This window comes from Aedes aegypti, unplaced genomic scaffold (genome assembly GCF_002204515.2).
Source record: "Aedes aegypti strain LVP_AGWG unplaced genomic scaffold, AaegL5.0 Primary Assembly AGWG_AaegL5_hic_scaff_1089_PBJ_arrow, whole genome shotgun sequence".
Lineage (NCBI taxonomy): Eukaryota > Metazoa > Arthropoda > Insecta > Diptera > Culicidae > Aedes > Aedes aegypti.
Window position 1 is genome coordinate 62,357 of NW_018734504.1, and position 60,948 is coordinate 123,304.

The 60,948-nt window shown below is 40.8% G+C and overlaps 2 protein-coding genes across 3 annotated transcripts; one reads left to right on the forward strand and one right to left on the reverse strand.

Moving 5' to 3' along the window:
• Positions 1 to 8,290: 8,290 nt before the first annotated feature.
• On the reverse strand, positions 8,291 to 31,996 carry LOC110680234. The gene is made up of 3 exons (XM_021856049.1): positions 30,547 to 31,996; positions 8,725 to 10,486; positions 8,291 to 8,666 (listed from the first exon to the last, which is right to left on the reverse strand). Exons 1-3 carry the CDS (start codon positions 31,334 to 31,336, stop codon positions 8,327 to 8,329), a joined length of 2,892 nt encoding a protein of 963 aa, XP_021711741.1. The 5' UTR covers positions 31,337 to 31,996; the 3' UTR covers positions 8,291 to 8,326.
• A 13,973-nt stretch (positions 31,997 to 45,969) lies between these two features.
• LOC110680232 lies at positions 45,970 to 60,666 on the forward strand. Of its 2 annotated transcripts, none has more exons than XM_021856047.1 (3): positions 45,970 to 46,383; positions 46,456 to 46,697; positions 59,825 to 60,666. In XM_021856047.1, the coding sequence occupies exons 2-3, from the start codon at positions 46,501 to 46,503 to the stop codon at positions 60,441 to 60,443; spliced, it is 816 nt and encodes a 271-aa protein (XP_021711739.1). In that variant the 5' UTR covers positions 45,970 to 46,383; positions 46,456 to 46,500; the 3' UTR covers positions 60,444 to 60,666. The 2 variants fall into 2 exon arrangements, with proteins under 2 accessions (XP_021711739.1, XP_021711738.1); XM_021856046.1 differs by having other exon boundaries at positions 46,473 to 46,697.
• Positions 60,667 to 60,948: the final 282 nt, after the last annotated feature.

Here is a 60,948-nt window from a genome sequence, read left to right on the forward strand (position 1 = left end):
GAAATCGCAGTTTTCGCATCGGGGTCGTGCAACAGGTCGTAAAGCTCTCGAAGATAGTTGCTGGCACCCTTGAAGTTCAGACCGTTGTCCGAGTGGATTTCAGATGGCAGGCCCCGACGGGCCACGAATCGGCGCAGTGCAGCAAGGAAAGCGGCAGTGGTGAGGTCCCCTACCAGCTCAAGATGGACCGCCTTCGTAGCGAAGCACACGAAAACGGCTATGTAAGCCTTTTGCGCTGCTGCTCTTCGGTGGACTGGTTTGAGGTAGACAGGGCCACAGTAGTCTACGCCCGTGACGGTGAATGCTCGGGCAGGGGTTGTACGAGGTTTTGGGAGTTGACCAGGGGGTTGAGTTATAGGGACAGGGTTGCTTCGAAAGCATCGGATGCAGTTCCGAAAAGTAAAGGTTGCCAGTGCCTTACCACGAAGGGGCCAGAATTCTTGACGGATTTGGGCCAGCGTCATACGGGGGCCAGAATGGAGTGACATATTGTGGTAGGCGATTGCCATTTGCCGTGTGAAAGAATGGTTGCTTGGAAGGATCATGGGGTGCCGAACAGTGTATGATTCACCGGCCAGGCGTAGCCGGCCACCAACGCGAAGTATGCCGTGATGATCGAGAAAGGGATGAAGCAGCTTTAGCGATGAGTGGGCAGGTACGAGTCGATGGCTGGCGAGCGCTTTTATTTCTGCGGCGAAGGGTTCCCGTTGAACACATCGTATTAGTGCGTATTTGGCTTCTTGTAAATCTGCGGCAGTCAGATTCGGGGATGCTGGGGGCAATCCGCGATGCTGACAATTCCGGATGAACTTGAGGCAATACGCTGTAATCCGCAGGAGTTTCCAGTAGCAAGAGTAACGGTCTAGAAGTGGATGGAGTTGAATTGATTCTGTTGCTACTAGAACGCCTTTCTTCTTCTCCAAGAGTTCCGCCGCTGGTGCCTCGTACGCTAAGTGATGCTCATTGTTCCAGTGTTGGTCAAGCAGTGATAACCAGTGTGGACCGTGAAACCAACTCTGCATATCGACGAGGTCCTTCGGCATTACTCCTCTTGACGGAAGATCGGCGGGATTTTCGGTCCCCTTCACATGATTCCATCGATGTCCCTTTGTGAGCTCCTGAATGTGCGCAACTCGATTAGCGACAAATGTAGGCCAGACATATGGAGGCAGCTTCAACCAGGACAGCACAACCGTTGAATCTGACCAAAACCAGGTCTCGGTATCCTCCATTTTTAAGGCTTTGACAGTTGCACGGTAGAGTTTTGCAGCAATGTGGGCACCGCATAGTTCCAACTTCGCAAGAGTCGTCTTCTTCAATGCGGCAGGTCGAGATTTGGCTGCCAAGAGTTCGACTTTGATTTGCCCAGATTGATCGATAGATCTGGCGTAGATACACGCCCCGTAAGCAGCCTCGGAAGCATCTGAAAAGACGTGGAACTGGACCAACATGGGATGGTTGGTGAAAGCACGTCGTTCCACCTTGATGTTTACAAGAGCTGGTAGTTGTTCGTAGAACTTTGTCCACTGATCTGATAGTTCCTTGGACAATGGATCATCCCAGCCTTGTACAGCTATCCATAACACCTGCATGCGTATTTTGGCCCAAGAGATTACTGGAGCCGTAATGCCGCTGGGATCCCATAGTTGAGCGATGACAGAGTACACCTTTCGCCTAGTCCACTGCCCGTTTACAGTGAGATTCGAAACGTCGATGCCCAACAAATCCGGCCCTGGTTGCCAATGAATCCCAAGCGTCTTTACCTGTTCTTGGTCGAAGTTCAGCGTTGACTGCGTTCCCAAATCTTCCACAGCCAGTCCTTCCAACACACGTTTTGCATTGGAAACCCATTTGCGCAGTCGGAAACCTCCTTTAGGCATCAACTGCTCCAATTCCTGCCGTAATGCAAGAGCTTCTTCCTCGGAATTTGCGCCACCGATGTAATCGTCGACGTAGAAGTCGTTTGTGAGCGCCGCTTTCGCTCGTGGATGCTGATCACCTTCGTCTTCCGCTAATTGATGCAAACACCGAGTTGCCAGAAACGAGGATGGAGCCAAGCCGAACGTGACCCGGTTCATCTCGTATGTTGTAATCGGCTCTGACGGCGAGAATCTCCATAGAATCCGCTGTAGAGGAGTGTCATCAGGGTGCACCTTCACCTGCAGGTACATTTTTTCGATGTCACCAACAAGGGCGACGGAATGTTTCCGAAAACGCAGAACCAGATCGAAAAGTGGATCTTGAAGGACTGGTCCTACCATCAGCGCCTCGTTCAAGGAATGGTTAGATGTCGTCTTGGCCGATCCATCGAATACCGGCCGAACTTTCGTCGTCGAACTCGCCTCTTTTATGACCGGATGGTGAGGCAAATAGCAAACGAGCCGCTTATCGTCCTTCAAGGCATCTTCTGGAACAATCTCCATGTGATTTTGGTCCAAATACGCCCTCATCGCTTCATTGTAGCCCTTCCGTAACTTTTCGTCCTTGTCCAGCCGCCGTTCCAACTGTACAAGTCTCCGCACTGCCATATCCTTCGATTCGCCGATCATCCGCTCGAAACCCATTCGCTTCGGCAGGCGCACTACGTATCTCCCCGTTGAGTCACGGGAAAATGTATTTCGAAAATATTGCTCGCAGTCCTGCTCTTCCTGGGTTTGACGGGGTACATCTTGCAATTCCTCGATCTTCCAAAAACGCTCGATTTTCTCATCCAGCGAGGTGTCAACCGTCACGTGGCAGCAAGGAACTGGATTGAGTTTGCCCAGATCTGCTTTACCGGCAGCGATCCATCCGAAAACGGTATTGACGAAGAGTGGAAGTCCATCACCCACGCGTTGTATTTGAACTCGACCGTCATTCAACAACAGGAACTCGTAAAAATACTCCAACCCCAGCAGAAGGTCGATAGGAGCACGCTCGTTGAAGCCTGGATCCGCCAGAACCATATCCGAGGGTAGGTTCCATGCATCGATAGGAATTGTCGTTGCCGGTTGATCTTCTGTCACCTTCTTGAGGACCAAGAACTCCATTGGAACAGAATAATCCGTGATACGCGAAACTATAGTTGCAGACACAGAACTGCTTGTTTGAATCTGCGCGCTGCCGATTCCGGAAATAGGTACGCTAGCTCCTTTCCGCGGCAGTCTTAAAATCTGACACAACCTTTCCGAGATGATATTCGCCTGTGACCCGCTGTCCAGAAGCGCCCTCGCCGTATGTAATCGCCCATTGCGATCCTTCACCGATACGAGAACCGTTGATAGGAAAATATGCACCTCTCGAGACCCAACAGCTACGTTCGCTGCGTAGATGGTGGCGACAGAGCTCTGTACTGCCTGCCGAGGAACTTCCGTTGCCGATGAAACACCAGAACCGCCTGCTTGCGATTGTGCTGAGTCCTGAGCGCCTGCCGATGAACCAGAGCCCATTGCTGACACGCCAGGATGGAGTAGACTGTGGTGCTTCTTGTTGCACGTACGGCAACGGTACGATGACTTGCAATCCCGACTGTAGTGATCACGACGGAGACAGTTACTGCACAGCTTCTTAGAATTGACGATCTGGAACCGCTTATCCAGAGCCAGCTTTGCAAAAGCCGGACAGTTGGTGATATAGTGTGGCCCGTTGCAGGATACGCACTTCATCGACGAATTATCCGACGCTGTATTCACCGTTAGCTTTGGGTTGAACTTCTTGAAGGACGTACCAGGAGCTGTAGGTTGAAAACGTTGAATATCAGGACGTTGATCGACCGCCACAGCATCCAGAATCCGGGTTTGACCTTCCAGGAACTCCATTACGTGCCGGAAAGTAGGATCCAGTTTCTTCAGCGCGTATTCTTCCCAATCCTTCTGAGTAGAGTCATCGAGTTTCGACACCAACAGCTGCGTCAGCATCGCCCCCCAGCCCGCAGATACTTCCCCCAATTGATCCAAAATCTTTGTATGCCGGTCGAAACAGTCGATGACGTCATGAATCCCACTTGCTGACATCTTCTTTAATTTTGGATATTGCAGAAGTGCATTTACGTGGCGTTTCTTCTGCAGATACACGTTCGAATAACGTTTGGTTAAAGCAGCCCAGGCAGGCCCGTAGCTAGCCTCGCACATGGGAAAAGCATCGACAACCTTGAGCGCGTCTCCCTTTAATGACGCTCGCAAGTAGTGAAAACGTTGTATCGCACTGAGATCAGCATTGCTGTGGATCAGCGATTTGAAGGTGTCGTAAAACGGCAACCATTCGTCAAAATCCCCTTTAAATTCTGGCAAATTTATCTTTGGCAATTGTACGCTTGCACCTGCCCCCACAGGTGGAGTAGCGGAGGTGGAGGAGAAGGATGGGGTGGTAGGTGGCAACTTCGATTTCAACCCTGCCCTTACCTGGAAGTACAACTCCTCGAAGTCGGCCCTGATTTTCTTGTGATCGTCCGCTTTCTCCTCGTGTTCCTCCATCTCCTCTATCTGCGTCTGGATATCCTCGAATTCGTCCCATTTCTCGTCCAGCTTTTCAATGCGCGCTTGTACTTGGAGATCGTGGGTGGCTGGGTCGTAGTTCTTCAGAAACCGGGCTGTCCGTTGAAGAAAGTCTATGATATTCTCCCGAACGTGTAGTTTCGGCTTCAGTTTCTTCACCATGGTATAGCAGTCGACGTTGGCAATCAACTGTGAAGAATTACGAAGCACAGCACCACAAAGAAAGCAATAAATGGATTGGAATGAGGCTCACCTGAGAGCCTATTAAAATAGGCCTTGTATTTATTTATCAGCCAACTGGAAACTAACAGCAATCGTCCGAAATGTGCCTCTCAACCTGTCACCAATGCGACGCGCAGCGATGACGTCACCAGCGAGCTATCCAACGATTCTCCAAAGCCGTAGGATTCCTGAGAGCCTAATGAATTAGGCCTTGTATTTATCTTTCTGCCAACAGGAACCAATAGGAACCTTCTAAAGGTTCGTAGAATGTCAGCCAAGTCTACTATCCACAGCGAACAGGTCACCAGTATGCAGCAATTAATCGTCAAAACTCGTACATCGGTAGCAGCGCAGGACCGAGAATCAAAAAATTGGTTGCAATTTGATCCGTTGAAAAAGCGCTTCAGCCAAGTACTCACCGTGTGAGCCTGGCAGTACAGGCCTTGTATTGCAACCGTATATAGAATACGCGCCCCCGGTTACCAGCATCCGCTTATACTGATCCACCAGAACCACCGCTTTGGTTCTGTCCGGTCGTCGTATCTTCAATTGGTTTGAAATATCAAGGCGTACAGATTTAGGCACGACCAATCCGCACCCTCATCAACCGCAGGCAACAACGAAACGAAAAAAAACACACCGCGTGAGTCTATTCCCACATGAAACGTATAGCACAGACTTCGCTCACTCTACGGCAATATCGCACTCCGATGGTTTTCTAATTATCACAGCGCTTACGTAATAACACAGCCGAAGCGAATATCGTTAAGGTTCCTGACCTCTTCGTAGAGTCGATGACCGTAGATAGAAGCCGTCCAACAAAGCGAGGTCACTCACGGAACTACAATAGTCCAACGCTACCGAGACTTGGCGCACAAACGATGGCGGCAAGATGGTGTCCAAAATCACTTCCCGCGGCACAAATCCTGGTCACGGCACCATTGTTCGGACCCTTAACTGCTTTTGGACACTTAGCTCACTTTATGCGCCAAATGAATTCCTTTCTTTTCTATTCCGTTTAATTTCTTGACGCTATACACTTGACGGTTGGTTTTCAAAGAGTTATGCACTAATTTCTTCGTACGTTTGTAGCATTCTGGTAAGTATTTTCTTCTCTTCTAGGTTCACCAAGGATCAGGTAAGTTCACGAGGTATCTATCTTCTTTTCAGGTCACACAGAACACAATCGATGTAAAGGGAAAACAGGTAAATATTTATTCAACAGTTACTACTGTGCACTTTATTCTTCTAGGACCGGCGTATAGAAATACGTAATTAATTCGGCGAGCTAGAGAAAAACCGGCGACCGTTCGTGATCGATCTTTATTGCGTACTGATCATATGGCGAACAGAGCGATAGCAACAAAACCAAAAAATTTATTATTACCTAGGCGTATATACGCACCACAACTGATAGCGTTAAGCTTTTCGAGAGAGTGAATTTGGTTGGGAGAAATTATGCTACCGTCTAGGGATGCTCAGAAGGAGCCAAATATTAAACTAATAATGTTTGTACTTAACACCCCCATTTCAAAGAGATCTCTGCCGTTACAAATCAGAAAACTGAGACCCTAGTTTTTCTCACGAAAGAGATGATGGTGATATCAAGTAGCTTATGGAATGATAAGCAAGAACCAAAACAACAGAGGTCAGTCGATTGCCTAGAAGGTAGGATTCTTAGCCCTTTCTTTCCCACAGCTTTGTTCGACAATTTAACTATCAAAATGGCGTTTCTAAAAAAAGTACTTGAACAAAAGTTGTTACAAATAAGCTACATTATTCAAAACCACAATCAAAAAATTTGAATGTTTTTCAATAGTTAGTTGATTGTTTTTCAATAGTTTGACCCTTAGGTCTCTTATTACGATGTTTGATAAGACAAATGAGCGTATAAATTTAGTCCAATTAGAATTGAGCTACTCGTACCAATGTTTACTGATGTTTACATATGTCTAGTTCCATGAGACGAAAATAGTATATAGGTAGAGGTGATTTTAATAAGTGAGCACTTTGATGTCATTCATCGATGAAAAAAGTTGAAAATCTAAAATCTTTAAAGAATCACAACTTGAATAACGTTGGATTATTGGCAAAAAAAAACTTTACTGCAGTAGAAATTTATTGAGTACTTTTCCGTGACATTCGATACAAAAAAAAATCAATATTGAGTCCAATAAGCTATGTCAGCATTTAAATGAAAATTTAGAAATGTCAACGCTGAGGCATCATAAACTGTTATAAATTAATGATGTAGCCCATATTTGAATTACATATTAGATTAGAATAATATAGTTCAGTTACATTAGTTACATTACATTAGAATAACATAGTTCAGTGTTGCAAAAGATAAAATAAAGCTACTACTATAGGAAGAAAATAGAAAAATGAGAAACTCGGAGTTATCGAAAAGACAGGATATGTTGTTAAATGCCAACCAAACGAGCAGCTTGCAATGGAAAAATAAAGGAGGAATCAATAGTGGGATCATGTAAAAATAAGTAACATATGCTGTAAATTGTATTCCTATTTGTTACCGTTACTGATAGTTTGAAGTAGTTTGAAATCAGGGCAACATTAACTCGTGAAAGGAAGCGTTGATGTTTAACCAATTTGTTTCACAATAACTCAGAAGAAATTCTAGTGAACTATATTCTTTTTTTAGAGAAAAAAGGATGTGGTAGCGCCTCCATTAACACTCGTTTCTCGCGTACTTTATGGTGGCCCGACCGACATCCTTCCGAATGCCTAGTGATGCATTCGATCAGTCGATCTAACACGTTGAACGAAGATAGTTCGTTTAGCATCGCAGCGCGCGTGTCATTTCGATTCAGAGTCCCAAGGTCGTTACCACAAATCTTCATTAATTTTTGAAGTATTCGTCAAGGATTTCTCTATACATTCATTTATTTTTTTCCGCAATATTTCATCTAAGTAATCCCTATTCAAACTCAGAACAATATGATACAGTGTACCTAACAAACAAAATGAGTTTGCGTGTCTCAAGAACCATATTATGTGGCTCTAGTAAATGGTGAGCTAAAAACTGATTAACATTAATGTTTACATGAAATTTAAATTGTCATACAACACAATATTAGTGATCTAATCCACCAATCATGCAAAGTAAGACGCATGAAGTTTGAATTATTTGGTAAATTTAGCAAATAAATAGCATAGGAGTTGGCTGAAATCGACAATATCTGCATTTTCAACAGCCAATATCTCAAAAACTTTACGTGCTATGATATTTATGAAAACGCCAATGGATTCAGCAACCCTGAATTTGAAGAAATTGCGGTATTTTGGTGAATATTATTGAGCGGCCAGACTACATTGGGTTGGTTATTTAATGCGGATGCCGGAAGAAACAATCGCGAAACAAAATTATCAGCTGAGAACTGAGTAGAGGTCACTTCGCGGAAGGCCACGAATACGTTGGTTGAATGCAGTGGAAGAGGACAAACGCATTTGAATTATGAAAATGGTCCAAAAGAGCTTGCTAGAACCAGTCATTATTCTTTCTGACAAATTCTACAAACCAACCATGAGCGACCGAAGTAATATAGTAAAAAATAAAAATTTATTACAACCTACAACAAAGATCTTGCCACTTACTTGCACTAATCCGCCGATCACCTCGGGCCACCCGTGTCGGAAATGAGCTTCCCGTCTTTGTCCTTCAGCCGGACGCGTCCATTCGAATAACGGCTCTCCTGGCTCCCGTCCGGATACAGATACTTGACCGTCCCGTCCGGATAGATCCGCCGTTTGTGCGCTTTCGTGTGGATCTCCACCTGCCCGTTGGGCAGGTTGATCACCTTGTCGTCGTTCATCTTGATGATCACCGTGGACCCGTCCGGGTACTTCCACTCCTCGGCAATGTCCACGCTGTTCGGGTTCGTCGTGCGGATCGACCCGTTCGGGAAGTGCACCTCGGTCGAGCCGTCCTTGAAGCGGTGCTCTGTCTGGCCGCTGAAAAGATTGGGTTGTTAGAATGATCCAATCGAATCCATGAGAATTAAGGTCTTACTCAGGAAACTCCAGAATCTCCAAACCGTCCAGGTAGGTCGTGTGCCAGGTGTTTGTTTCGAAGTAGTAGTACTTGGTCGTTCCCTCGCTCATATTGGTCTCCTTGATGTCCTTGTTGAAGTACAGCATCCGTATCACCAATCCGTCCGGTGAAATTTTCTTCAGGTTCCCGTTCGGATACCAAATATCTCGGCTTCCATCCTCGTTGACTACTTCACGCTTTAGGCTGTTGATCAATTCAGCCGTTTTTGGGCTTCTATCCGCTGATGCCTCCGATTGACTCTGATCCATTTGGGGTTCTGTTTGAAACAGTTCCTTCTTCGCCTTGCCACGAAAATAGGATGACCTTGTTCGGTCCCCTTTGTCACCACTGGAGTCTCCTTCACTCACACTTGAAGAATCATCCGACTCGGAGTCATCGTCACTACTCGAGACTTTCGATTTCCTACTATCTGTGCTCCGCCTTGGATGGCTTATCACCTTCGCTTTCGCCACCTTACCAACGACATTCTTTTCCACCACCTCGATGGGTTTCATCTTGACAATGCCGGTGTATTTTCGCGGCTTTTCCGGCGATGAGTTGCGTCGTGGTTCTCCCGAAGGTTCCGCCGGAGGACCTGCCAGCTTCGCCAGATTCTTGTTGATTTCCAGCAGCATGCGATTGTTGTTCTGTCGCTTGAGACGAGCATTCTCCGTTTCCAGTTTCTTGTTGTCTTTCTTGATTACCTCCAGTTCCAGCTGGGTTTCTTTTAGATCCTTCTCCAGGTTTTTTATTTGCGAACGAAAACGTGACAAGGAGGACGCATGCTTCGCCTCCTTAGCTTTCGATTCCTTCTGCATTTCGGCTATCTGTTCCTTCAGTCTCAGGATCTCCTCTTTCTCTTTCTTCGTCGGCTTCATGGCTTCCTTCAACGCCTTCTGCCTTTCTTCGTCAATCTTGATGCGTTCGTCATGGAAGTAAACCTCCATCTTGATGCGCTCGTCATTCAGCTTCTCCATCATTTCTTCCCGATCTTGTTCAAGCTTGATTTTCTCCAGCTCATGTTCCTGTTTCATACGCATCAGCTCGGCATTCTCCTTGCGGAAACTCTCGATTTCTGTCTCCAGCTCAGCCAGTCGTTGCTTGAGCAGTTCGCTCTTCTCCAGAATGTCCTCTCTGATTCGTTTCTGTTCCTCGTCCACCTTTTCCGTCTGTTCTAGTCGTCGATCTTCCGCTTCCACCGAAGCACGGTTCGATTTATCCTTCGGAGTGGACATTCGACTGTAATTCACGGTTTCTAGGTGAGACTCGACATCGGTTTCAATTTCCTCTGTTTCCTGCACTTCTTGCTCGTCTGCAAAGTGCACGTGCACAGTCTCCTCATCCTCAGAATCGCTATCAGTAGAGCTTGAACTACTCGACAGATCGCTGTCCTTGAGGAAGTGTCTCTTGGGATCCGGAATGGGATGGATTGTCAGACACGCAGTCACTTCTTCCGGTTGCACCAAGGGTTCTGCCGGTGGATTGGAAGCGACCGGAGGAGCTATAGTAGAATCCGAAAGGCCCAACAGTCCAGACAGGTCCATGGTATTATCAGCCAGCAACTTCAACAGGGTACTGGCGTCGGAATTGATACTCGAATTGCCGGAAGCCAGTCGCTGCTCGAGCAATTCGAAGAGATTGAGGTCCTTTAGTTCTTTCAACTGCCGCAGGAGCATTGGGTCGTTCTGTAGCTGCTGCTTCCACGGAACGTTCGGTCGGACTAACGGCTGAGCGTGTGGTGCTGGATAATAAACGTAGGATATGAATTGAAACGGACTATTTGGTAGAAAGGACGTTTGGAATAATAACATAATATCGAACAATGTGAAAAGTAAGGGTCATTTAGCATAATGCATGGCTGGGACCGACTGAGTGTATTAAAAATAGGAACTTTAGGGTCCTCAGGACTGAAAAAGAGACCAACATGATACAAAAGGAGACCAAGAAGGTATCAAACAGGCCTACCACGAAAACGAAATAAAAACTTATTTAAACCAAACGATAAAAGGTTGGTTTTTCATCAAATATGACCATATATTTCTTCGTCTTTCTTTTTGAGATCATATCTGTCTGTTTTTGGGACGTTATTATGACAAGTAAAGTTAGAAGCAAAATGGTGTAAGTGATAAAAACCTACTTTTGAGAAAATAGACTTTGCAGTTCTTTCAGCATTTTTCCATTAATTTGTATGAAAATGGGAGTCAGAAAAACAGACCATTTTTCTACGAGTAATGTTTTTTTTTCTGTTTGACGGAAAAATACCGTTGAAAAGCTTGGAAACAGTAGATTTCTTCCTTATAATCAACTCAAAATTTACCAAAATGTCACTTATACCCCTTTACATTTGGGTCCCTCAAGTATTACTACTCATAATACTAAATGTGTTTTTCAATGATTTTTTTTTTCCGAATTTCGTTTTAAATACATTCAAGAATTCACCCTGTTCTTCGGTTCAGAAAGGGGTATGGGCGCGTTCTGCCAACTCCGTCGAGGCAGAATTCTTGTGTGAACAAGTTACAGCATGGACGTTCTAAAGTGCCAGAATGAAGGCGTCGTGCTTGTGGCAGGGAATGTCTGAAAACTCTGGGCTGTGCCAAAAACATGCGTGCCACTCAGAAATTAATAGTGCGTCTTTCATTCTTTGCGAGTAAACTCAAAGCAAGGTGCAGGAGACAATTTGTTTTTGTGCGAGACAAAGCAAAGCGCAATCTCTACTAGAGTGGTTCAAAAAATCGATTTTCTCCACACCGCTCATCCGATTCTAGATCAAATTCTGATTGTCCTCCCAAAATTTGAGCTCATATGACTTGAGAGTAAATGGAAACGCGTGTGTACTGGTTGTGCTCAGAAGAACTAATGAAAATTTATTAACAGTTTATACACACTAAACAACTAGGGGTCGCTACTAAGCAAGTGGGTTGCTATGCATAGCGACAGCTTTCGTAGGTTACTTCGTTTCACCATACCGCAACACTCCTCCTTAACCTACGATACCGAGCAGTTTCTTGAATGCCTCATGATTCTGCCTGGTTAGTGGCTTGGTAAATCCGTCCGCTGGCTGCTGCTTTGTAGAAACATAGTCCAAAGTAATGTCGCCACGATCCAGAGCTTCACGAACGAAATGATACCGAATTGAGATGTGTTTTGTACGGGGATTATAACCTTGATTTCTTGCAACGCATATGGCCGATTGATTGTCGCATAGAATTGGTACTTGCAGATCTCCATTAATTTGCTGCAACATCTGCTGCCACCAGAGAGCTTCTTGTGTAGTCCTTGATAAAGCAATATATTCGGCTTCACAAGTTGAGAATGCCACTACATCTTGTCGTTTGCAGTTCCACGAGATCGCTCCTCCCATCTTGCTAAAAACATAACCAGTGGTAGACTTTCGATCTTCATCTCCTCCCCAATCCGCATCCGTATAGCCAGTAAAATGTGGATTGCCAGTCACCGAGTATTCCAAACGATTATCATGATTCGTTTTACTGCCTCCCAATGCCTACGACCAGGGTTACTGCTAAACTTACTCACCATGTTAACAGCGAAAGAAATATCTGGTCGTGTTGCTTGAGCGATGAACATCAATGACCCGACTGCCTCTTTGTATGGGATGGCCTGCATGCTCTGCACTTCTTTTGGTTCGGACGGACACATCGATTTGTTGAGTTTCGCGCCGGGATCAACTGGAGTAGAAACGGGGCTACAGTTCGCCATGTTGAACCGTTCGAGAACATCCTTAACGTACTGCTGTTGGTCCAACCAAATCTTGCCATTCACTCTATCACGTGTGATTTTCAGCCCTATGCAAAACTTTGCTTCTCCAAGATCTTTCATTTTGAAGCGGCTGTGGAGAAAAATCTTCAGCTTCTTCTTCATTTCCGAGTCGTTGGTGAACAAAAGGAAATCGTCCACATAAATTGTTACAAATGTCATCGATTCGGCATACCTTCTTTGGATTTTGAACAAAACCTTCAGGCTGTTCCATGAAAATGACTTCATCGGCCAATTTTCCTTGCAGAAAAGCGGTTACTGCATCCATTTGTTCTATATCTAGGTTGTGTTGAGCCGCCAAAGACATCAGATAACGAATTGTCAAGTAACGTACGACAGGGGAGTAAACCTCATCGAAATCGACTCCGTAACGCTGGGAACACCCTTTCACGACGAGCCTGGCCTTAAACCGCTCCACTGTTCCATCTGATCCACGTTTCGTTTTGTATATCCATTTGTTCTTAATTGCCTTTCGTCCATTCGGTAAATCAGTCAACTCCCAGGTTTCGTTTTCAGTCAACGCTTGAATCTCCTCTCGCATGGCAGTTATACACCTTTCTCGATCGGATCGCTCAATTGCTTCGGTGTAGTTGCTTGGATCATCTGCCATCTCGGAAGCCATCGGGGTTGGGTCTGTAAAATCATCTGGGCCAGTGATTGTACTAAAACACATGAAATCGGAATACTTGCCTGGGAGCTGGCGCTCCCGACCGCTGCGCCTAAATCCTTGCTGCTCATCAGCGGATCTACCAGATTGCGGTGGGAGCGCAGTGCTGGCCTCGGCAATTTCCACGGAAGAAGACATTTCTTGATTACGTGCAGGTTGTTGAACATTTAAGCCTTCATTTTCTGGATGAGCATTTGTTTCTGACCAGTCAAACAATTCGATGAACTCCACCGGTTGATCTTGATACTGTTCTCCTACATCCTTCGGCTGAAACTTCTGCTCCTCATTAATGAACACGACATCTCGACTTATTATCACCTCGTCCCTCTCTTGATCGTATACCCGGAAGCCTTTGGAATTCTCAGCGTATCCAACGAATACGCCCTTGACCGATTTTGAATCGAACTTCTGCCGTTTTTGCTTCGGACAATGAACCATTACTTGAGATCCAAATATTCGTAAGTGCTTCAGGTCGGGTTTCTTCTGACACCACGCCTCTTCTGGCGTTGTTTCTAGTGATCGAGTTGGAGATCTGTTCACCAAATATGCTGCCGTGGATACGGCCTCCGCCCAAAATTTCTTGGGGAGTCCGACATCATTCAACATTGACCTCGCCTTCTCTACAAGTGTTCTATTCATCCTCTCCGCAGTCCCGTTTTGTTCAGGTGTGTAAGGACACGTGGTTTGGTGAATCACCCCATCGCGTTCGAAGCTTTTCTTCATCGTGGAGTTGATATACTCTGTACCGTTATCCGTCCGTAGTATCTTCAATTTTCGTCCCGTTTGTCGTTCAACTAGTGCCTTGAATTTCTCGTACACTTCTTTTACTTGACTCTTGGACTCGATGAAATACACGAAAACCTTGCGACTGGCATCGTCCACAAAGGACACGAAGTAACGGCTTCCACCAATCAACGAAACTTCTACCGGTCCGCAGACATCAGAGTGAACCAGATCCAACGGGTTTTGAGCACGCGAGGAACTACAATGAAAAGAACTTCGAGTGTGCTTACCCTGAACGCATGCCACACAATCCGCTGTGACGCCAAATTGTTGCGGCATCCCGTCGACCATCGTTGTAAGTTTGCTCATGTATTGCTGATTCAGATGTCCTAGTCTGTGGTGCCACAAGCTTGAATTGTGCATCAGAAACGCTTTTTCCGATTTCTTCGTATTCAGCTTGTACATCCCATTCTCTTGAGTACCGGTAACAACGATATCGCCAACTTCGTCTCGAACTTCACATCCGTCAAACTTGAACAGGACTGTCATGTTTTTAGCACATATTTTACTAATAGACAACAGGTTTGTCGTCAGATCTGGAACCATCCAAACGTCCTTCACCTGTATTGGTCCTTCTTCTAACTCCAGATTCACTGTACCTCTTGCAACGGATTTGATGCTTTGACTACTGGCAGTGTCGATCGAATGTACCCAGTCAGTATGCTTGATAAAACCTTCTACCGTCCGCGTCATGTGTGATGTTGCGCCGGAATCGAAAAACCATTCTTCTTCTCTTCCTTTTCCTGTAGCTAACATAGCACACAATGCCTTACCTTTCGGTTTTGAAAAACTTGAGCTTTGCTTCTGGGGACAGTTTGCTGCGTAATGCCCAGGTTTCTTACAAGTAAAACAGGTACCATTTTTCTTTTCTGCACCACCCTTCGTTCGCTTTAACTTCTGTTTTGAATAGAGTGCACCTTCACTGCTGGAACTCTTCAAATGCCATTTAACATCTTGGATTATCTTCGTCTTTACTACATCCGCAGTCAATTGAATTCCTGAAGCTTGAAGACCCATTATCATCGGATTGTAATATTCAGGTAAACCTTTCAGCAGTAATGAAGCCAGCCATTGATCATTGACTTCAAAACCGATCTCGCTCAAATCATTTGCTGTAGTCACCAACTGGTCCACGTAGTCTTCAACAGATTCGCAATCTTCCAACTTGATAGTCGTCAATTTGTCCAGAAGACCGAACCGCCGGATTAGTCCATCGTCCTGGAATGCCTGTTGCAGTTTGTCCCATGCCTGTTTAGCGGTATCAGCGTTCTTGACCAAACTAAAGTTGTGTTTCTCCAAGCTCAAACAAATGGCCGCAAGTGCTCGATCGCTCATATCCGGATCCACTGCTACATTCTCCAACGGTTTGACTGCACGCCACGTACCTTCGCGTATAAGTGCCATTTTCATTGAAAAAGCCCACGATGCATAATTCTGCCTTCCCTTCAATTTCTCCATTACCGGTAGGGATACTGCGCTTCCGAAAGTCCGAACAGTTGCTGTTGACCGCACACCGCTTCCACTTGCAGTTGAACCATCACCTCCAGCTATCTGTTTCGAGTTTCCGCCAGTCATTCCTCCGCTTTGAGAAGTTGAATTTGAATTATCCCTCGGAATCATCTCAGGAACTAGCACGAATTGCGGTCGTCGAATTTGTTCAAATTCTAGCCTGTACTGGGCCCATAACCACTTGAGAGTAAATGGAAACGCGTGTGTACTGGTTGTGCTCAGAAGAACTAATGAAAATTTATTAACAGTTTATACACACTAAACAACTAGGGGTCACTACTAAGCAAGTGGGTTGCTATGCATAGCGACAGCTTTCGTAGGTTACTTCGTTTCACCATACCGCAACAATATGGATGAAAACTGAGACTGCACAAGCCCTTTAAAGTTTATATGGGAAATACTATGGGAAAAGCAAGCAATTCATTCAATCGGTTATATAGTGTTTGCCCATGTGCTCTTGGGGATTAGAGCTACGTTGATACTGTGAGATACAATAATCAGCTACTACTTTGCCGAAGACCGTTTCTAAATCGGTCGCCCCAGTAATTAGTTATTGATTTTTGAATGAGTTGTAAAACTTTGGCTATGATTATTGGGCTGTTGTGCAGGCATCACTGAATGTATGCAGTGAAACATAGTAGCCATGATTTGTGCCTGCTATCTTTCACGCCAGGTGCAGCAATGTTGCCTGTTCAGAAGTTAAATGAGCACTGCTGAAGAATTTGTGACTGGATATAAATCAATAACTAATTACTGAGGCGTCCGATTTGAAAACGGTCCTCGGCAAAGTTGTAGCTGATGAATGTATCTCACAGTATCAACGTAGCTCTAATCACCAAGAACACATGGAAAAATACTATAACTATGACCGATTGAATGAATTGATTGCTTTTCTCATAGTAATTCCCATATAAACTTTGAAGGGCTTGTGCAGTCTCAGTTTTTATCCAAATGAGCTCATATTTTGATAAAGTCAGAAACATAAGGTGGTGATGAATTATGTTCATCGTGTTTAAGAGTTTTAACAGTCACATATTAATGAAATGAATTCAAGTGAATTTGTTTACGCGTGTATGAAACGCAAATAGTGAAAATGAGACAACTCGATACCACACAGCCCAAAGCACATTACGAATCAGCACTGGCAGGGTGCACAATGGTCCGAGGGCGGCCAAAACCTCAAAAATCAAAGGTATTTTATCCGAACAGTAATATTTTTCCTGACTTCCTCAACACTTCTGTTGTTCAAATCCAAAGTTTGAAGCAGATTCATTGGAGTTTGAATTTTTTACAGCTCCTTGAGTGGACCGTGGACATGATTTTTCAAGAAAATTAATATTTACGATCCACTTTTCACAAGCTATTCATGAAATTAAAGACAGCTCAAGCCGCAATGGTGTCTTCAGAGAAGTTGTTTGTATATACATATAGCATACCTAAGTTGAATAAAAAATTTCATTATATTCATACAAAGTGAATTAAAGTTAAAAATGTTCAAAAAACATATTATTTTTTATAAAAGTACCCTGAGACATTAGTAGCCCGCGAATGCCCGCGATGAGAATATGTTCATTCGAAAGCTAAAAACAAGAGCTTTCAAGTAGGGTACAAATTATTTTGCGAAAACTTGCGATACACCACTTTCAACGCATTCGAAGGAGTACGGAGTGCAATTCTAATTAAATAATAATAATCTTGTAATACGTTAGTATGTGCATTGCAATCGCAGTAGCCATGAATTGCATCCCGTCCCGAGAAGAAACGAAAAACTCGCTCCAATCTTCTTCTTCTTCTTTTTATCTCTGGCGTTACGTCCCAACTGGGACAAAGCCTGCTTTTAAGCAGGCAGGTGTTATTATGACCACTTCCGCAGTTATTAACTAAGGACTTTCTTTGCCGATTGACCATTTTTGCATGTGTATATTGTCTGGCAGGTACGATGATACTTTCGTGCTTATTCTGCGCAGCGTGTGAGTCGAGACGAGTCGCTCTCACCGCGAGTGACGTGAGACGACTAATGTTAATCAAATGGGAGCGAGTCGATAATTGTCACCTCATTCGACTCGTGTCACCTGACACGCCGCACAGAATAGGCACGTTTATGCTCTGCCAAGTCGAGAAAATTTACTTTACCAAAAGACCCTCTACTGGTGGGATTCGAACCCACGATTCTCAGGTTTGTCTAGCTGAATAGCTGCACGTTTACCGCTAGGACTCTCTGGGCCCCTATGTATGCAATATATTGGTGTTATACCTTAATTAAATATTGTCTATACCTTTATTTGATATTATTAGGAAATTGAACTACCTTCAATTTAAATTTAAGCTGTCACTAAATAAAATAACACAAATTATCTCGGCTTATTAAGATGGTTGAACGAAACTATTTCCTTCGACATGCAGCCTCAAGATAAAATGAAACAAATTGGAATAATCATTCCCTACGTGGACTTGCTTTAGCTGTTAAAACAGTTATGATAACAGACTGAAGCATGACAGACTGAAGACATGGCAATCATGCTGAAACTGATTAAATGGATGATACTTGCATAAAGGCAGAATTAGATCTGAGATATTTATGGAAATGTTGTGCATGAAATTTTCACATTTTTTTTTCAGACGTCACATGAATTTCAACATATATTTTTGAGTGGTTTTTCCAATCACGAGTTCATCGTAGTTTTTTTTTTACAAATTTGAAAAATTGGCGCATTTAATAAATAAGGTGGTTGTTAAGACGAGATGAACATATTTACTTATGATGGTTTTTGTGTAGAGCTTTGGATGAATAAATATTTTTGTCAAAATTTGCGCTTTAGTCTAGTTGTTTTTACTATTGGAGTTGTGCATGGAAAAATTACTCAAAAATATATGTTGAAATTCAAGTAAAGCCTGGCATGCTGTGAAAATTTCATTTCAATCCGTCAATAAATAACTGCGAACCAGCCTGCCTAAGTTGACCATTTTGTATGGAAGATTGGAAAAGTTGAAAATGTATCGTCCAAACCTGAATATTCTAATTATCAGTCCAAAACAAGAAAAAATCGAAAAAAAGTCCATATTGAACTATTATGGTATAAAATATGTCAAATATATGATTTCAGCTATTTTAAAGAGAGTTTGAGGTTTTGTTCGACATTTGTTCTAGATCGAACCACTGTGGGGTGGAGTCCAGAAAAAATAACTCGTGCACGTCTCCTTCGAACTTAGAGTGCTATCTCGCAGCAGCGCGTGTAGCACCGAAAGAGAATTGAGTCGCACCCAATCCCTGGCTTGTGGTGAGCACTTGAAGATGAGATGGAAGGTCATTACTTCACGTGCACGCTTTACTTATACTTCTCTAAAAAGTTCTATACAATAATCGACCCTGAGCTTAATTATCTAAATTAACAGTTGCAAATACAATAGTCGTTTTGAGCTATTTTAGTCACGTCGGTGAACAAGCACTGTGAAGTGTTCCAGATCGAAAAGCTATCCATCGACCAATTCAAGACGCTCATGTTTGTATGTATTGGGATCGAAGTAATCCATATTTAGGAAGACTAATTGTAGTATGCCATGAGAATTAGAAGTAAAATAAAATATTCATTCCACTATCGTTACTCAACCTAACAAGATGTGTTTCAATTCCGATAGTATGCAATCTTCAGGCACCGCCCGATTCAAACATCCGGAGCAGGCTCATCGGGAAGTTGTAAGCTGAAGAAAACGCGTCGCCCGCCGACGGTGCCTCCTTGAAGCTTGAAAACCTGGTTGAGGAGTGCAACAGCATCATCAAACTCAAGCAAGACACGCAGATGGTCGAGAAAGGTTGTGGGGACAAGTCTAATGTCAACACCATCGGCATCGTAGGTAAGTTCGCCGAAGTCACCATCCAAGAAGTGACAAAAGCAGGCCGGTCGACACGAGCAATCCGGATCTCAACGTTCTCGGAATCGAAGCAATCGATCAATTCGATCTCTGGTCGGTTCCATTCAGCTCGCTAGTCAACTCCGTCCAGCAAAACTCGAACGAGTTGCGTTGCATAGTTATGCAGAAGCTTCAAGCCAAGTTTCCGGAAGTGTTTCAGTCCACGCGACTACAGCGACGTTGGAGATTCTGCAAGAAACATTCGCAAAGTATGGCAACCCGCACTCTAGTGTCAGAGAATGGAACTCAGTTCGTTAGCGACCGCTTCCAACAATTCTGCGAAGAAGATGGTATCCAGCATCTGACGACAGCACCGTACCACCCACAGTCGAACGGACAAGTTGAACGTTTCGTCGACACACTTAAAAGAGGGTTGAAGAAACTCGTACTTCTGATGGTAAGACACATTCACATCTATTTCTAGGCCGATCGATGCGAACAACATTGGGCCTGTAGAAGCCATGCTCTCCGAGTCCAACCCGGATCAACGAGAAGCAGAATGATAAATTCAACAGACGATACCAGGGCTGGTAGCAGTCAGACAGCAAAATAATAGTGACTTTAGTGACCAAAATGATGAAAAAAGTGACCAAATAGTGACCAAAAAGTGACTTGAAAACAACAAGTATTAGTCATAAAAATGGCTAGAAATGAAAATACGTTCTGCGTGTATATTTACCCCTTTACTAGCACCATCAATTTCATACAACAAAAAAGTATTCATATTGCGATATTTTTTTTTTTGTGAGCACCATTTTTTTACAAGTTTTTTACACTTCTATTTTTGAAATAAGTGTCGATTTTATTCATTGGGCGTCTGGATCCAGTGATATTCCCAAATTTCTTGGGGGACCGAAGCGTAGCCATAGCCCACAGTAATATTTTAGGCTACAGATTTTTTTCTCGTGTTCGGTTGTTCATTTTTTGAAACAATTTAATACGAGTCTGTAGATGATGTCTGAAGAAATTAAACAATTTGGTGCAACCGATTTTGAGATACGAGCATTTTTGTTTGTGATACCACTCTGGCCGAAGGAGGATCTTGAAAACTTCAAAACACACCATATTCTAATTTTAGGATTTTTTAAGACGACTGAACCGATTTGTATGATTTTTTTTTTGCGGAGAAACTCCTCATTATCTAACATTGTACAGCTAATATTTTATTTTTTTGATAAATTGACCAAAACAAAATGATGGCCAAAAAAATGTTATAAGCGGAATGTCGGTCCCCCAAGGAACATCGATATATCTTCAAATCCATACAAATCTGAAAATAGGAGAGTTTTTTGAGAACTTTTTAAAAAATGGCACAAAAAAATTGAGAAACAAAAAAGTTATAGCGATTTGAATGTTTTTATGGTAAAAAATGTGGCTGCTTGTAGAGGAGTTAATAAATCTACATACTAAGCGAATTTAGAATGTAGAGGACTGCACTAATCTCAAATCTTTCTCAAGAGTTATCTGTCCGAGATAAGACTTGATTGTCATGCTTAAATGATCAAAAAGATTGTACATTTTAGTTTTCATGTATCCTTTTTTTTACGAGACGAACATTAGCTAAATATAGGTTACTATGTTTTATTTCTGATTTCAGTCGAAAAAATAACAAAATAAAACAAATACATGAACTCTGATAAAAAAAACTCGTGATAGAATTTTTAGCAAAATTCCTGTTAATGAGGGTCATTCTGGTGAAAATTTATTGAAGATTTTGAAGTAGAGATGCAAAACGATAATAAATCGAGGGAAAATGTTTGGTTGCAGACAAAATTGTGGCGAAAATCGTAAAACATTCTGAAAAAATCCTGACAGAATTCAAGGTTCAGAACCAAACGTAAAATGAAACCATTTCTCCCAAATAAACAATTAGATGAATGTTCCACATAAAGAATTAGAATATGATTACATGCCTTCTTCAAATATCTACATTTCAATTGAACGTTTCAATAAATGAATTACTGAAAATAATCATCACTCACTGGCGACTTGTAACCTCACGTTTTATCTAATCTACGACTTTGAAAATTACTATTTTTTCATGCTTAGATTACAAAGCAAACAGTAACCGATGGAAATCGCATACTTGTGGCTGAATTTATGAAAAGGTGGATTTGACGATAGGTAATCGCTACTGATCTCACTATTGAATAATTATTATCTTCCAACAATGTTCAAGAATTAATTATAGAAACGTGTTTTTGTATAGAAATAGTTTAACAAAGCTGTGTAAAAAATCAGTGTCAAGAGTAAATCAATGGAAAATGTATTGTTTCTTGGGATTTCGAATGTAATTTCTGAAATGACTTCAAGCGAAATAAGTACTAGCTATTGAAGTCCTGGACAAGTTTCTGACAAAGTCAGATTTTTTTAATTAATAATTCCTAGCCGTCTCTGGCTTATCTTCCGGAGCAGTTTTGATGATGTTCAAATAGAAAGCTGGTCTACACTCAGGCAAATGAACTATCGATAAACATAGGAACCCCTTATGAAGATTCGCCACAAGAAATCGGATTGAAATTCATAAATTTGCCTTATGAAACCAGAATTTGAAAACAAAAAACGTTTTCGCGGCAACCTGGAATCGAACCAAGAACCTTGTGATCGATAAGCCCGAGCGTACACCACAAAGACAAATTAAAGACCTCCATGTCTCCTGCAGTTGCCCAAAATTTTATGGCTCACAGGGTAATCTAGAATGCCGTGAAAAGTGTACTGCGATCTGTCAAAGTTGGGTACCTTTTGCACTACCGAGGGACCAAATGCAGTACTAGAAGTGGTACCAAATCTGAGTCCGAGTGGGACGGACCTGGTACACCACGCACCTATCGACGACTTGATGTGAGTTGATGCTAAAACGATACATAAAGCGTTCGTACTGCAATAACCGTTCCACCTTTCATAAGGCAAAATGTATGAAATTCGATAGTCCAATTCGCTGCGTGTAGGAGTTCTTCTAAAGCCGGGGATTACTCAGATGAGATATTGGTCCTGGTTTTTGCCAAAATTTTGTAAAATATTTCGGACAAAAAATTCATCCCAGAGTTGCTTTCTAATTTTTGCCAGAATCTTCTCCAAAACTTTTCCCAGGAAATTTTCACATTTTCCGTTGGAAATGTCTACGAAATATTGACTTGAATACTTCCAGAAAGTTAGCCGGGAGTTCATACTTTTCTTGAGACAAGAACCTTGACGCTTTGATTCCAAAAACACACTATAATTGTCTTTATGCTAACAAATATATATTTCTATCTGTTTGTGTTTGAAAAGCTAACCCAGCCCAGAATATTAAATTTCATTATCATCAGATCACGAAAAAAGTGACTTTAGTGACCATTTTCCTGAAAAAAAAGTGACTTTAGTTACTTTTTGTTGGAAATAGTGACTTTTAAGTGACCAGGTCAAAAAAGTGACCAAGTCACTAAAAAGTGACTTGCTACCAGCCCTACGATACGGTGTAGTGAAGAGGTACTTCAATCCCGAAGACCTTGATCGACGAATTCCAGCTTCAAGTTCCGAACCAAGTGGTCCCGGAGAAACAACCAGAAGAATCACATGAGCCGTTTCCTTATCCCTCGGTGATTTCAGACACCGAGCCGAGCCCTGGTATTCCATGTGGCGGATACGAAGATGAAATGATGGACGACGACTCGGATGTATACCCACCCATTGCTGAAATTCTTCAGAACCAGCTGAATGAGAGGTTAGGAATCGACGGCTTCCAGCTTGGCTTGCGCCGTGCGATCAGGTCCGTCCCAATCGGGTTCAGATTGGGTACCACTTCTAGTACTGCATTTGGTAAATTGGTACCGTAATCTGGCGTAACATTGATCATTTTTTTAGTTTTTCTTAAATTTTTCATTTCACAATACAAATGTTACAAGTTTCATATTTTTAAAACAAGTACTGGCACCCACTGCTCCTAATTATGTACTTCATTTTGTTTTTCGAAAGATTTAAACATGTTTAAATAAATGTTTTAAGTGATTTTTTGATTCAGCTGATATGGGGTAACATTGATCACCAAGTAAACAACGTTCGCTAATATTCGAAATGTCGTTACTTACTAAAATCAGGGCCCCTGAAGCCGAATATGAAGACCAAACTCTTACAAGTCATTTACTTTTTGAGTTATTTCAAAATTAAAAACACCATGAACCGCGAAATACGCCTAAAAGTAGACAATTTCCTCAGGAAATTCTACATTCGTAATAGTAATTAGTTAATGTTGCCTAATTGAATAAACTTATGAAAGATTTGACAACGGAATCGTTTTCGGTGATGCCATTTTTAGTAACACCCGCATTTTCCTTGATCACATCGTCTGCAGAACTCATGTGAGACATGAATTTTCGGTAGTGTCAGTGAAAATAATAGAAATCATTGTTTCAAAAAGTTGACAAATTTGCGCATGAAAAAACGCAATTTTGGCAAAAACCTTAATTATCATTATCTTATGAATATATGAAATATATGAATATGTTTCATCAATAAATCTTTATTTGAACGTTTAACAAGATGAGTCATCCCGATCAATGTTACCCCGCTGATCAATGTTACCCCGGATTACGGTACTGCAAAAGGTACCCAAGTTTGGCAGATCACAGTACACTTTTCACGGCATTCTAGATTTGGCTCTATTACCTTGTCAGCCACAAAATTTTGGGCAATTGCAAGGGACATGTAGATCTTTATTTCGTCTTTGGTGCGATCTAAGACAAGACGTGTCAGGTCAAAGTACAAAAACGAAACCAATTGCCTGTCAAAAAAGACCACTTTGCATTGGTCGTTTTGGCAAAGGCCTACTTTCACTTCGTTGAGCTGGGTTGCAACAGGGCACTTTGTTGCTAGCACGGCCGTGTTGCTAGTTCAAAAATTTAATTTTTTATGAAAAGTTTGAAAATTTTTCATATTTTTTTTTGTTTTAAATCTAGGGTGATGTGCTAGTATCCATCGTATTAAGTGTTGATCAGTGAGAACTGCAATTTTCCCAGTATTGCAGTGAATGATGCTGATACAAACCGATGCCAAACAATTCTTTCTCAAAACGGCTTTAGCATTGTACAATAACATTTTGATAAATCTTGATCTCTTTTTGGAAATAATGCAAAGAAAATGCATCTTACCATATTCTCAGTCCGTCGTATCGTTTTCAACTCCGTCGCAATCAGTTTCCAGATTCGTCTCACAACTTACGGCTCACTGTGTGTATTGAATGGTTAAAACACAACATATCAACGCTATAATAAAATGTTTTACTAGAATATATAGATCTACGGGCATCTCCCTCCATTCCTTCAGCATGTTGGAATATACTAATTTCCTTTAAAATTAATTGTTCTTCATCAAAATTCAGCCCAAATATATGAACACAATTCCTTTTGACCGTACAATTATGGCATTTGCTCACAGTACAGCGAAAACAACACAATCAAAGGAACCGTATTTTTACGTCGAGCGTGTGCACACATTGATGCGCACAAGCTTTTTTTTTCTCAGTACGACGGATAGAACTTTGTTTACATTCTCAATTATACGAGGAGGTTGAGGGAATTTTGTAAAATTTGGTGATTTAGTGAAGTTTTACGGCGTGTGATTGGAATGAGATCCTTCAGTGAAGAAGTACGAAGGTTTTCCATAGTGAAAATAAGTGCCCGGCGAAGTAAGTCACCCACGGGGGCAGCAAGAAACTTGTGTTGGAAAGTGGTGTGACTGATGTCGATCGCTAAGCATTTCTCTCAAATCGTGTTCGTCCATGCGATTTCGGTGAAAAAGTGTAAAGTGGATAATTGAACTGAAGATATTTATCGAAATACAGTAGTTTCATTGCATTTTTGGTGTACAGGTGGACGAATCATAAAAGCTTTCACAAAATTACATTTGGAAAATGAATCTATGTTGCAGGTAAGTTGGAATATCCGCCGTAGTGGAACATTTTCAGTTTGATACGACGAATAGTAGCTCTTACGACGATGTAGAACGAAACCCTATCTCCATTTGATGATATGTTTACCGCGTGTGCTCCTACAATGATAAACAATATAAATACTCAATTGAGAGCAATATAATGGACATTGTGTCAATTTACTCTAAATAAATCGACGAATTTGAATATAAACCTGATTTTCAACATAGAAGATGCTAGTTCTACTGTACTAAATGAAAGAAGCGTTCAAGAAACAACCAAATCATAAGCCTTGATGTTTGAATTTGTTCACAAGGTTTGCTTAAAATAGATACTGGCTTTTGTATTGTCAAGGTTATCGACTGAAAAACAACGGGGCAGTCTTAGTTGAGCTGTCACGTCCTGTCCTAGGTTGCGATCTCTTCTAAAAAGGGATATGTTGTGCTATCGGAGTAGGCACTACACGTTATTTTATTCATAGTAAGCCATGACCCTGTTGGCATGCCAGAAACTAACAAATTGAAAATTTTCAGTCCGTTCTGTTACAGCCAACAAAAAGGCAGAATGTTCGGTCCGACTCGGAGGCTTTGGCAGCTCGGGAAAAAGCAGCCGAAGAGGTGAGTGATGGCGCGGTAGGACCTACCGGTTTCGTGCTCGGAGGTTTCACACCGGACGATTTTTTCGGTGGCTGATGGTTGCCACTCTGCTTCGCTACGTTGGCGTAGCTCTTCTGCACCAGCAGTTTTTTTATTCTAGGCACGTGATATGCCAGAGTGTGCCTGCTCTTTACAGTGTTTGCATGAGAACACCTACCCTAGGGGGGTCCGTAGCCTTGAGGTAACGCTTTCGCTTCATAAGCGGAAGGTCATGGATTCAATTCCCAGCCCGTCCAAAAAAATAACCCGTCCAGCCACCAGAAGACGCCGCACGGAGGACCGTGCTTATGGGAGCACATCCATCCTCCGTCAGTTTCAGATGGTGACTGAGACAAACTGACCCACTTCGCAGGCAGCTAGCCTCAAGCGACTCAGGAACACGGCAGAACGAACCACCGCAAGAGCAATTGACTATGGCTTATGGAAATCGATTGGACCAACAGCAGAGCATCTGGAGCCCAGATAGCCGTAGCGGTAAACGCGCAGCTATTCAGCAAGACCAAGCTGAGGGTCGTGGGTTCGAATCCCACCGGTCGAGGATCTTTTCGGGTTGGAAATTTTCTCGACTCCCCAGGGCATAAAGTATCATCGTACCTGCCACACGATATACGCATGCAAAAATGGACATTGGCATAGTAAGCTCTCGGTTAATAACTGTGGAAGTGCTCATAAGAACACTAGCTGAGAAGCAGGCTCTGTTCCAGTGGGGACGTAACGCCAGAAAGAAGAAGAACAGCAGAGCACTCTCCTACCTGCTCGGTGTGAGAGCAAAAGAGCAGAAGAGAGTGAAAGCAGATGTAAATATATGACGTCATTCCTATCACAAACTCGAACGAGTGCAAAAGAAAGCAAGGCTTGCTCTGTATCCTGTTAGCTTCATGCTTGACGATAGGAATGAAGTCCTAGGGAATGACCCAAGTAATTATAAGCACTAATAATAAGCCCTTAATCAGCAACATAGATGCGTACATGCATTATAATAGCACCACAAATGCTTACACACCTTATAACAGCACTTCCGCTGCATAGAAACCCTATTACAGCATCATTAATGCTTCTAAGCCTGATGCATACAGGCATTAAATAAGCACTATATTGGCTTTATATTCGAATACAGGGCATGTTTAAATGCCATCCAGTGTTTTGACAGATATACCACGTGCTTTGTGTTTGCATATAGTGGTAAGAGGGAGTCAAACATAAATCTTCTCACTACTACAATTGCAGGTTTTATGACGGAGAAAAGTGATGGTTTAAATTGGTCACTTTTCTTTCCAATACTATTCATCTTATGTGGCCGTAGGAGCAAAGGAGCAGGACAACAACTCAACAATACGGGTGTCGCAGGTTCGAGACGCAAAATGAGGAATTTCATCATCATAAAACGAGGATCAAAATGTGGCAATTGCAAGTCCTCAAAAGGATGAAAACTACCAAAACGAATATGTCTGATACGGAGAAGTACTATCTGTATCATTTTATTACATTTTTTGCATACTATTAGAGGTTTCCGTTTTCATTCATTCATTTATTTACCTCGTGTACCAGTTGCTTGGCCGCATACGCGAAAGCTCTCTGGCTGCGTACGCGAAAGCATAAAATGTTCGCCCCAAAAACCTGGCGAAAACAACTGACGTTTCTCACATGGTCTTATATCAGCATTAGTGGTACAGAGAAGCACGGTTATATCTTGGCACTATAATGGCACGCTATTTCGCCTTTTCTGGCATTATAATAGCATTATATGCGTATATAAAACTGACATGCATCAAATGATTACCCTATATGCGCATATAATGCTGTTACCGTGCCGCATTATCGTGCTGACTGGTTACTTGGGGAAGACACATGTATGGATCAATGCACGAGTTCACTATCTGACGTTTTAGCGGTGCCGTGTTATTTATGTGACCATGGCAACGAGTGAATACGGCACCGCTCAAACGTCAAATTAGTGAACTTGTGCATCGGTCCATTGATTGAAAACCGTTGTTTACACGTGGGAATAGCCTATCTTGTTGTGTCTACCGTGAGTACGCCTGCTGCCCATCGATGGTGATCCACGGGTCGATGTTTCAGTTTAGTAGCATACGGGCCGACCATATGCCGAGCGGTACGCCGGTGAACTCGAAGCTCTCTCCCCACGTTAGCTCGTGAATCGAGAGCTGTTGGTAATTTTAGTAATCGGCGAAAAACTGACACAACACTTTTTCTTTTTATTCGTTCTCTGACTCTCAACCAATAAGGAAGTCAATAAAGCTCATTAGTCGTTAACCCTCAAGTTTTTTTTATTACAAATAGATCACTTCACCGAACGCGTGCAAGAACTCCATGATCTTCTCCTTCGTCACGTTTTCGGGGAGGTCATGGACCTTCACTACGACACTTCCATCCTCGATGGTTTTTCGAAGCTTGAGTTTCTTCCCGTTTATTTCCACTTCGTGACGTCCATTCGCGATCGAAGGTGAGGTTAGGTTGCGAATGTTTTTTCAAATTGAAATAAATATTTACGGTTTCCTGTTGTCTTAAATTGCAAAAATCTTGTCTGATAGTGGTGATTTTTCTTCCAAAGTTATCACTAGCAATTTCGATTAGGATGCACTAATTATTATTCCAGAAGAGCGCCATCTATGCATTTTAGCTTTGCGTTAGATCACCAATATTGTTCTTCAACAATTTTCTGTGCGAGCGTCAGGTTCACCTCTACTACACTTGTGCTTATTCTGCGCGGCGTGTGAGGTGAGACGAGTCGAATGAGGTGACAATTCTCGCGTAACAATTCAAAAGGGCCAATCCTCAGATCGTTGACTCTGAGAAAATTCGATTTGAATATTATTCACCACATTTTCTATTCGTATTTCTCAGTATTCAAATCAATCAATGTAAATTCTTGCTATAGTTGAGTGACGATTTACTATTACTACACGCTAATAATCGATTTTATTCTGAAAACTGACAAAAATGTGGAAAAAATGATGAGTTTAGATGCTTGGCCCATTTTCGATTTTCAACAAGGCATATGAGCCTTTTTTATTGGCCAAAATATAATTTTAGGGCTTATTCACAAATTTCATAACGCTACAAGGGGGTGGGTGGGTGTCAAAAATGGCTATTTTCGGCGTTATGAAATATGTGAATGAACCCTTATTAGCGTGCTTGGCCCAAGGCTAGGCCTTTTCGGTTTTCAATGAACACTCAGAAATAAAAATAGTTACAGAATTACTAAAGTTTATGCATTAATGATTATTTTCTATCTGCCTCTCTTTCATTCTGCTGAGAATTTCTACACTAAATGTCATTTCGCCTGGATTGAAGCTTAGCGATGCTTCAATCCAGGCGAATTGACAAATAGGGATAAAATTCCCTGCAGAATGAAAGAGAGGCAGATAGAAAATAATCATAAATTATTAAAATTTAGTAATTCTGTGACTATCCGTGTTTCTGAGTGAATGAGCAAGAGAGAGTCATTGGCCTCTCACCATGCTAAGGCCAATGACAGTTTGCGAAATTTTCCGATTGTAGGCCCTCTTAATGGAGCGAGAATCGATCATTGGCCTTTTCAAGCGGGGGCCAATGAATGATTTGGAAAAAAGCGGTTATTGGCCGTTTTGAAAATCAAGTTTATAACGGTAAGTTTTATGATTATGTTGACAATGTTAGCATAGTTTGTGGGTGTTGGGAGATGCTATCGAATGGTATCAAAACCCGATTTGTTTACAATTTGATCATTGGCCCTTTAGAATTGTTACGCGAGAATTGTCGACTCGCTCCCATTTGATTAACATTAGTCGTCTCACGTCACTCGCAGTGAGAGCGACTCGTCTCGACTCACACGCCGCGCAGAATAAGCACGACTGTAGTATTAACACATCTTCCTTCTTCAGGCCGAGCACTGTGCGGCAAAAGCCGTGCACCTTTCACGGCTTCACGGGAAAGTTCGGATAATCGATCCAAAAATAACACCTCGCTTCATCGCGTTAAAATTGATTAGAAATCTGTAGAGCAATTTTCAACGGACTGCCTGAAATTATTTCAGAAGAAATCTTTGGACAACTCTCAGAAATAATTCCTAAACATTTTTGTCGAGAAATCGGAGAATAGATTCCTGAAGAATCTGTGGAATAATCGCGTAGGAGTCTCTGAAGCGTTTTCTGGAGCTTTCAAAAATTTGCACCAGGGATCATTGCAAGAAAAATAAGAAAACCAGTGACTTCAAAGACCATTTTTGTTGTAATACAGTGAAACCTCCATGAGTCGATATTGAAGGGACCATCGACTCATGGAAATATCGAGTCATGGAACAGCAATCCTTTGGAAAGCTGCTTGAAGGGACCATCATAGTAACCATGAAATTTTGTTTCCAGTATGGTTCCATGAGTCGATATCGAGTCATGGAACATCGACTCATGGAGGGATCACTGTAGAAACTTTAGAGACTGTGATTGAAACTAGTGACTTTTTAGGGTCTTGGAGTAAATAGTGACCAACTCTGCCAAAAGAGATCTGCTACAAGCCTTTCAAATGTCCGTTATGCCAAACGACCCACACCTGATTTGGATACAATTGATCATTGAAAATATACAAAAATATAGACTTACCATCGTCCTGCGATTCCCGTCCGACGTGTTTCAACTTCAGCGCCTCCAAACTGGGCAGTAAACTAATCTCCTCGCCGTCATCCGTCTCATCCACACTCTCCTCGTCATAACCGTTTTCATCAACCGGAATCAGTTTCTCTTCATGTGGCACAATAAGCTTCTTGTTTTGTACCTTATTAATGTCCAAAGCCACCCTCGGAGGCGATTCTTCTCTCGGAGTTCCGGGCTTCCTAACCGGATAGACCTCCGAACGCGGTGACTTGTCCGTCGTTTCTTCGGATTGCTTCTGTTTCTTGGCTTTTTGCGCTCTAGATTTAGCGAGATTAGCATACTTATACTTGGGCAAATTGTCCAACTTAAACCTATTAGGATCGACTTTAAACCTAGCTTTCAGCCCCTCGCCTCGCTTGAGGAAGGGCTTCGTCGGGACTTTCTTGGGAGGTGAATCGGGTAACTTGGCCCTCCGTTTAACTGGTTCCCTCTCAATCTCCTCGTCACTTTCAACCGGAGGTTGTTCCCTAGCGCTTCGCCTCCGTTCCCCTGCCACTTGTCGCTGCATGTTGGTTTGTTCAAATTCCGAATCCTCCTCACCTACACCGTCCGATAAGGGATCAGTTCCCCCTCCCCCGTGATTCAGCCCCAGAATGGCGTACATTTTCTGCTGTTCCTGGCTGAGCAGTTCCCGTTGGGCCATTTGATTCTGCAACAAAACGCGCTGCTTTTCCTGCTGCCATTGCTTGAGCTGTTCCAACCGGGCAAGGATGCTTCGCGGCGAGTCGGACTCGGACATAGCACAGCGTCTCCCGCGGACGAAAATCCGGCTTTTTCAATGCGAAAATCAAGGAACACGGACGGAAACTTTCCCGAACTTCAGCGGTTTTAAAAACGGTTGTTTGTTTACTCGCGGTTGTGATCGTTGCGATCCGCCGCGCGAGTTGTGCCTCGCTAGGGGTGCTCAGGTAGAATTCAGTCATTCGATTAAAATAGAGTCGGCACAAAAACCCCGGACTAACATTCAAAGAGGGCCCTTTCAACATCGGTAAACGCTGGGAGGGAGAAACCGATACGAAATTTATGTACGTCAAGGTGAGCCGAGATTCTGCTGTCACGAAATGTCTCTTCTCAGATGTCAGTCAGTTTGACATCCGAGTGCTTTTTAGTTGGAATATTTTCCAACCAGCGGATCCAACCATCGAATCATTCCATGTAGCGGACCCCAACGAGCGAATCCCCACTGTAGTATTTTTCCAAGGCTTCATAAATATTGTGTAAAAATTGAAGATTTGAGAGCGTTTTAAAGAGCATGCCGACGTAATTGTATTTTTTGCTCCGTTGTAAAATATAACGATACTGAAGGATTCCATTTTCAAATTATTCACTAGCGGGGCTCAAGAACCGTCCCAAGTAACCACAAGCATTATAACATTGCACGTATTCTACTGCATATCAACAACATTGATGCAACATTGCTTTTATTCAACAAATTGCAAGAGCTGTCAAGCAATAAAGCATTAACCCTACATTACAAATGTATCAATGCACTAACATCACTTTATCCAGCTTTTTACGAGAGCTTATGGCTGCACGCTAACATAAAAGTACCCATTAAATGGGTTTCTTGTACCCTTTTTTATAGTCTGTATGGAGTTGTCAGAAAAAGGGTATTTTTCAATGACATAAAAAAGGGTACTTTAACCTCATAATGAAGTATCCTAACTGATAGCAATAATGGGTAAATAGTATACATGATTGTTTGCAAAGCAAAATCGCCATTTTTATTGGAGTTTGTTGCCGTCCGGTGTGTTGTGGAAGCTGTTCAAGTTTTCCCCAATATGATGGACGAAAACCAACGCATACCATCGCTTCGAAACGTAAGTAATATAAATAGACACTTTCTGGTAAGTTCATAAAAAAAATCTCTTGTCTCATTGCAGATTTATGAATAACGACAAGAACCTGATCAAATTTCATTGCCCGCTACAGTGATTCCCGTGATGCTCGGGTTGTGCAGGAATGCAGACATTTCATTTCCAATTTGTTGTATATTTGATTCCTGGAACGTCAGAGAAGTATACGAGGAGAGAATTAGATATTTGAATAAATGGCGTAAAATATAATAAATCAATGTTCCCAGTCGTATGAAGTCTTTTATTCCTACTTTCTGTATTTATTGAGGCATTTCGCGTAATCCTTAACCTCAATCTACTGCATCGCTCATGAAATAATGGGGTTTTATTACCCTTTTTCATACTAAAGACCAAGCGTGAAAAATACCCATTATTTGAAGTTCAAAGCGAATACTCTTTAATGAGTAAGTCAACTTTACTCTTTTAATGAGTTAAGCCACTTTACTTGAAAATGGGTACCATAGTACCCATTAATGGGTACATCCATGTTAGCGTGTATGGCTGCACGCTAACATAAAAGTACCCATTAAATGGGTTTCTTGTACCCTTTTTTATAGTCTGTATGGAGTTGTCAGAAAAAGGGTATTTTTCAATGACATAAAAAAGGGTACTTTAACCTCATAATGAAGTATCCTAACTGATAGCAATAATGGGTAAATAGTATACATGATTGTTTGCAAAGCAAAATCGCCATTTTTATTGGAGTTTGTTGCCGTCCGGTGTGTTGTGGAAGCTGTTCAAGTTTTCCCCAATATGATGGACGAAAACCAACGCATACCATCGCTTCGAAACGTAAGTAATATAAATAGACACTTTCTGGTAAGTTCATAAAAAAAATCTCTTGTCTCATTGCAGATTTATGAATAACGACAAGAACCTGATCAAATTTCATTGCCCGCTACAGTGATTCCCGTGATGCTCGGGTTGTGCAGGAATGCAGACATTTCATTTCCAATTTGTTGTATATTTGATTCCTGGAACGTCAGAGAAGTATACGAGGAGAGAATTAGATATTTGAATAAATGGCGTAAAATATAATAAATCAATGTTCCCAGTCGTATGAAGTCTTTTATTCCTACTTTCTGTATTTATTGAGGCATTTCGCGTAATCCTTAACCTCAATCTACTGCATCGCTCATGAAATAATGGGGTTTTATTACCCTTTTTCATACTAAAGACCAAGCGTGAAAAATACCCATTATTTGAAGTTCAAAGCGAATACTCTTTAATGAGTAAGTCAACTTTACTCTTTTAATGAGTTAAGCCACTTTACTTGAAAATGGGTACCATAGTACCCATTAATGGGTACATCCATGTTAGCGTGTGCTGCAAATAGCCTCGCTTTCTGGTAGGGGTTAAACGATATGACGTTTGGCTTGGGTTCGTTCAATAGAAACGACCCAAGTCAAACGTCAAATCGCCCAATCCCTACCAGAAAGTGAGCCTGATTGCGGCATCCATTAGCGGTTTTAAAAAGCTGGATAAATTGTACTGGTGCATTAACATTACTTTATAAGTTGCTTCATTGCTTCATCGTCCTTCTTGCATTAATTTAACTGTAAAAGTGCCCTTTTCCACTTTTAAACTACTTTAATGGTAGGCTTACGGCAATGCAGCTGCATTATATATGCAATTATATAATGCTCCATGGTTACTCGGGGTAGCTTGACGAAGCCAAATCACATATTAATGGGAAGTATGCCCCGGGTCCCCCGATGAAGGGGCCCCCGAGGAATGAAAATTAAAAACATAAAACATTTTCAAATACCTTACACAATTTTCCCATTAGACAATTGTAAATATAATTCTAACATAAAGTCAGCTTTCCAATATTTGAGTTATTATTTTTTCTTTGTCTAATCTCATGGTATGGTTTGGCCAATTATTATCCTTCAATATATTGTCGCGCGCCCACCAAATCGGAACGCGCGTGTGGGACACACGACGTGTGACTCGTTCCCGACATAACTGTCATAATGACATGTGTGGCGCTGCATTCTTACGATGTTTATGAACACAGCGCACTATTCAAATATTAGTCGCGACGCTTGGAGATTGAGGAAAAATATATTTAAAAAAAAATGTGTGTCCTTATTTCTGTCGGATCCATAATATTACAAAAAAAAACATGAATATTCAACCATAGAGTTAATCTGGCTCCTATCAGAACTTTAGAATTTAAACATATTTGCCATTCTATCATAAACTTGAAGCGTAAGGAAAATTCTTTTGTGACGCGGTAGTCATTCTTTTAAATACTTTTCTTTTTTGTATTTCGTAATTGATGAAGTTTTCTTTGAAATCAGTAAAGACTTGAAGTAAAATTTGAATATGATTGATATAATATACAGTAAGAATAAAGTACACGGTAAAAAATGAAAATACTAATTAGGGTATTCTTTATTACATTTATGACATTTTATATATATATATATAATCATTGCAAATCATAATAGTTTATACTTCGCAATGCATATCTAAAATATATATTTTTAATTGAATTTGTTGGTGCCAGTGTTACTCTTGGAACTTAGTGATTTTTCTTCACTGTTAGCGACAAGTTCAACGGCAGCTCCAAGAAAATCAAATAAGTTTTTGATGGGTTTCGGGATTACAAATATAGATCTACGGCTATGTCAAAGGTGAGTTAATCTTATTCATTCGAATCATTTTATTATTTTATTGAATACCCCATGTATCAAACTTTTTCATCTTTTACTAACAGCTCGGCCAGGTCCGTCCCACTCGAGCTCAGATTGGGTACCACTTCTAGTACTGCATTTGGTTCCTCGGTAGTGCAAAAGGTACCCAAGTTTGACAGATCGCAGCCCAAGTTTGACAGATCGCAGTACACTTTTCACGGCATTCTAGATTACCTTATGAGCCATAAAATTTTGGGCAACTGCAAGGCACATGGAGGTCTTTAATGTGTCTTTGGCTCGGCAGGAGGAGGAAATGGAGCTGACCGGGAGATTCCAAAGAGAAAATGAAATTTAACGTGTCGATCGAGCAGAATGTTGGGCCAAGTGTTCAGAGAAGCGGATCATTCCTAGTCCGTTGCAGAACGTTATTCTGAGCCATCTACATCAAGGCACACGCAGAAAATGCTTTATTTAATTTAAAAGGCTTTTAAGCATCAAGCAGATAATTGCTCAATACCCGCATAAACATAAACCATTCCTTCACTGTTTCCAATACTATCCTCAACCATTTGCAACAATACCTGAACAGCTTCGTATAACACCCAAAATAACAATAAGTCTACCGTTTCATGAACGGTTTTGACAATCCGACAAATTGTAATTGGCAAAAGTACAATGTGGGGAATATAGGCGGTTAAGTTATGTAACCATAAAAAAATGGCGATTTTCGCGAACAATTTTTTTTATTGACAACTTGCCAAACAGTAGATAAACTATCCATTTTTTGTCCAATCCATTATCAAACAAACTGTTCAATAATAGTTGAACTATAAATTTTAAATAAAACGAAAACATTATCTGTAATTGTTGGTTTACGATGCGTTATGGTATTTCTACTATAAACTGTATTCACAGACAAATAGACGTAACACTTAGAACAAATTTCTTCAAAATCCATCGCCCAGTTTACACCATCATCATCTGGTGAGCGTGTTGCACGAAGAGGTGTGTCGTGCAACAAGACCGGCAGATGGCAGTAGTGTGAAACGTCAAACGCAAAGAAAAACGATGCACGCGCCTCTGGTTGTGAGATTTGTAACACAGCGAATTTGAAATGATCGTTAAATGAGTGGTCGATGGGAATTTCGTCAGTGTTACGTCTGTTTGTCTGTGCTGTATTATTGTGTTATGTTTATACAATAAATGAAGAAAAAAATGAATAAATTGAGAACTTTATTTTTATTTGGATTAAATTAACGATAACTAAGCATACATTTTATTTGCATTGTGAGTCGTTTTAATGTTTATACACTGAACTTTTGATAGGGGGTGAGTTGCGGCCTAGATTTGTGTCTGCTTCACGTTGCCAAGCAGAATGCAGGACCTGTCGTATAGGAGAAAACAAAATAGTTTAGACAATTTACAGTTTAATAAGCATTTTCTGTATTTACATATCTTGCCATCATCCGGATCGAAATTTTGATTCGCTTCAATCTGAGTCCTGGCAATTGGACATGATTGCCCATATTCAGAAATGGTCATGTGCTGCCTCTTGAAATAATAAGCTCTCTCGTCAGCTACGAACAGGATGAGTGCTACATTCTCAGCAGCTTTCCGGATATCTCCTGCCTGGTTGATGAAGTTGAACCTATTTGATACCACATGCGGGGACAGATCCAACGGGAAGCTTGCGCAATCTATTGACGGGCAACATTATATGTTAATATTTACACGTTTTTTTAATTGAAGACATATTTATCTCGAAAAATACAACTCCAAATCGCTAGTGCAGGTCATATTTAACTGTAACGGGAAGTTTTCTTCGGTGCGGGATGACTTTTTCTGCAACAAAATTTTCTTTTTTTTTCTCGCTGGATGACCAAAATAAACACGGCACGTATAAAAAAAACCCACACAATGAAGCAGCAATGTAACTTTCAAACTAAGCTTTCTAGTCACAAATATTTTGACTAAAAGAGTGTCCTAACATCATCAAACTAACACAATAAATACTTTTATTTAAATTCGTTTGCTGGGGGTGCTTATAAAAATGTCCTGCGAGATGAAAAAATAAATGAGAATGCCGTTTGAAACAAACAGTCATGCTCTCGGTCATACCAAAGTCTGTTTTAGCGTGTGCAGAGAAACGTTGGGAAGTTGGGAATTCGGAAAATGTGCCTAGTAAAGTTTGCTCACAAATACCAATGCGCTTGACTGTTTGGTGAACTGTTACAAATCAGTAATATATGGTAAAATGAGTATGTATAGGTATGTTGTGCAAATATGAAACAAAACTATTTGCAAGAATTTGATGTTACGTTATCACCATTTCTCACCAAATGGCACCTTCATATTGTTCAACAATATGTGAATACTACGAGACAATGTTACATTTCAGTGTGAATTACTCAAACCGTTATTTACTCTCCAAAGTTTTAGTTTTTGAATTGTTCAACATTAAAGCAACTGTTCGTGATACATTTACCTTTATGGTTAAAGTATATTTACTGTACGGAACAAATGACGAATTGTATTTATCTATGCGGGTATGCATTAGATTTGATAAACGCCGTTTATACTAGCAATGTATCCAGGTTTTTACGAGCGCTAATGGCTGCCGAAAACAGGCTCGCTTTCTAGTAGGGATCAGTCGATATGACGTTTGGCTTGGGACCGTTCAATATAAAACGAGCATTGAAACGGTTTAGTATCCATAAAAACTATAGCTGGCTCTTAAGAGCATGAAGCCCAAGTGGCCACATCTGTAACATTCTAAATGGTGCAAACCTCTTCATTTATATAACATCTTAATGATTTATGCAAATTCAAATAAATGTCACTGCAAATAAATAAAGATAACTTGGCATGTCTCTAAAAATAGCCCTTTTTACCCGATTTGACGCAGTGACTCGTCGGAATTACTCTGGCCACAGGAATATTACCAGTATAAGGCCGGTTTGCTACTGACAAGAAAAGGAATCGCCTATCTCGATGCGTGGAAAATTTCTCCCAAGAAATGGTCAAGAAAATCACTTTTTTCTGATCGCAGTACGCAGTTGAGAAGAAATGTCACTTTAAAGGGGGCTCTCTGTAGGAAATTTCTTGACCCTTTCAGTCAAGGAATTTCTTTACTTTTCTTGAGTGAAACAGCATACTTAGCTATAAGCCTGATTCGCTGCTGACAAGTAATTTCTTGGCCTATCTTGATGCATGGAAAATTCCTGCAAGGAATCGATCAAGGAAGAGCTTTTTTCTGATCGCAGTACGCAGTTGAAAAGAGATGTTAGTTCAAACGGGAGTCGCTGTAGAAAATTTCTGCAAGGAATCGGCGAGAAATTTCTTTAGCGATCCCTGTTCAGCAGCAAATCAGGCTATACTGACAAAAAGTTATTAAAATCCGTTAAGTATTCTCTGAGCAGTGAGGGTTTTAGCCAGGGGGGGGGCATATGCAACGAGGTTCGCCTACCGTTCATGTTTTGTGGGTGTATTCGTTTGGCTCACAACGCTGCTAGTCATCCCGCTGTTGAGTGTTGAAATGCATCAGCATTTGCTGTCTGGCATGGCCCGCGTTTCGACCTGTGCTGTTTGGGTCGGCCCGCGTGAGAGATGAAGCTGTTTGGGATGGCCCGCCCGGGAGATGATTGTTATGCGAGCTTTGTTTGTAGTTGACAGCCGTACACCCACCCTGGTTTTAGCATTTTTGCTTCCACTCAGGCCTATACGGGTTAAATTCTGTTAAGTGTACGGGGTTATACTTATGATAGAGATTTACTGTATTTGGAAAACAACAATCAAAATTCTTGATGTTGCCTATTTCCAATAGTTCCACGGTGTGTTGGTTATGGTTTAACCGGTTCAACAGAAGTATTGCCATTTTTATTATTCTAACCTTATCAAGTGTTGCCCATTTATTGTTTGATATGGTCTACACGGTTAAAAAATCAAATACTAAAAAGCTTAGAAGTCATACAGAAGCGATATTCGATCTATTCACCCCACCGGGTGCATATTTTTGGATTAAGCTAGCCATAGTTCAAAAGGCGTTTATCAATCACAACACATATTATCCTTTTATTTGTACCAATACAGTACCAGAATAACGGCCTAACTGACAAATGTAAACAAACTGAGTTTTACGCATCAAATAGTTCATTTAATAAATTAAAACCATATAATGCACAGCTGTTCCTTAAAAATAACGTTTTTTCACGAAATAAATGAAAAAAAACATAAGGTGCATTTGATATTGTCTTTCGATACGAACTCCGATGTCAATTTCGCCCATCTTCCCCCCTGTGGTAACCGAGCGCATTTGAGATTAAGTGTGGCAGCAGGGCGCATTTGAAACTGAGTGTGGCAGAAGGGCGATAGTGATGAAGGTTCGTGTGAAAAAGCCTAGCAAAACGGTGAAACTGGTGATAGTCACACCAGCAGGACGAGGCCAAAAGGCGCAATCGCTGCTGTCAAACTGAAGGAGATGAAAAATCGAGGGGCGCAACAGTTCTAAATTTTGATAAATGGCTCATGATGCATTTTTATATATTTTAACATGTTGTTTATAATTTGAAAATAAATTAAATGTTTTGCTACAAAAGTAGTATTGTAATGGATCCTAGAAAAATGCATCATGCGATTAAATCGATCGGAAACATAATATAGAATTTCAAACCGTTGAATTTCAAACCCATTTCACTGAGAATGTATTAGTTTTCACATGCGCCCTAATTCTGACTCTGTATAGGCAAATATAATGCGCCACCATCGTAGAGGTCACTGGGGAAGAAGGCGACAAATGTCACTGAAAATGTTTGTTTACGTCCAAAATGTTGGGCAGAGGTGGACACACCACAACGCAAAACAGGGTCACCGAAGCGGAACGCGGAACCAGGATTTCGGTAGGAAAGAAACAACTACAACTTGACTACTGTACGCAACGAGAAAGCTTTAATAAACACGTCTGAACGGATCGAACATCACATTACGGATGAATGGCAAACTTTCCATTCTCCCTTTCTTCCTTTGCTATTTGGCACGCTCGCCGACTGCCCTACCGGCGCATGCGTCATTCGCCATTCTCTACACATCAGTGTTGCCGCTTTGCTTACGAGGCACAACCATTGCATACTCCAACACTCCTCCTCAATGTTGTCCTCGTACTCGTCCGCATCCTCTCTGCCTTCCTTGCCGGGTTGATCTCCTCCTGCTTCAAACAACGTTATCAACCAACCGGCCAGGTCGTACTCCACGATTACTCCTCCTGGATCGCCGAACTTCCCTCCAGTTATCAGCATCCGAATCCGAGCTTCCACTGTTGGTCTCCGCCACATGCAGCGGCTCCACTTCCTCGCTTGAAGTGTCCGCATCGAAGTATTCTTCTTCTTCACGTTCTTCGGCTCTATTCGGCTTCTTCTCCGAATACCAGCTCACCACACTGACTGGTGAACTTCTTCCCTTCGTTGTCTTCTTCTCGCCTATTATCGGCCGCTGGCCCTCAACTTTCTTCTTAATCTTCGCTAGCTTCAGCCGATACAACGACCCCGACTTTTCACCAATTACCACTTTCTGTCCAGATGCGTCACAAATATCGCAACCATCTTTCTTGAAATTCACCGAAAACGCTTTCGACGTCAGTCTGTCCACGGAAACCAGTCCACTCGCCAACGACGGAACATACAAGACGTCGGTGAGCTTCACCTCAACTTTACTTCCGTTTCCGTCCACTCCATTCACAAAACCTTCGCCACAACCAGCAGCGGTAACCACTTTACCATTCGCTAACACTACACTCGGGCCTTTTCTTTCTTTCAGCGACTTGAAAAAGTTCCTGTCGCTCGTCATGTGCCGACTTGCTCCACTGTCAATGTACCAGCACTTTTGCTGATCCATTCCAGCCATAAAACACACACTTCTGGCACCACAATTTTCGTCCTTCGCTTGCTTCGCATTTTGCTTCGCACACACTCTGTCGTCCGGCTTCTTCTTCTCTTTACACTCTCGTTCTAGCTCCTGCTTTGCTAGCAAAAATGAACGACAGTTGCGACGCAAATGACCGGGTTTGTCGCAAAAGAAGCATCTCCTTACTGGCGCTCTATTGCCGAGTCCACCCACGCTTTGCACTACCGCACTTTTCATAGCTTTCGTTTCACACGTTTCGCCGGAACGCTCCCTCCGACGTTCAAACTCATCGATCAGCTTCGATTTCACTAGCTGCATCGTGATGTCCGCATCGGCACGACTCTCCAACGCCGTGACCAAACCACCGTACGAATCAGGCAAGCTACGCAGGATCATCGCAATCCGCAGCGATTCCTCCAGCTGTTGGCCTGCATTCGTCAAACGGTCGAACAAATCGTCCAACACCACCAGATGACTCTCAAGGTCACCTTCTTCCGCGAGATTCAACGAACACAGTTTCTTCAACAACGACACACGCGAGGTCACCGTGTTCTTCTCGTGATAAGCTTTCAATCCATCCCAGAAAGCTTTCGCACTGTTCGCATTTTTCACCAAACCGAACTGATTGTCTTCGATACACAATCCGATAGTGGCACGAGCTTTCCGATCGTCCTTCGTCCACTGATCGGTCACTACAGCCGGCCTCGCATCACCGACCACATACCATAGCTCCTCCCTGGTCAGGAGCATCTCCATCCGGAACTTCCATATTTGCCAGTTCTGATTGTTCAGTCTAGCAAACGCAAACTTGTTCACATCCGCCATTTTGTCCTCGAAAAATCACCACCGCGGAGAAACAACGCACACACACTCACACACGGCGTGATCACTTTCGCTCTCTCGGAACCTTTTTCCTATGCAATCCGGAACCTTCCCTTCGGCACTACTGGGCCCATAACCTGTTGGGCAGAGGTGGACACACCACAACGCAAAACAGGGTCACCGAAGCGGAACGCGGAACCAGGATTTCGGTAGGAAAGAAACAACTACAACTTGACTACTGTACGCAACGAGAAAGCTTTAATAAACACGTCTGAACGGATCGAACATCACATTACGGATGAATGGCAAACTTTCCATTCTCCCTTTCTTCCTTTGCTATTTGGCACGCTCGCCGACTGCCCTACCGGCGCATGCGTCATTCGCCATTCTCTACACATCAGTGTTGCCGCTTTGCTTACGAGGCACAACCATTGCATACTCCAACACAAAATTCAATTTTCCAACCCAAAAATTAGGTCATAATCAATTAATAATTGAACTATTTTCCATTGACATAATCATTTTAACCTTTTATTCTTGCGATACGCGTGATTTCACAAAATTTAACCACTAACAAAGAATCCGGAAGTTTCTAACCTATGTTGCCAAACACCAATTTTCCAATTTTATCCCAATAATCTTACATGAGCACTGACCGGTTCTGTACATTTTGAAAGCAAAAAAAGTTTATTATGTTTTTCAATACTATTTGATCGTGTACAAAATAACTATTCAGAGAAAAAGTGTAAGTTATGTGCTCCTTCCTATGCTGCACACGGTGCGTGCTCATCCCAACCTCTTTTTTGACGGTTCCCCTACTAGCCACCAGATGTCGAAGTGATCGTTCAGCTTTGAAAATATTTGCCTATTGATTTGGCTAAGCAAAATCAACATACAAACATCGATTTCAACACTGACAAATACTTGCAATGACATACATTAATAACTTATGATCTCACCCTAAAAGCTATTGGTAACCGAGTGTGTAGCTCATTCTTTTTTAAGCAAATGAATGGATGAAGATAACCTATCTATACTGGAAAAAATATAACAAATATTTGAAAAATATTCATATAAAATGCGTTAGGACGAGGTGAGGGTGTCGAAAATGGAGTTATGGAATTTGTGAATAAACCCATAGCTTAATACTTCAGTCGTCACGCTGTTGTACTTTGTACAACACAGATGAAAAAAATCTCGCTTTTTGTTAACAACAACAGCTTGGTGGTTCTGACGGTGGCAAACCGCGCGACGACTGGAAGGTGTTAAGGGCTTAGAATCCTACAATGAAATATTTTTTCATATCCTGTCTATGTGTAGCACAAATAGATTTTTGCAATGTGTCCAAGAACATGATGCTTATTTGTAGTACACATACCCAGTGTTCATTTTGCGGTCTTTAAACTCATGTGTGATAACAAATACAACGTATTTGAAAAATCTATATATCTTGAATGATATTCAAATAGAGATTATTTGATAATATATATAATATTATTATGGGCTCGGTTATGGAATAATAAAATATTTTAACGCTGCTTTAAATAACATTGTTTATAATTTATTCACTGCAGTATTCAATTAAATGAATAATTAACGTGAGGATTGACAATTCGACCTAGAAAATGTCTTAAAATTTCAACTCCGTACTTCAGTTCATGGATCTGGATACGAGCCTGGAAGCTTCTTCTAAATTGCGCAATGTGTCTCATTTCGAAACGAGAACTTTTCTGTAAAAGGAACAATAGATTAGTTAATTAGAATGCCAGTTTAACAATTGGGTTGTTTAGTGAAGAAAAATTCACAGTTTGTTGCAGCTTGATCGAAAGAGCACATCATTCTAAGTATAACACGATTTTATTGCACTCCAATATCTCAATGTTGATATTATAAATGATTAACAAAAATTTCAATCCGTTGACTCAATGACGTTTCAATTTACACATTGACAGTTCGTCCCGAAGTAAAATTTGCCGAGGGGTGATTCAAAAGTGATTTCCATATTAATTTCAAACGTGTTTTAAAAATAGTTCCAGGTAACGGAAAATTGTGAAACTTTGGATTCTAGTTCAATTTTTAGCGTACGTTCGGAATGTGTAAGAAAATTGATACCCCTAAACAAGCCAATTGTCCAACATACCGCACGTTATTCAACTTTTCTCCTTCCACGTGTTTTAGAATCCTCCAGGAATAGTCTCGATTGAAGGAAATATGTAGCTTGGCATACGCTTTCGACGCACATTCTCATTGTTCCATATATCATCTGCAAACTAAAATATTTGATCAAATAGTTTTTTTACCGAAAAACTTGCGAAAAGTTAGCGTTTTGTCCTATTCTGCAAAATGGTTGCCTCGTGTCTGACTTGTTTTGGTTATTGATATTCACGAGTTCATTCTCCATATAGGTGTTATGTGTGAAACTACATAAATTTTTGCCATGTGTGTCTACACATATTTTTGATTTAATAATAATTTTGAATGAACCTTGGATGAATCCAATTCATATTCTTTTAATGTGTGAGATGGTTCTGAATAATTATGTGTCGTTACACATATAGAAAAATAACGAAATTTTTGCAGTGTATTAATTCACATTCCTCAATAAATCAAGCATGATTTTTCAAATCGGCGTATCTAACACTCGGATGGTTTCGAGAAAATTGCGATGCAAAATATTGTAAAGCATTTTAAATCCTGTTTAAAATGTTTTGCATTTTTTCTATTGCGATGTCTACTATAAGTTGAAAAAAAGAACACTGTTTCTAACCACTATTAAACAAATCCGATTTGTTTTGAATTTAATTGAAAAACAGGTAAAATTAGAGAATAAACCCTTTTGCTTTGTGCTGCTCACATACACCATGGATGATTCGTCGATACCATACCTTGATTGATACATACACCTTGCTTGATGCGTCGGTTTGACAGTTCGTTTTGCACATCCGTCACGTCATATACACCAGTATTGTTTTGAAGTTGCACATACACCGGTTTGCAAATTCCCATAAAACTTATTAAACTTAGTCAATTCGTCAGTTTCAACTTTCAACGACAACGAATATTAGTTTCCGAATGTTTCCAATTTCAACTCGACTAAGAGGAGCACCGGACGGAGCCGTAAATAACAAAAGCAGGAGGAGAACAGTTCTTGTGCGAAATTTGGTGAGAAATATTGTCTTAAACCGAATACTGATGATGTTCCACATCAGTTTGCCGACCCGTCAGCTCGCTCAACTGTGGAAATCCAATTCTCTCGATTTCCAACATGTTTAGTGATTTGGAAACAGTATGACGTATCTGGTGTTCGAAATTTTATGTTTTGATTCTACATATAGGTCGCTTTACTATGAGCATATGTACGGTGTATGTGCTAGCATGAAAAATGTTGACAGTTGAGTCGCTTTGCAAACGAAGGGTGTATGTAGCCAAATTAAAAACACTGAGTAAAATGCACATAGGGCATAATTTTAATTTATTTCTAAAAATCAAAAAATGGATGTAGGAATACTTTTATAGACACAATAGGTAGATTATGCGTTTGTCAAGCCCATGCAAAGCAAATCTCGATTTGTTTATTTTTGCAGATACGTCGGATTGAAAAGTTTGGCTTGAAATCGATAAGAACACTCCCATGTACATCCCCAGTCTTCAAAATTTAAAAAAAAGTCGGTAGAACAACCTGTCGGTACAAACTGAATACCGCGCGAATGCAAAGACCACAACAAAACCACCGACAAAACACACAACACATCTGACGTTTCGCAACGCCTCCCATCGCGATGGATAAGAAAAAGTAAAACATCAGCCATCCTGAAAAAGAGTACCTAACAAAATAGCTGTGTTCAATGACTTTGATCGAACTTGCTCGGGGTTGGTTGTACTAGCTCGTATTTTTTGTCAACAAATAACTGTCAAAGCTACTTCGAGCAACTCCAAGCTGCTTTCTCAATGAACGCTCTTTTTACTCTTTTTACTAATTTACCGGAATTCCACGTGAAAAAAAATTCGCGCACTTAACAATCCGTATCGCTTCGGAATTTTGCTTTTTTTCTCAATGTTTACGTTTTTAAACGTCAAAAACACGAGCTACTGCGAGCTGGTTGAACTAGCTCGGACTCTAGCTTCCAACCTGTTTCGAGCGACTCGGAGTTGGTTGGACTCGGCTCAATGAACACAAGCCCGAGCGACTCGAAGTAGGTTGGAGTGGCTCAATGAACACCAAAAGCTGACTCGCAAGTGGTTGCAACCAAGTTCGAGCAGCTCGTTGAACACAGCTAATATTTACGAGTCGCTGATAGTTTTTTTGATTTTCTAGTGCTTTATTTTTTCGATTTTAAAGTGTCTAATGTGCACCAATTGACTGGAACGGCGAACAAGCTAAAAATCTAGTGCTAGCCATCCCGCGTCCAGAGGATTCCAGAGATTTCTGGGAAAAGGGGTCTCGTTTCTTCGTCTTTTGCCCCTCCTTCGTCACACACAAAACGAGAAAGAGTCCGGAAGATGTCTTCTTCGCCATTCCATCATTTTGCGTTCAACCACGGAACGAGAAAGATTGCCCCGCTCAAGATTCGGTAAGTGTTCTAGGCTGCTGTTTAACATAATATGTTATCATAAATCATATTATGATTTGTTCTAACGCCTAGATTTCCTGTTTCTGCAGAAATCCAAGCATAAGCCCATCGCAAATTATGCCATCGCCAAGCGGAGTTCCCTTTAACATTGCGGACATGCCCTGGTCCTACAGTGGAAAGCCCGGCCAGCTGATGGAGTTCAACGCGGTGATCCGGCCGAGTCCGATCCTGCAGGGAGGAGGACCATCACTGCACCACGCGTTGCCGTACCCGGAGATGCGGAAGCGGAAAACCGAACCGGATGTCATTCCGATGTGAGTAGCTATAGCTGCTAAGTAGATTGGGAATACCTGTATCATGGCTCTTTTTGGAGACTTGGTCACTATTTTGATGCCTAGGGTGGTGGCCCAAAGTCTCTTTTTTAATCAAAAAGCTGTCTAAAGTCAATTTGTACACAAGTCATGCTGGTGTGCAATTCTTTCTTAGACTCCTCTTCGGACCCATCTTTATGAGTTCAGCTACGATACCATCCTTACCAGCAGCTTTATTGTTCTTGAGCTGGTGAATGGCATCCTTAACCTCCCTCAAAGTGGGGGCTGGTTGGTTTCCATCTTCAGTACTGACGAAGGCATTTCATCCGTTGTCCCGTCCTGCTGAAGTGCTGCTTCCACCTTTCGATCACCTCACGCTCGTCCGTCAAAATGCTCCCATCCTTATCCCTGCACATCTCGGCTCGCGACACGAAGCCGTTGCGGGATGCGTTGAGCTTCTGATAGAACTTACGCGTTTCTTGAGACTGGCACAGCTGTTCCATCTCCTCGCACTCCGTCTCCTCCAGGCGGCGTTTTTTCTCCTGAAAGAGGCGGGTCTGCTGTTGCCGTTTCCGTTTATAGCGTTCCACGTTCTGCCGGGTCCGTTGCAGCAGCATGACCGCCCGCGCTGCATTCTTCTCCTCCAGAACCTCCTGGCACTCCTCGTCGAACCAATCGTTACGTCGACTTCGTCTCACGTACCCGACGTTGCTCTCAGCTGCATCGTTGATGGCTGCTTTTACTGTTCTCCAGCAGTCCTCAAGAGGGGCTTCGTCCAGCTCACCCTCTTCCGGTAATGCAGCCTCGAGTTGCTGCGCGTATGCCGCTGTGACATCCGGTTGCTTGAGCCGCTCTTGGTCATACCGGGGCGGCCGTCGGTACCGTGCGTAGTTAACGACGGAGAGTTTTGGGCGCAGTTTGACCATCACCAGATAGGGGTCAGAGTCGATGTTAGCGCCACGATAGGTCCTGACGTCGATAATGTCGGAGAAGTGCCGACCATCAATCAGAACGTGGTCGATTTGCGATTCTGTCTGCTGTGGTGATCTCCAGGTGTATTGGTATGGAAGGCTGTGCTGGAAGTAGGTTACTTACTATTAGCTAGCTAGATACATCGTTATAATTTACGACGTAGGGAATACTTAGGAACTCTTAGGAAAATGACTAGTAGATTCACTGAGTAGAAATAAGTGGCGACAATCTTATTTTAATATGGTTTTTACATTGCCATAATAAGAAATACCTCTTTTGTAACAGCGGTATAAATAATCTAATTCCAGCTTCATTTTCGCAAAATTTACAAGTAGAAAGTAGGCGTTGTGAAGCATTGCATTTGCCACCGAAAAGTGAATCTTGTAGGAGACTGTAATAGAAGCCTAAGGTAACTTTACTCTTCAATATTCACTATAAAAATGACTATGGAAAGTAAGACGCTGAGATCGATCATTAGGGTACACTTGCTAGTTTCGAAAAATTGTTGAACAGACAAGGAAAGCGACTTTTTTCTTTAAGGATATATGAACGTAATGACCAATGAATACTTTTAACAACAAGAAATGAAATTAACTAGAACTACTACTAAACAGCCTAATTTTGTTAAGACTTGACGACACTTGACATTTAAGACTCTAATCTTACGTAAAAGACAATAGTAATCAGAATAGCACTTGAATGACAAATTATTCAAAACCATTTCGACTAGACAGTATTAGTAATGCACTACTATTTCAAACAAATTCTACACTACTATTTCAAACAAATTCTAATGGAGCTGCTGATTTTCATAATGCTTCCTTTTCTCAGAAGCAAGGGAATATGGGTACTTTTCAAAAACTACCACGTCACAATACTAATAAAAAACAGTGTTCATGTGGGCGCCATTGCCTAGTCCGTCTGAGTATTGGTCCTGGTAGAGGGGAAACTTGGCAAAAGCCAGACCGAGGGTTCAGCCTTGACAAGTTAAGCTGTCAGGCAGCTCCAACTGAATACCAAAAAAAAAAAAAAAAAAAAAAAGCCTGTGCTGGAAGAAGGTGCTACGAATGGACATATTCTTGGAGGCGGCAAAATCGATTAGTCGTAGGCCGTTTTCGTTCGTCAGCCGGTGGGCGCTGAACTTTCCAATCGTCGGTCTGAATTCCTCCTCCTGGCCAACCTGAGCGTTTAGATCTCCTATGATGATTTTGACGTCGTGGCTTGGGCAGCTGTCGTAACTCGCGTTCGAGCTGCGCGTAAAAAGCGTCTTTATCATCATCAGTGCTTCCGGAGTGAGGGCTGTGCACGTTTATTATGCTGAAGTTGAAGAACCGGCCTTTGATCCTCAACTTGCTCATTCTCTCATTGATCGGCCACCACCCGATCACGCGCCTCTGTATGTCACCATCGCTATAAAAGCTGTTCTCAGCTTATGTGTATTGCCGCAGCTCTGGTAGATGGTATGGTTACCTCTAAACGTCGCTGTGGTCTTTGCCGATTGTCCCGGTTCGTATTCTCTCGTTGATTATTCGTTGCTTGATTTTTTTAACGGCTGGCTTGCAGGGCCTGACACCAACCCCCTAGATTTCCGGAGGACCATTCCCCCTAAATGTTCGGAGGACCATAGTGCACAGTTAAGCTTAGAGTCTTTCTCTGGCACTCGGACGATGATCAGCCACCCATGATATGGGGAACAGACGCTGTTGTGAGCCGCTCCTAACATGGAGTACAGACACTCAAGGTTTGCAGAAGCAAAAGCAAAAGCAAACCCCCCCTTCCCTGTCAGCATACGACCAAAGTTCCCATCGGGGGTTGATTACCCGATCTTCCCTAAGGTTACTCGTACCCCGGCCAGTACCGCTAGGAGGTAGGGATAGGAGTTGCTGAACAAAAGGCTAAGGACCGTGCAGAGGGGTCTATTTTATTCCTTCAGGTTCGCGTGGTACCAATGGTACGCCATGCCCAGCCGTTTACCAACCAAGGCAATATATAAACCTTCGTAACAAGTTGATTTTGAATTTTGTTTGCCGTCGGCCAGAGAAAAAGGGGCGAGGGGTAAATTCCTCGAGTGTTTTTTCTTTTTTTTTAATTTCTACTGCAATACCTTCAGGGACTCCTTCTGAAGTTTCTCAAGCAGTGTTGTAAGCAATCACGTTTGTCGACACGTTTTCGCTGATATTCGGCAACGCTTCCCTTCAACATGCACACGAGCGATCAAACGAATGTCGAAAAGAAAAATGTCATTTGAATGCCACTGACCACGATAGCTTCGCTTGAAAACATTACGGTTTTGTTTGTTTCTGTTCTGCTTTCACTGTATGTGTGTCACATTCGACATAAGAGGCAAGATCAAACTATTCATGTTGATTATGATCCGATGTCTGGATTCTATGCAAAACTTATGATTTATGCAAATGCCATCGTGTCAGACGAAATTCAATTGACACTTTTTTGTGTTTGTCGACGTTCATTCCAGGTCCGTCACACTCGGGCTCAGATTGGGTACCACTTCTAATACTGCATTTGGTCCCTCGGTAGTGCAAAAGGTACCCAAGTTTGACAGATCGCAGCACACTTTGAACGGCATTCTAGATTACCTTATGCGCCATAAAATTTTGGGCAACTGCAAGGGACATGGAGGTCTTTAATTTGTCTTTGTTCATCCAAAACTCGTGCTGTGACTGTTGACTATGGCAATGAAACGAACGTCGCGCAAAATGTCGTATGTTTACAGCACTGTTCTCAAGAAATTGTTGTAAACATTTTTCTAGAAGTTGCGCCAAGAAATCGTTGAGTACAATCAGTACAACGCTACTGTCACCAGTAATTTCCACAGAGATTACTTTGAAAATTTTACCAAGAACTATCCCTGGTAAAATCACTATTCCTTTCACAAATTTCTGGTGAAAGATCTGGTTTTCATAGATTTGGAATTTTTTTCAAAAATTTAGAAAGAGACATTTTTGTTCGAAATCCTCCAGAAAAAAACAATTTTGGAGGAAATCACTGTAGGCATCTCAGGAGAAATTACTGGTTGAGATCTCGAAGATGTTCTTCCGAAATGTTGAATGGAATCCTCGCGCAATATGTTGAAGAATCATTTCTTCCTGTAGGACTTAGGACTAGAGATGTACCGAATAGCACTATTCGGCTTTCGGCCGAATACCGAATAGTTGAGAAATTATTATTCGGCCAAACGAATATTCGGCCGAATAATGAATCAATATACGGCCGAATAACACCTAGTTTTTAAATAGGGATAGCTTCCACGGTGAAGAATTGATCGGAATGATCATTGTAAGCTTTTTAAATCGTGTGAAGAAAAAACGAAAATCATAAGTTCTGAGGATTTATATTTCTAAAGTAAGGAATTTGTATCTTATTGATTGCGTTTTTGATCCATATGACTTTTAAGGAACTAGGTTAATACGTCGCTTTATTTCTCATCCGACTTCTGGAAGTTATATCTGGAAGTTCATATTAATTGTAGCAAATACACCGCATAGTGTCGGTGTTCTCTTAGTAGACAGTTCGCATTAGTAGCTTTTTACGACCGTTTTGCTATAAATCGTTGCAAAATATTGTTTGCCATGAAGGAGCTATTTATCTAAATACCATCGATTCACACCTCGATTTTGTTCAAAAAATGATCGAAATATATCGTTTTACTTAAAATTCTAGTTCCTTGCACTTATAGTACACCTATTGTTCCTATGGTAAGGAAACTTTTTTTTTTGATAAACTAAATGAAGAATTAAGAACTATTTGGATTTAATCAACAGCCATTCTATAAAGTAAAAATATAAAAGGTTTGTAAAAATACGATTTTTTTTCTGTTTTGCCTACGCCGTATTGCGTTTGGAACAGGAATTAGAAATAGAGCTACTATAGTCACATGTGTTCCTATAGTGACACAAGCGATAATAAATGCAAACATATGAATTTTCGTTGTTTTCAAATTTTTTTACAAAACCAAGATGGAAAGCACTTTCAGATCACGTAAAAAAAATGCCACAATACAACCCATGCAAGATGAGTGGAAGATTGAACGGCTTGTATATTGAGCAGCACCGTAATGCCGTAGAAAAAAAATACGTTTTTAAACATTTAGCATCAATCTCCATCCATGGAATCCATCAAAAGGAAAATTTGATGTATCATCACTTGAATAAATTAATCGTATTTTTTTTAATTTTCCTTCGTATGAAACATAATGTTTTATTACAATTTAGTTTATTTTGTTATTATTCGGTCAGTATTCGGCCTATTCGGCCGAATAACAGATTTCAATATTCGGCAGACCGAATATTCGGCAAAATCAAAATAATTGAGATATTCGGCCCGAATATTCGGCCGGCCGAATATTCGGTACATCTCTACTTAGGACTATCTTGTAAAACTACTGATATTTGGAGGAATTCCCGAAAAAAACCTAAATCTTGGTGGAATCTCTAGCGTATTTTTTGGAGTTATCCTTAGGTAAATTTTAAATTCTTGAACTAAATTCTTGGAGGAGTGCTTAAGAAAGTCCGTAAAAGAATCATTTGATGAACTTCTCGAAGTAGTACATGAAAGAAATTTTGGTTAAATACCTGAATTGGTTTCTAATGAATTTTCTGGCGAAAATCATGAAAAAAACATACAGAAGTACTTGTCGTAATGTTACGAAGACACTTAGTCGCTACTAGCGCAGTCCCGGAATTTCTTCTCAGATTTGTAGAGTAAGTGCTCCAGAAATTGTTCGAATGATTTCTCCAAACTTTTCTTCCGGAATACTTTCAAGGACAACTCCAGGCATCACTTTAGTAATTCATCTAAAGATTCCTACACATATTCTTCCAATATTCCTGAAGAATTTCTCCAGTGATATTTGAACGAGTCTCTTATCTATTTCTGCAGAATTTGTGCCAGAAAATAATTGAATACTCCAACGCTACTACCGCAGGTATAATTCTGCAAATTTTCCCAGGGACTATTCCAGGATTTCCTCCACAGGATTTTTCACTATTAATTTTGCAGTTGTTACTCTACGAAATCTTCTATTGATTCCTACATGATTCTATTCTAGAGTTTTTTTTTATAACATTCGTTTAGGGGTTTATTCACAAATTTCGCCAGAATTGGTCATTTTTGACACCCACCCACCCCCTTGTAACACATTTTGTAAGAATATTTTTCGAATTTTGTATGAGCTGTAACACCTCAAGGACACCCACCCACCCCCTTCAGCGTTATGAAATTTGCGAATGGGCCCTGAGAATTCCTGCGAGCATGATGCAGGACATCCTACGCTGATTTTTTAAGTTATTCTTTCATTCATTTTCCCATCAAGAATTATTGCTAGAAGGGACAAGAATTCCTCAAAAAAATCTACCAGGAATAAGGTACCTTTTAAAGTATCTGAAGGTAGGGAAATTTATGTATTCTTGATAGTTCAAGTCTTTATTTTTACAAGATGGTATCGAATGTCTTAGTTTTGGTCTAAGCGGTTTGTTCAGTTACTTTTTTCCTTTTTCTACTTGCAGTGAATCCTGAAAATTCTAGAGGCTTTAGAGAACGCTATTCCAAAATATTACACAGATTCTTTCGCAATTTCTGCTCAAATTACTTGAGGAAGTGCTTCAGGATTCCTTCGAGTGATTTCTTTCGAAATACTTTCAAGGACTCCTTCAGGGATCACTTCTAGAATTCATCTAAAAATTCGCTCATTCTTATAATAATTCGTCCAGAAATTCCTACAATGATTTTTCAAAGGGATTCTCTGTGAAATTCTTACAGAATTTGCGCCAGGAAATCCCTGAGCACTCCAGCTAGGGATGATTCAAATATGACGTCCATCGTGTTTCGGGATTTCCAGATCTCCCTCCCCCCTCTGTCACGCTTTTTCCAATACCTAATACACGCACTGTCACACTTTCGTAGACCCATTTTCATGGGCGTAAATAGCCATCGGACTTGAGGGGGGCCGCGGCCCCTTCTTATTAAAAATAGAAGTCGTATAGGATTTACATAACTTTGCAATGCTTAAAAGTCTAGTCTAGTTTAGTGCACGACACGTTATACATAGTACCAAATTAAGATAAAAACCTGAAAAATGTCTCAAATCGATAGATCAACTCTATTTTCTACTCTATGCACTTTCATGGAAAAAGAGTAAACTTAATTAAAACTATAATGTTTCGATATACTTTAACGTAAGTAGATGAAAAAACCGAATTTAGTACTATACCATTTAATTCCACTAGAGTTTGTATCCTTTGACAGATACGCGTATTTCGACCTCAACTGTAAGGCCGTCTTCAGTGTCGTGTACTAGACTACTAGGATACAAACTCTAGTGGAATTAAATGGTATAGTACTAAATTCGGTTTTTTCATCTACTTATAGGTATTCTACTAAACAGCTCGAAGATTTATTATTATACTTTAACGTAGTTTCTCCAATCACATAGATCTCGAATGAAATACAAAGATTTAAATGGAGACTTAAGGCAGGCAGAGCCGTAGCGTAGCCTTCTTGCGTCCTTGGCGAACCGCCATTTGAGCGCTCCTTATTCAAAGCTCTTGCTTACATGAAATTAAAAAATCAAGGATTAAAGGCCCTAGAATGCAAGAATTATCAGCAAGTCGAGTCTAGTACACGACACTGAAGACGGCCTTACAGTTGAGGTCGAAATACGCGTATCTGTCAAAGGATACAAACTCTAGTGGAATTAAATGGTATAGTACTAAATTCGGTTTTTTCATTTACTTAAGAATTATCTATCGAAATTTAAAAAAGTATGGTAAAGCTCAAGTTATACCCAAATATTAGTTTACATTAGTAAGACTTGTACAAGAAGGCGTAAAAATGATTCAAATCTTTTTTAAAGCTAAACTGTCTGAATTAGGGTGCCGGTACCAATGGTTGTAATGTACCAGTAGATTGGACTATGGAATAAAACGTACATTTTTCGATAAAAACGACATGTGCTATTTTTGGTGGATAGATCGCCTCTAGTTTAGTCGATATGACAAATTTCAGCTCTTTATCTTATCAAAAAGTCCTATAAATAATTAAGTTTACGTAAAAAATTGGCTCCCTTGAACCAATAGTAGCCGTCGTGTTCCAGTAGTGGATCAACTGTTGGAAGCAGTTTTTAAAATGGATGTATAAAAATGAAGAAAAGCCCTAGAGATGATCTATATGCTTCATTCGAAAGATATTAATTGCTGTTCCGAGGAAAAAATGTTAAATCTATGTAAAAATTTACCATTTTGTTCAAAATTCCTTGTATCATTCCCGAACGTCTACTACTGGAGCACTAGCGCAACTACTGGAACACGTGTACCAATAGTGGCTCAAGCGATTTTATGTTAAAAAATTAGTCTTAACACTCTTTTTATATTTTTCCCATATAGTACAGGTTGAAATCTTTCTGTTGACGCCAAAAGATCTCTGTTAGGGCTTTTCGTTGTATTGTTATGATTTTTTATAGCTTAGATAGTCCACTAATGGCACTGGCACCCTACTCGAAGTTCATGAAGATTTCGAAAAATAAATGCAAATAAAATTGGGTCAGAGATAAATTTGAAGAAACTCACTTGATTTACTACCCAGAACATTGCATCACGTTTTTTATATGCTTTTGACAATATTTCAATGAAATTCATACTCTTTTGAAATCATATTTTATACATTGCTGGTTAATTTATTTCTCTATAAGTAAGACTATGTACCTGAAATAAAAAGTTATCGCCTATCTCAATGCGTAGGATTTTTTTTCGCAGGAAATAGTCAAGAAAATGATTTCTCTGTAATCGCAGTACTTATGTAATTTCAAATGGAGCTTACTGTAAAAAAATCTAGAGTTTAGACCATTTATGTCAAAAAAATATTTACCGTTTTTTGAGCGAAACAGCATATTTAGTTTATGTTGATAGCACATTCTTCAAAAAAAAAATCAACAAATCTAATTATTGCTATTTACTAGTAATATTTTGTTGACTAAAAAAACGAGGGGCAATTGTTATTGTGATTCCTTTAATAACCAAGAACTTGTCGAATATTTTTTCCTTGAATCCCTTTTAAGAATTAGAGGAGTATTAGCGTAAAGTTTAGGCAATGAACTTGTGTAGAAAAGTTGAAGTTTGTTCTCATGAAATAGTCAAGTAGATCAAAAAAAGGTTTCTAAGAATATCTTTCCTCTATATCTTCTAGAAGTGTCATTAAAAAAAATGACAAAGAAGAATTGAATAGTAAATGTTGTCAATCAATAAAATCAAGGTTATGGAAAATTATATACTGATACAAACGTTAATCAGTCGGCTCAGAGTATTGTTTTCGGAGGAAAAAATAAAATTTCTGTTGTTACGAAATATATCCGATTCCATTATTTCTCACTCTTGCTTCAATTTCAATGTTATATAAATCACTGATAATTGCGCACATGATTGAATTGACACTTTCGATTAGATTCTATTCAAATCTGGTCTGAGGTTCTGTGAAAACATTATTAGATCATACCAAAGAATCCTGCTCAAAAATCTGCCCGGGACCCGCCTAATACTCTTATATGATATGGATTAATCATTATAAGTCTGTCGAACTATGTTTTTTTTCGTGGAAACTATGCTCCGAGTTGTGTGAGAATTATTTCAACAGTTCTGTGAAATCCTACTATTTTCACTAACTATCGGTTGATAGAATGTACATATTAGTTTTGTGGATGCTTTAACATAGGCATTGTGCATAAGCTGATTTATCATTGCTATGGAGAACTATTTTCGATATTTTGGAATGAATTTTTATTGACCGTACCTTTGTTGACAAACCATTTAACACCTTCTTAAATACTTCAAAAATGTTTTGATGAAATCGTTCCAGAAATATTTTTAGTCTGCCATGTATGAATAGAGCTTATCATCTATACTATTTTTTATATCCTGCAAATAAAGAATAAAATAATGAATAAAATAATATGTTAATCAGTCTACAGTTCGGGAAGTCTCTCTTCTGCGCCAACTGCAGCCAGTACTTATAGCTCAGAAATACCGTAGGTACGAACAGATAAAAGGTACCAAGCCAAAAGGCAGAATAATTAATATCACTTGAGATAGGTAGACATGACAGTCCTTTCCCCTTTAGAAACTTTCTAATAACTCTTTAAAAGCCAGCTACAAGTTGCAACAACTCATACAACGAACAATCGAAAATATATCCAAAGAATTCCACCATCTTATTTGACATACGCAAATTTGCTAATTCCAAGACTACAACAAAACATTCAAATCATTGTATTTTACTGCTCAACATTACATTTGACAAATTCGTCAACACTAAAGAACAATTTCGTTCATCTCCATACAGCAATCGCTTCACAAAAGAACAACTATGTTCACAATAAACGACAATTTCGTCAGCTCTGAAGAACAATTTGGTTCAACACAAATTGGCAATTTCACCACACTTTCAAAAACAGAAACAATTGGCAATTTGCCACCCCAAAGAAAATCGATTATCTTCAACACACGTTTCCATGATCCTTGTCGCCACTTTTATATCCTGCAAATAAAGAATAAAATAATATGTTAATCAGTCCACAGTTCGGGAAGTCTCTCTTCTGCGCCAACTGCAGCCAGCACTTATAGCTCACAAGGGTAGGTCACGATGGTGTTACACGGGGTTTTCAACCGGACTATTTTTGTTAGATTCTACATGTCGAAATATGAAAAACCCCAAAGCCTTTCGGGTGATGGACCAGTGGTGTAGCCAGGAGGGGCTCTGAAAGGGTCGATTTTGTACGAATATAATATTATTGAGTCGATTGAAAATTTGTCAAAAAGATTTTTCTCAGTATTTTGTACGATAGTAATGAACAAAACTGACATTAATGTATGTTTATAATGTATTTTTATGCCATTGGCGTAACTAACATGGAATATGGACACCAGAACAAACTTGGTTTTATTAGAATAGTATACCAATAAGAAACCCATCCCGATTGCGCCTTTGGCATGGAAAAAATACATTTTAAATATATATTAATATCAATTCTGTTCTCTACTATCACAATAAATACTAAAAAAATATTTTTGTCAAACTTTCAATTAGCTTAATAAAATAATATACGTACAAAATTGCCCCTTTCAGAGCCCCTCCTGGCTACACCACTGGTCCATCACCCGAAAGGCTTTGGGGTTTTTCATATTTCGACATGTAGAATCTAACAAAAATAGTCCGGTTGAAAACCCCGTGTAACACCATCGTGACCTTCCCTTGTCAGAAATACCGTAGGTACGAACAGATAAAAGGTACCAAGCCAAAAGGCAGAATAATTAATATCACTTGAGATAGGTAGACATGACACTATTGTATTATATATTATATATATTGTCTATAATTGTTTTTCTACATTCTATGACATCAAAAATGCCCTAACTAAATATTTCTCGATTACTTTTTCAAATCGACGTAAGTAACTTTCATATGGTTTTGAGAAAATTAATTCAGAAGAATCACAACCTGTCTTTTAAAACTGTTTTAAAATTAATCAACTTTTTAATTTTTTTTCGCCGTGTACATCGCTTAAATTTTGCATACATTAAGCTCGCGTTCAAAAACTAGGGAGTTCCTGTTATTTCCCATAAAAAAAATATTACAAAATGATAAGCCGATTTATTCAGTTACTTTCGACGTTTTTCTACCAGTGTAAAATCGGCTCAAGTAGTGTTTTGTTTTGATTCGTGGTTAAGTCACTTTGTCTCTCCATACAGCGGGGCGGCGAAAGTAGTGGTTAGGTTGCGAAAGTTGAGAATCTTACTTTCGTCGTTTTGTAAATCCGGAAATTAAACGTTTTAAAAGTGAAAAATCGAGTTGGTTCAGAGCGCAACGTGTAGAATTTCGTCTGCGAAACACGTAGAATCGATAAATTAAGTTTGTATACTTTTTTGACTTGAGTCTGTTAGAATAAGTTTTCGAGATTTATCACCAAAAAATCCCGTTGCTGAATAGTAATCTTCTTAAAATTCCCATTTTGGCGCCCCCTGAAGCCTGGCGCCCTTGGCGGGTGCCAACCTGGCCAACCGCACGCTACGGCACTGAAGGCAGGTAACAAGGTTATCGTTCCAGTTCGGTTTGAACTAGAATTTTATCAGAATTATAAAACATTACGACGTTTTTGTACCAGTGTAAATTCGACTCAAGTAGTGTTTAGTTTTGATTCATGGTTAAGTCACTTTGGCTCCCATACAACGGAGCGGCGAAAGTAGCGGTTAGGTTGTGAAAGTGGAGAATCTTACTTCCGTCGTTTTGTAAATCCGGAAATTAAACGTTCCAAAAGTGAAAAATCGAGTTGGTTTACAGCAGAACGTGTAGAATTTCGTCTGCGAAACACGTAGGATTGATAAAGTAAGTTTGTTAACTTTTCTGACTTGAGTCTGTTTGAATAAGTCTTCGAGATTTCACGATTTTTTTTTTAAACATGCATTAAAACATAGATTAAAGACGAACGAGAAAGTTGTCACTAAGGGTTTTAAAATATCATCAAATCCTCGTCATCAATCTGGAAGCAAATTTAATATATTTTTTTACAAGTAACGCCACGTATTTTAATTACAGATATTTTACACAAACGTAGTTCTGTGAAACAAAAAGAACAGTTCGTTTGCAACAAATTTCTGAACAGAATTGATGTTAAGTAAATCTTATACACAAGAATTTCCCAGTAACAAAATGGTACTAGAATTCAAAATAAATGATTTGACATACTCAATAACTAAAGAGAACTGGATTTTCTAAATAACAATATGACTACAAATGGATCAAACCAATTCTGCCAATTCTAAAATGAGCTTTTGTGAATTTCAACGTGAAGAACATAATAAATAAGAAAGAGACAGTTTGGTAGTAAGAGATGCTTGAATACTACATCCAGAAATTTAGAAAATTTATATTACACAGACATTTATCAGTATCGTAAGGGTATCATACATGCACCTAGAGACAAGTTTTCAAATATATTGTCATTTCTTTTCCATTTTTTGGGGGGTCCAAACCCAAGTTTCAGGGGGGCCTGGCCCAACCTGCCCCCCCCCCCCCCCCCCCGTCTTATTTACGCCAATGCCCATTTTTGAATGGTTTAATACTAGGGTCTCCTAATAATGTTCATTTCCTTTCAGACCATCTAAGCAGTTTTTCACCGATGAATCGATGGCTATCCACATGAACAATCTCCATTTATCAACCGAGTACACATCGCACAATATCGAGACAACGAATATCGCATCGGAGGAAACGCTTAGGTCCCTGTCCGTTTCGGCGTCGTCATCCTCCCTAGACGAGGATATGTCCCTGGGTGAAGCAGGCCCTTCCACGTCCACAGCCTCGTCGCACGTCTACATGTCCCCACAGGAACTGGAGGAACGGCTCAAAAAGGCACAACGAATCACACTTTGCGAGGAGGTTCGCAAGCTGGACAGTCGCACCGAAATCCTTCCCCAAGTGCTACTGGAGAGGATCGAGAAGCCCTGCACGGCACTGGTTCTGTGGCAACCCCCGCCGGTGCTGGAGAAGATCCTGACCAATGTGAGTGAGGCCTTGAAGGAACGGGAAGAACGGGGTAAAAATCACGGCAAACAGCAGGAATCTTCCGCCCGGAGGCCCAACGAGGTGGCCATGGGGGAAGACGAGGAAGCGCTGCCCGATCTGCCGGATTATGACGATGATCTCGATTTTGAGGAGAATAATAATAACGTGGCCACGGTAAGCGATATGAATAGCATGGACGTTGAGATGTAGAATGGGGACCAGGGGAGGAATGGCGCGAAATCGTGATCGGTGGTGATTGATGCATGTCATGTACAATGTTTTCTTATTTTTTATTCATACTTATATGTAGTCGATAAGGCGTAAGGATCCTAACCCGTTAGGTTCGCTATTAAGCTTGCGGTCGAAAAGATTGTTGATATATACTTTTTTGGGGTGCAAAAATACGAAATATAGACGAAATTTTCAATCTCGATCCGTGCGTGGTGGGTTTGTCCGAAAGCCTTGGTCAAAGCAAATAGTTTACTATATAGATAGCCGAGTGGTTAGAGTCTGCAGCTACAAAGCAAAGCCATGCCGAAGGTATCTGGGTTCGATTCCCGGTCGGTCCAGGATCTTTTCGTAATGAAAATTTCCTTGACTTCCCTGGGCATAGAGTACCATCGTACCTGCCACACGATATACGAATGCGAAAATGGCAACTTTGGTAAAGAAAGCTCTCAATTAATAACCGTGGAAGTGCTCATAAGGTATTGGA

Bases quoted from the DNA above. Each gene is read 5' to 3' on its own strand.
- LOC110680234 (XM_021856049.1), bottom strand. From the start codon at position 31,336: ATGTCCGAGTCCGACTCGCCGCGAAGCATCCTTGCCCGGTTGGAACAG. The intron at 10,487-30,546 runs GTAAGTCTATAT...TTTATTATCCAG, and splicing joins ACGGGAATCGCAGGACGATG to CACCACACGCTCAGCCGTTA. The intron at 8,667-8,724 runs GTAAGACCTTAA...CAATCTTTTCAG, and splicing joins GAGATTCTGGAGTTTCCTGA to CGGCCAGACAGAGCACCGCT.
- LOC110680232 (XM_021856046.1), top strand. From the start codon at position 46,313: ATGTCTTCTTCGCCATTCCATCATTTTGCGTTCAACCACGGAACGAGA. The intron at 46,384-46,472 runs GTAAGTGTTCTA...CTGTTTCTGCAG, and splicing joins ATTGCCCCGCTCAAGATTCG to AAATCCAAGCATAAGCCCAT. The intron at 46,698-59,824 runs GTGAGTAGCTAT...ATTTCCTTTCAG, and splicing joins GAACCGGATGTCATTCCGAT to ACCATCTAAGCAGTTTTTCA.